The sequence below is a fragment of the Gavia stellata genome, chromosome 27, assembly GCF_030936135.1.
Source record: "Gavia stellata isolate bGavSte3 chromosome 27, bGavSte3.hap2, whole genome shotgun sequence".
Taxonomy (NCBI): domain Eukaryota; kingdom Metazoa; phylum Chordata; class Aves; order Gaviiformes; family Gaviidae; genus Gavia; species Gavia stellata.
Window position 1 is genome coordinate 5637281 of NC_082620.1, and position 69227 is coordinate 5706507.

The 69227-nt window shown below is 54.5% G+C and overlaps 2 protein-coding genes across 2 annotated transcripts; one reads left to right on the forward strand and one right to left on the reverse strand.

The window, feature by feature from the left end:
- The first annotated feature begins 971 nt into the window (after positions 1–971).
- Positions 972–26075, forward strand: PLEKHN1 (pleckstrin homology domain containing N1). Its single transcript, XM_059829855.1, has 15 exons — positions 972–1051; positions 2738–2837; positions 8632–8778; positions 9150–9230; positions 10827–10914; positions 14534–14658; positions 16185–16334; positions 16735–16815; positions 21062–21131; positions 21631–21785; positions 22403–22597; positions 23158–23418; positions 24940–25152; positions 25413–25461; positions 25882–26075. Exons 1-15 carry the CDS (start codon positions 972–974, stop codon positions 26073–26075), a joined length of 1989 nt encoding a protein of 662 aa, XP_059685838.1.
- A 7995-nt stretch (positions 26076–34070) lies between these two features.
- Positions 34071–42501, reverse strand: PERM1 (PPARGC1 and ESRR induced regulator, muscle 1). The gene is made up of 4 exons (XM_059830041.1): positions 42408–42501; positions 39739–41793; positions 37661–37777; positions 34071–35806 (listed from the first exon to the last, which is right to left on the reverse strand). The coding sequence occupies exons 2-4, from the start codon at positions 41789–41791 to the stop codon at positions 35727–35729; spliced, it is 2250 nt and encodes a 749-aa protein (XP_059686024.1). The 5' UTR covers positions 41792–41793; positions 42408–42501; the 3' UTR covers positions 34071–35726.
- Positions 42502–69227: the final 26726 nt, after the last annotated feature.

A 69227-nucleotide genomic window follows, 5' to 3' on the forward strand; every position in this document is an offset into this window, starting at 1 on the left:
TGAAAAGTGATCAGTTTCCTTTTGGAAAAAAGGCTCTGGATGCATTTCTTAGGGGCTCCAGCTTTGTCCTGGTTGCTGGTAAGAAATGTTAATGTGCTGCGGTCGCTCGCTGCATCCAGGCACTGCTGGGTTTTCAGTTCTGGGGTTAATTCCTCTTCACAGGGAAAATGAGGTCTAATCACGAAATCACTAAGTTGGAAAAGACCTGTAAGATCACCAAGTCCAACCACCAACCCAACCCCACCATGCCCACTAAACCATGTCCCGCAGTGCCACGGCCACACGTTCCCTGAACCCCTCCAGGGATGGTGACTCCACCACCTCCCTGGGCAGCCTCTGCCAGTGCTTCACCGCTCTCTCAGGAAAGACATTTTTCCTAATATCCAGCCTGAACCTCCCCTGGCGCAACTTGAGGCCATTCTCCTTTTGTCCTGTCGCTTGTCCCTTGGGAGAAGAGACCAACACCCCCTCCCCACAACCCCCTTTCAGGCAGTTGGAGAGACACGTTCGCCCACCTTGAGGGCCCCCTTTTGCGAGACCCCCAAGCCCGAAACGCTTCCACGGAGAAGCGACGGGGCCGGGCCGAGAGAGGGGCCCTCGGGGGGGCGGCAGGGACCCCCCCCGCCGCCGGCCTCGCCGCCGAGCCCTCCGGCCGCCCGCGGTGGATGCCCCCGCGCCGCGGGGCAGAGGCTGCGGCCCCGCCCGCCCTGCGCGCCCTCCCCCGGGGCCGGCGGGGCCCGCGGCCGCTGCCGCTCACCTGGTTCGCCCCTCCCAGCGCCGGCGCTGCCAGCCCCGACGGGGCGGGGGAGCGGGGCAGGGGCAGGAGCGGGGAACCTCGGCCGGGAGCCCCGCACAGCCCACAGCCACAGGAGTCACGGCGGGCGGAAGGGGAGCGGCGGCGGGAGACGCGCGGACACACGCGAACCGCCCCGGCTCCGCGCTGCGCCGGGGCGCTGCCAGCCGCTGCCGGCATGGGGAACATAACTTGTGTTCCTCAGGCACCCGGGAGGCTCAGAGGCTCTTTCAGAAGGAAGCCTTCGCTGAAGAAAGAGTAAGTACGCTTGCTTTGACTTCGGACTGCTTTTCAAGAGGTGCCGGCCTGCCCCCGTGCCATGCCCCAGGCAGAACCGGGCTGGCAGCTGAGCCCCGCTCGGGGAAGCGGGAGTTACCGACCCGCTCGGCAGAACCGGGCTTCTGCGGGGTTTCGCAGGGTGCTGGGCAGAGCCAAAGGCGATCAGCTCGCCACAGGTGCCTGGGAAGGAATTCTAGGGCTCTGCCGGCGGAGTATCCCGGCGACACAGCCCCCGGGAGAAACACGATTTATTTCATTTCATTTCCAAAATTAAAACTCCGCTCTATGGGACAGGCAGGGCAAGGTGCAGAACGCCTGACGCTCCTTGTTTTCACTTGCGACTTTTTTTTATTTGCGATGCCCAGAGTTGCGGTGCTGCGTTGTGAAAAACCAACGTTCACACCCCTCTCACTTTAGAGAGAAAGCCCCAAATCCCAACGCTCTGCCCATATGATTTGATCTGGGTTTGTAACCCTGAAGGAAGACACAACAGAAAACTTCCGTGGAATCCTCTGGGGACTTCGGTGCTGGGCTGGCCAGGGCAGCGTTCAGGTACCCCAGCGATGGACGGCTGTCCCAAAATAGAGCCTACCAGGGAGTGCGGAGCAAGCTTCCCGGTGCGCTGCCTTTCCCGCTGCCCGTGCTCCCATCAGCAGTCACAGTGCTGCTGCCGGTACCTAAGCGCACATGAAGCAGAGCCCTCCCCGTCCTGAGCGCTCTGGGTGGGAGAGGAGCTCTGTTGGGACCCACCGTGATTCTTCACGAACCTGCCAGCCCCATCTACGTTGGGTTCAGCATACGTGCTGGGCTTTGAGACAAACCCTGCTAGGCTGAGGGATTTCTAGGCAAGAGGAGATGCTGAAACTGTGCCCATGGACTCCCGTGCTGCCATAAGTCGGGAGTAAACCGGTGGGAGTCTGTGGAGCTCCTGTGGGGTAAAAGAGGGGATCATTTGGGGAATTTGGACCCCGGAGGACTGACATCAGGTAGCTGCAGCGGAGCAGCCAAGCCCCAGAGCACCTCCTGTCCCCACTGACTCCCGGCTTCCCGCGCTCGTGGCTCTCCGCGGAGATAAGCCTGGTTTTTGCTGAACTAAACGCTGCAGTCTGGTTGAAAGAGAGAGCGACTGCTGGGAAGTCCCAGCAAAGCAGTCCTGGTGCTTCTTAAACAGCATCGGTAACTGCTCGTTAATGGTGTGCATGCGAGGGGAAGCTGGGGGCCTGGCTGGGAGTGGAAAGAAAGAGAGAGGAAAACCACAAAGATAGAAATAAAACCTGTCTGCGAATATATGTTGGTGTATGTGTACACATGCATCTCCACACTAGGGGCTTTGAGATAGTCATCAGGACTGGATTTGGTCTTTGTGTTTTGCGATGGAACATCCAGTCCCCATGCTGATTTGGAGACACAGATGAGCCTAGCTGATCATTTGGTTATGCAAAGCCATGTAAAAAAGCAAAGAAATGCCAACAAGTGCAGCACAAACCCCATTACAATTCTCCCAGGCTGTTTATCAGCCCTTTGCTGGGCTGGGATGATTAGAAAGCCCGTGACAAATTGCTTACTTAGCTTTCTGGCTTCCTTATTTCTGGGCAGAATCAACTATGCATCAGCCTAGATCTGTGTTTGCATGTGTGTTTTGTTTTTTTTTTCTCCCCTCTGTAGACAAAATGGCAAGAAAAAACTGCCCAGCTTTTTTGGTATAGAAGGCGGGCGGGAGAGAGATACGACCACAGACAAAATCCTGCAGTATATTCCAGGAAAGGCAAGTACAAACACATCCAACCCCCCCCCCCCCCCCACCTTCCCACTGATCCCAGAGATTATTCCCACCCACCCCAAGGACCGCACTGTGCATAAGAGGGACGATGGGTCTGGATCAGGGGGTAGCAGCAGGTCTGTCTCAAGGAGTTGCAGGTCACATCTGCAGCCCAGGAAGGGATGAGCCCTGCGCCCTTCACAGCAGCAGAGCTGGCTGCTCCGGAGTCCCCATGCAGGTGTCGAGGGGACCTGCCATCAGCCAAAACATGTGTGATGGGGTGGGAGGGTCGTGGTGAGAGCAAAGCAGGCAGCATGGTGGGAATATCTCACACACCCCTTTGCTCTTGGTTCTTTTGTTTCTGGGTAGCCTGTGAAGGAAGGGAAAATTAGAGCGAGCATTCAAAGGTAGGATGATTCATTCCCATGCTGGAATGAGACAGAGCAGGCAGCGTATTAGCAATAAGCCTTGGGAAGGTAATCAGGAAGGGCAGGTCTGTCCCAGGCACGTACCAGCCTTGTGGCCATATGGCCCATTTCCCGGCACTGCTCAGGGAAAGCAGAGGTGAAACGATGAACCCCAGTATGTTTGCTCGGTCCCTTTGGGTGGGCCAGGAACGTGGATCGAGCTTCGGGGCCTGTTGGACTGTACTGTGCAGGCATCGCCCCCATTGCATGGCAAATAGGCTACGCGGATATGGGGGAAGGGGAAACTGAGGCAGAGACTCACAGCTAGACAGAGGTCATTTCAGAGAAGGTCAGCAGCAGGATGTTGTCTCTTGGGTTTCAAGCTGCTGATCAGGTGTGTTTCACAGGTGATGAGGTGCTTATCAAGGGCTTGGGGTATTGCAGGACCCAGTTCTGAGCAGCCCTGCTAATGTACTTTGGGTTGCTGCAGAAATTCAAATGTCTGCTCCCCACAAGCAGGGATCCTGCACCCCCTTTCCATTCAGCTGCTCCCAGGTTGGCCCTTTCCAACCCAAAGGACCTCTGCTTTTCCTCATGTGAGCCTGAGAAGGGAGCAGGACTGGGATCCTACTCCTGGCTTGTGAGGTGGCTGTGGGTGAGTGCCGTCCTTTCTCTTGGGGAACGTGTCCTGAACTGTGCAGGTGGGAAGCGCAGCAGAACTGGGGCTGTTCCACAGTCCTGCCCGTTATTTGTGAATGAGGGTAATGGGATGTGGCGTGGGCATTCTTCCCTGCGGGACTCAGCTGGCATCCAGAAGGGTTGGGCAGCATTTGACGGGACCAGGCTCCAGACAGATCCTGGTCACTTCCCCTGGGGAAGCAGATAGAGCTTTCATGTTAGCGGATCCTGGAAAATGAATCCTGCAGGCTGACAGAACAGAGGTCACCGAGAGATTATTCATTCGGGAGCACGAGAGAGTGTGGGATCTCTTCAGGGAAGGAAGGAGGGTGGAGCAGTTGTTTAGATGTTACCCTCGCCTGGGGCAGATGGGATTCAAACTCCCTGCTCAGCCACAAGCTTCTTGTGTGGCCTGGAGAAAGCCTTGGCTTAGTCCCGTTCCCACTCCCGTCTTTTCAGGAGAAACACCTCCGAGAGCGGGAAGTGACGCGGTGCTGCGGGGCCAGGTTAAAGAGGAGCCATCAGCACTGGACTCTTCCAATGCAATCTCAGAGGAGATGGGGTCACCAAACCGCTGGGCATGGCAGGCAGTTTGGGACCGGGACAAGTGACATCCCTGAAAACCAGGCCACCACGGGACCCTGCCACGGGCAGCTGGCACACAAACCCGGCGCCTTTTGCTCCCACCACCCTTCTGCCCTGTTTCCCACACTTCCCAGTTACGACTTCTGCGAAGCCTAAGCAAAAGCGAGGGGGGAGGATGTGCCAGAAGAGCGGTGCTTCTCATTTGCTTCTTTTATCGTTAAACAGCAGCTTTCAGAGCCCCGGGGCACCAGCCTTGCAAGGCTGAGCTCTCCCTGCTGCCAGGGTTAGTGAATCAGCTGGGAGTCACTGGGGTCTGCAGGGGCTGAGGCAGATTAATTATTAACTGGCTCTACCTGTAGGATGAGGCATCTGAGAGGGAGGGAGGGAGCGAGGGAACATGTCAGGGCACTTGCACTGCCAGAGACCCGCTGCTTTGCCAAACCCTGAGAGAAACCAGGTTCCCAATGATCTGCACTGCCTCAAAGCCAGTGAGATGGCTGAGCTAACGGAATCGCTGCTAATCGGGATGGGGCTGGGGGAGGAGAGCGCTTGCCACCCAGCCAGGGGAGTAAAGAGCCGGCTGGGGGGGGTCAGAGGGATGACAAATGCTGGTTCATTTCATTTTGGCTGCATCCTGAGGCATCCCCATGGTTTTGGGGGGTGCATGGGCCAGGGAGGTAAGCGATGCTTGTGGAGGAAGCTGTGACAGCTCTGGTCCCTGACCCTCGCAGGACATCATGGGGTGCTGCTTTTTGGGGGATGGCCAGGTACAGGTCATGCTGGTGGCTATAAACCTGTCTCGGAGAGGGCAGGGATGTGGGTCTGAGCCCAGAGGCATCTGAAATTCAGCAAGAGCTGTTTTCTCCAGAGCTTGGGCTTAGGCAAGTCCTCTGCATCCCGGGAAACTGCTGTTGTACCTAGACAAATGATCAGGCGTTTATGGGAAGCACCATCAACCTGAGAAAGGGTTTTTGTTCTGAGTGAGAAAGCCTGAGCCAACCCTAGTCAGCCTGCTTCTCCCCGTGGGGGACAAGGAAAGCACAGAAATTGCAGACGGACAAAACAGATGAGCTCCTGCCCAGTCCCCCAGGCTCCCTCTGCGGCCAGGGCAGGATGGTGTCTGATGCCACCTCTGTGCCACCCGGCATAAGTGGCCTCGCAGAGAAAACCACAGAATTGGAGGTGGCAGCTGTGGCCACTTTGTCTGCCCATGCCACCGGCCAGCCCGCTCCGCCGTGCCATTGCCTGCACGCTGCCTGGGAACCGGGCTCTGCCCCTGGCCCGTGGACAGGCCAAGTCACGGCTCTTCCCTGAACTTCAGGTCCCCAGCAGGAAAAACAGGGACCGGGGTTGTGACCCTCCTGGACAGTGTTAGAAGGAAAAGCAGCGGGTGGGAGGTGGGAGTCACTGCTGCCCCTGGTGCAGCACAAGCAGGCTGTGCTTGCTTTTGCCGAGGACTTGTGCGAGCTGTGGGATTTAAGGATGTCCAGCTTCCTGCGGCTGCTCTCCTGAGATGTGGGCAGTAACCTGTGGAAAGCCGTGAGGGCAGTTCTCCTTGCACGTATGCAAATGTTGTATTCATTTTGGGTTTAACGGTGGCACCCCAGTGAAGGACATAAAATTGCTGGAAAAAAACAGGAGAGATCTGCCTGGTAAAAGAAAAACAAAACCCCAAAAGACCCGAACAGTCCCACTTCTTCCTGTGCAACCACAATACCTGATCATGAGTGATAAGACTGCTGGGGCTTGAAAGACCGGTGTAGCACGGGCGGACGGGGCCCGCTGCGTGGGGGCCGGCAGCTGAAAGGGTGCCAGGAGATTTCAGTGACGTGATCCCATTTTGTCCGTGGTCTTGGAGATGCCCCCATGCTTAGCCACTAAATCCGTCTGTCTTCTCAAGCTTGCTGCAAACCCAAGCTGGGGTTGCTAGATGCTTGTTTGGGAGAGGGAGGTACTCTGTTTAATTTGCTTCTTGCCACATGAACAGTGGCAGTGGAAGTTCTCCCTTTCCTTCCCGGCCCCGGGGAGGATCCCTATGGAAGCTGGCGGGTAGGCTGAACTCTTTGCCAAAACTAGTGCTGGATTCCCAGCTCCCAGGTTGCTTTTGCTTGTTGGAGCCTTACTTATTACTGGGGAATTTGGCTGCCGTGTCCCAGGCAGCAGCATCGCCCAGGCAGCTGGTAGCCGGCGTTGCTGCTTATCGCTGTGTCCGTAATTTCATTACTTTATCCTCTCCCTCCTCCCTGTTGCTGGTGGCTGCCCTTATCCAAGCAGTGTTTTGTTTTTGCTGCCACAGCTGTCAGGTGATCAGTTGCTCTTTGTTCTGACAGCGGCTTGTAGCACAAATGTAATCTTTTCCTACGCTTAATTGCCTCTCAGTGAGACCATTAATTGGCAGCCAGCAGGTTCCCACCTCCGGGGGAGGACCTGGGTACGTGTTCACGGGTACTGCGTGGAGCCGGCTGGAAAAGCTGGAGGGAGACGTTGAGCAGAGAAGGGGTTAACTTGTGTCCTAAACAGAGTCATCGAAATTCAGTGGGGCCCTGGAAGGAACCCCAAGCCTTGCGGGTGAAAGGGTCCCGACAGCGTTAGGTTCCTGTTACTGGTTCACCAGCTCCCTCTGGCCTGAGTGCTGCCATGCCCCTGGCATGGTTCGGAGAGGGGTTAACCTCATGCCGGAGGGGTGAGTCATGGAGGCCCCAGCAAGACAGATCTGGTTAGCTCTGCTGGCTCGTCATTTATCACGGGGCTTACGCAGCTGTCTCCCTGGCACGGCGCGCTGGGAGCGGGCACACGCGGGCCAGACAGGTTGGACGGCGGGGAAGCGCTGGCTGCTGGAAGCCCCTGGCTCTGCGGGGTGACAGGCTGTCACTGGATCCCCGCTGAGCCCCGGCAGCCCGCTCCCTGCTCATTCCTGGAAATGCTGTTTGGACAGAAGTGTATAAGCCCCCGGGGAGCCACATGCCACCACTACACCCTGCCTGCCAGCTCCAGCGTGGCCGTGCCCTCGCTGGAAGTATCCCCAGGAAACGCAGCCGCCGGTGCTCGGAGTGGGGTCCCACCAAGGTGGCCTCACAGCCTGGCGACTGGGCAGCAGGGCAAACCTTGCGTCTCCCGCCTCCCTTTCTCTTTTGCTTGGGAATGAATATCCCAGAGTCTGGGACGTGTCTAACAAAGCTGACATTTAAGACTCAGATGTGCAAGTGGGTTGTAGACTTGCGGGGAATCAGTGGTGTCCGTGGCCTCGCTGGGATACAGCCCTTCCCTTCTCCCCGAGGAAATCAACCAACCCCCAGAAATAATAACGTTCTTCCCAGAGAAACTGCAGGGAGAGCTTTTCACCCCGGGGATTTATGCAGTATTCAGACAGTGCAACAGCAGCTCTGGGCGGTGAGCAGTGGAGTGCCGTAGGGGTGTGGGTTTGTGCCATTGCACGGAAGGAAGAATTTCCATATAACCAGAATGCAGGAAATAAGGGAATCCCCCCAGCGCTGAGTGCTATCTCCCTCTCACGTCAGCCCTTGCTCTCCCCCAGTGCTTGCTGGCTTCCCTTAGCCTTTTGCACTGACAACGAGCAGCTTCCCGGCTCCGTGCCTTGCAGCTGCTTTTATGGCTGTGGGACTCTGCCTCAAAAGTGTCTGGGTGCCTGAAACAACAGGCTCCACCTAGAGAAACCGAGGGATCTGAGCAGATGGGAGAGCTGAGGAATCGCGGTGGAACTAGAGCAAAGAAAACCTTTCCGCTAACCCCAGTGGAAGGCAAACTGTGTTTGCTTAGCCTTGATCGCTCCTTGTTGCGGTGAATTTGATTAGGGTGGCAGGAGGTCGTCCATGGGGTTGGGAGACCCTAAATGTAGGATGTGCTTCGGCACCCCCTCTTTCCCAACCCAGAAAACCTCCCTTTAGGTCAGTATCTCCCCCTGCCTAGGGAGGACAGCCTCCCAGCAGTAACCGAACCCCAGCTCCACGCTGGCATGGAGACCCAACAACAAACAACCCGGCCCGGGCACCTGCCCAGGGTGCCTTTCCGAGGAAACCCGTCTGGGAAGATGTTCTGGGAACGTCTCTTCCAGACATCAGGCCCCCACCTCCCACCGGCTCTGATTTGGTTTTCCTCAATCCTTGGTACAGAATATTCAGAACCAGGAAAACCAGAAAGAAAACTTGGACCAGAGGTTCCCCAGCCTGTTCAAGAAGGGACGAAGGAAAACGATTGTCAGGAATCTGGGGAAAATGATCTATTACTCCAAGGTCAAGTTTAAGTTCCAGCACTGCCAGGTAAGCTGCGGCACCTGTTTGTGGGTGTTTCTCTTCCCAGGTGCGGAGTGACTCTGCAGGGCTGGGAAGTAAAGCGTAATTCTGGGAAACGTGACTCACGGGGACTTCCTCGGGCTACTGCGTGGCCCAGGGACTTCTGCTGCCGTGCGGTGCATGGGTACCGGCTGGCGCCCACCGGCTCCCATCCCAACGGGGACCTGAGCCATGCTTCCGTGCTCAGCTGCCGGGCTGACAGCAGATCCCCCAGCAGAGATGCAGTGGTGGCCCTTGGATAAGCGGCCGCTGGCTTTTCTGTGCAGTCTGAGATGCAGAGGGAAGCTGGGAGGAGGAAGGCGTCCTGCGATAAACCCCAAAATGTCTCTTTTCTGCAGGAGGTGAATGACTGCTTCTTGGAGCTGTTCCAGTCTTACCTGTACTTCCAGTCTATGGGCTCCAATGGACTCACCTACCAGGTAGGGCATCTCCTGGACACGCCGGGGCAAGCACTGGGGAGTTGGGCAGTATGGCCAAGCTGGGGGCACTGGGCAGATGGGACAGGACAGGGCAGGGGGCTCTGCTCCTGGGGCTGCCGCTAGCCTCCCCTAGGCGACCTCAGCAAGTCCCTTCCCATGGATGCCAAGCTCCTGGGGGAAGAGAGCATTTCTTCCTAAGGACTGTTCAAGGAACGTGTGGACGAGGCATTGTGGGACGTGGTTTAATGGGCATGGTGGTGTTAGTTGATGGTTGGACTTGATGATCCTACAGGTCTTTTCCAACCTTAGTGATTCTGTGATTCTGTGTGATTCTGTGACTGTACCCAGACAACCTCAGTTTCACCTGGGTCCTTGGCCTTGTCTGTGGGGAGAGATAAAGGACCCCACAGAGGTGGGATAGGGGCTTGTGCAGGGCTGGCAGGCAGGACCAAGGATGGGAGGCGTTTAGGCTACCTGGACTTATCTTTGTGTAGAGCACCAAGCACAGAGAGCTGTGCCTTGGTAAGGGTCAGAGCTCCTATCGCTCAAAATCCCACTGGCCTCGGTGCAAATGGTGGGCTTGGCCCTGGCTTCTGATCCAAGGGGGAGTTCTTTATCTGCAGGGCAGAGAGAGAGGCATGTGGGAGAGGGTGGAAAGAAAAACCTGAGGGCAGCCTTGGGGAGCCATCCTGGCAAACGATTCATCAATCTTTTAACTTGATGATGCTGGTGAATTACAAACAATAGGCTGTTTTGCACATGCAGCCAAAAAATCACAGCCGAACAAAAAGGAAGCCCTGAATGTGCTCTCCCTCTACATGAGTGCGTAACTAAAACTGAGCATGGCTGTTTTGTAGATGTTCATAAAATTCGTTCCTTTTACAAATTATTTATTTTCTTCTAGGTGACTTGAGGTTAATGCCATATGCCTATACAATCTCGAGTCATCCAGCAAACCAGCCTTCAACTGGAAAGACACACGTCAGAATACAAACAATATTACAAAGTCGCCCATCTACTTTATAAACAGTTCCTTAGATTATTAATTCTAGAGGAATTGAAAAGGAATTAATGTACCAGTACTGGCCCCTAGACATTACAGCAATTAGCATCTTTCGCAGTCCTTGTTTAAAAAGCCCAAGACAGGGAGCACAAACTTGTCATCTGTTCCTCTGCTTTGTTATAGTGGGACTCTGATGAACTGGAGTATAGAAACCGGACAGATAAATTTTGCTTTATGGTCATTTCCATCTTTTGGCTTTCTTGTGTTAAACCAGCAATGTTTTTTTGAGGTTTCTCTTAAAACTGAAAGACTTGGAATATAAAGAGAGTCTTCTTGCCAGCATGGCAGCTGATTACTGCAGCGCTGGTCCTACGGAGCCCAGGGAGCTGCTGAACCTGCTTCCTCTGGGGAGTGTGCTGGGTCAAGGACCCGAATGTTACCCCTCAAAGCAACGTTTTGCAGTCTAACGTTGTGAGCCACAGCAACCCATTGGTGCCGAGTCTGGACTTCCAGTCTCCTGTGGCAAAGGGACATTAATTGCAGAGCCTGCGTGTGGGCTGTCCCCAAAATAATGGTGTGTTCTTCTTATGCAGGGACTGCTGCCTTTGAAAGAGCTGAATGTGTGTGAAATTGAGACTGGGAAGAGCACTGGGCAGGAGGATCACGCTTTCCGCATTGCAGGTTGGTGCCTCTTCGTTTGCTTTGAGCAGAGAACAGAGGGTATATGAATCACGACCGTCTCTGCTCTTTGACCTGCTCTGACCTAGTCCCAGAGAAGAACCACAGTGTGGAAAGAGGTTGCAGAGAGCTGAAGCTCTTCCTCCCGGCATTTGCATCCTTCCCTCCAAGGCTTCCCTGCTCCTAAACACCCGCACAGTGATGCCCAGGGCTGCAGGCAGGGAGGGGACTGGATAGGGAGCGCGGAGGAAGGATGGTCCTATGCTCCAGGTGGTTAGTACTCAGGACGCATGGTGACAGTTCCCACCTCTGCCCAGTCATTTGCTCTTTGTGCACCACGTTTGAACGACGGAATGGAATAAAACTCCTTCTCCCACCTCTCGTCGCTGTATAAACCCCGAGGCCAGGGAGTGACTCCGAGCAGGCACGGGTAGAGCACGGTGCGTGCTGATGTATGGCACTGCTCAAGTACAGAGGATGCGGAACAGTGCCGAGAGGCGAGTTGCCTCTACCGATAATGCCAGGCTGGTGCTGCCAGGACCCAATGTCACTTCACCAACTCTTCCCTCGCCAGCACTTCTGCCTCCACAAGCTTTTTAAACTTTTCTCTGGGCGATCTTGCTTTATAAAAGTTTTCCTGGGATAACAACCTGTCTGCAGCTTGGCTGGAGGCTTCTTTGGGCTTAGTCATTGCTGAATTACAGCAGTCGCAAGCCCCCAAGAGTAGTAGTTAAAGCATGAAGTACACAGAAGTAAGTAAATAACCCAGTAACGATACAGAGCCAAGAAAGCTCATTTGTGTCCTAGGCCCACTGTCTATGTACTCTGGTGTCCTCTGTGAGAGAGAAAGTTATACAATGGCCACTGAAACAAAAAAAATCACATGAATTATAAAAAGGAGCTGGTATGAATGACCCATCAATTTTAAGCCTGCTGAGTTGTGGTCTTGTCGCGCTGTACTAGGCAGGGCTCTCCAACCCTTTTGGGAGTCTGTAGAATGAAGGAAAACTTCTCCCAGGCGTCTGCACTGGGGTGGGTGGACTTGTTCTGCTTGTATTAAAACACGCAGGAGTGTGGCTGGGTGGAAAATTGCCTCAAGCTTTGTTGGGTTTGTGTCCTGCTTAGGCAAAGAACAAGCCAAGGCCTTTCTGACAGAGAGTGCTGTATGTGTCAGGAAGCGGTGAGATGAAGAAACCAGGGAGGTAGCGATATTTAGGATTGCTGGGAGATCAGTGGAGCAGTTTTCTTTTTCTGCTAGAGGTGGAGAAATCAAGGCACGGAGGGGATAAAAGCCTTGTCCATGGCCACACACAGGGTCAGGGTGGAATTCTTTTGTCTCATGACTCTGAGACACAAAAGACACGAACACATTCTCTTGTGAAATCCCGTGGCGTCAGTAGTTCCCCATGAACTGCACTTTTTAGGGTAGGTCAGTACCTCAGAAGATGCCGGCATGATCATTGGAAGCGTGGAGGTGGAGCACGAGAACGGAGCCCGGCAGCGTGCAGAGCTGTCCCTCGGTGCAGCGGCACGGAGAAGTGGCTGGCAGCTGGCCATCACCTCGGCTTTATGGTCCATCTCTTGCACAACCTCTGATGCTGATGAAGTTGTTGAGCTCCTTGAGTTACCTCTGCCTCACCTGCACATGTTGCAGCTTTTTAGTGTCTGCAGACAGAGAGATTTGGGTGGGAATAAACTGCTGCAGCTCCGGGAAGGGGCTTTCTTGCCTCCAATTTTCCTCTGGAAGCGTTCGCAAGGAAAGAGGAAGGACAGGGCAGAAGAAAAGAGCACGAGGGCCAGCACAGGTTGCTCAGCATGGCTGTGTCATGGCCCTGCTGCAAACATGCCCTTGGGGCTGAGGGAAATGCCAGCACGGCAGCAACTGAATTAGAAGCAGGCTTTCAGGCTTCGCAGCCTCCCCAGCAGCTCCTTGCGTGAGCTTCAGGCATGTCTCAGGCTTGAGGCTTAGGCAGGAGTTTCTCTTCTCATTTTCTCTTCCTTTCGGGCCCTGTTTAGATGTGGCAACACGAAGAGCCCTCAGGATACATCCGAAAGGCTGGCCTTAGAGGAGGTGGCAGCGCAAGCAGTGCTGTGTTACGGGTCATGCCCTACCAGAAAGATTCCTGCTGTTTGTATAAGGGCCTGGATGCCCGGAGAAGTATGCAGAGCTGCCAGAATATCTAGATAAAGCTAGCACCTTTATACTCTCCTGGGGAATCACTTTATCTCCATTGCAAAGACAGGGAAGCCAAGGCATGAGGAAACGAGAGCTCCAGAGCCACAGTGGTACATAGGAGGAGACGAAACGGCCTTAAGTTGCACCAGGGGAGGTTTAGGTTGGATATTAGGAAAAACTTCTTCACCGAGAGGGTTGTCAAGCCTTGGAACAGGATGCAGGGAAGTGGTTGGGTCACCATCCCTGGAGGTATTTAAAAGACGTGTGGGTGAGGCGCTTAAGGACACGGTTTAGTGGTGGACTTAGTGTTAGGTTTACGGTTGGACTTGATGGTCTTAAAGGTCTTTTCCAACCTAAATGATTCTATGATTCTATGATAGACACTTGGATGCCCAGTAATGCTTGACACCTAATTACTGTACTGGGTCTGAACGGAGTCACTTACGGGAAGTCACTCAGGGAGTCTCTGCCTCAGTTTCCCCACCTCTGCTCTGTCTGTATTAATGCATTTCTTGACAGACAGAGGTGTTTCAAAGTCTTAATTAACTGTTGTTCATAAATAATGCAGGAATTATGGGATGAAAGACTCCACAGAAGGGCAAAGTATCATGCTTATCCAATGCACTCGCTTATCTGAATACTTCCAAGTCCCGCAAAGCCGGATCTTACTGAGCATGCACCAAGTATGGTTTAATATGAGATCACTGGTAAATTATTAATCGTAACATACATTCTGCAGCCTGCCAGAAATTATTATTAACGTCACTAGGTTATGTCTGTAGTGAGTAGCAGAGGGCGTGTGAGACTTTTTTGCTTGTGCTACTAAGTGAATGATAGCTGGAAGCATTAAAATCAACAAGATATAGGGCTGTTCCTCCCTTCTAGGGTATGTCTGAGAGCAGCTTCAGCTTGTCTGGCACAGATTTGGTGAAGCAATAAATAAATAGTGTCAGAACGCTACCGATGTTCTACATACTGGGTGCCAAAGTGAAACTAAGAAATAACATGAAACTTTTGCATTGAGTTAGGCTGTCTGCAGCAGCACATTGTGATAGTCTCTGCCGGCAGAGATGTTTTTCACAAACTGCTGGGGACTTTTGAAGCTGAAATCTGTCTGTTGATTTCAAACTTGACTTTTTTACTGTCTTTGATTTCTGTTCTTGGCCTGGTTTTGGACTGAAAAGTGGTCAGAGCTAGATGTGGCTGCATGAGCAGGCGGTGAGGAGGTGCTGGAGCAGTCCCTGCCGGGGAGCTTCCCAGCACGGGAGGCAATGTCCTCAAGGTGGTGGCAGGAAGGACTGGAGCATGATGTCAACAGAGCAACGCACTCACAGGCAACCCATGGAGTGATGTGCCGCGCGTAACAGCTCCGGCCAGCTGATTACTTGTTGATGCTGCAATTGGTGCCCTTATCTGCTCAGCTCATCTTCTGTCTCACATGCCTAGGTCCTCTGCTGAATCCCCTTATCGTGTTCTGCCCTACTGAGTCAGAGCTGAAGCAGTGGCTTTATCACCTGGAGAAACAGATCCAGCTGAACGGCGGAAGCCTTGGCTTGCCCTTCCTCTCTCAGGTTAGTGACTCGGGACGGCGAGGGGTGCAGCCGTTGCCCACGCTGTGGGCTCAGAGCTGAGTGACCGGGGAAGCTGGGCCGGTTGGGTGGGTGCTGCACTGCTCCTGCTGCGTTCAGTGGGAGGGATAATCGCTGCAGCCAGCCTCTCTCAGCCATTTTCGCCACACTTCCAGGCGCTCACCTAACACCTTCCTCTTCCAGAATCCTGAGTGCCCCATGGGGCTCTGGGCACCTTCTTCGGGCTGGAGAGCTTGAGCAGAGAGCTGGGGATGGGAAGGGAGAGGGGCTCTGGGTCCAATTCCAAATGCCCCTTGCTGTGCTTGCTGCTCTTTCAAAATGTTGGAAGGAGGTGTGGGGTTAACTCCTGGCCTAATCCCCTTTTTCCAGGTCAGTTGCTTGAGTGCTTCGCTACATCAGTCAGGGAGCTGCCCCTCTGGCATGGTGCACAGGGGTTTCGGTGCCACTCGTACCACTTCCAGCAGCTGCCGGGGCTGTGCATGGTCTGTAATTCAGCCCTTCTGCCGTGTGGCGATTGACCCCTCTCCACCAGCAGCACCTACCAGCCTTGCCAGAGCGCTGGCCGGGGCGGCAGCGTAGCAAGGGCCCGTGTGTGGCCCCGGCTGCTTGCTGCCAGAGGCAGCTGCCTGTTTGCCAGTGCCTAGAGCTGGCCCTGGGCAATACGCCTCACAGCTCTCACTTCCTTTAGTTATTCCACCACCCCTAAAATAACCGTGGATAGACATGCTAATTCCCCTCACTTGACAGACATGTTCTTGCCTGGGAACTCCTCTGCCCATGGAGGAACCCTGTATTTGTCTTCAGATGGCCTTAGGGTCTTAGGTCTGTGCAAGCAGCGCCGGAGTGAATGTGGGATTTCAGTCTGAATGGAAACCCCAAAGGCGCTCTGTGCTGCTGAGACCTGACAACAGCTTGCTGCATTTCTGCTGTGTGTGTGTGTGCACACGGCTTCTAATTTTGGAGCTTGCCTTTTGTGCAGTCTCCTCCGAGGGGAGGGTGTACAAAGAAAGGCTTTGCAAGAGGGCCTGGCGGGGTGTGTGTATTGAAAGGGAGACCTGCGACCCAGAGGTGCCACTGCCACAGCCCCGGAAGGGTCAGAGGTTTGGGTCTGGTTCAGAGAAATTCTCACACAGTTGGCTGCTTGTGCAATTATCCAGGGTTTACGAAATATTTGGAGGAGGAGACTGGGACTGGGGCTTAGAAAACAGGACCGGATTCAAGAGACCTGTCTTCTCTTCCAGTCTCTGTGGGGTGTTTTACTTCCCTCCCTGTCTCCATCTCCCCATTTGTAAAACAGAGGTATTCCCCTTTGAAAGGCGATGTACAGATGATGCTAGGTACCAAGAATGATTATTCAGTCCCAGCTGGAAAACTGGCTCCTGCACAGATTTATTTACTCTTCCCTGCTTCTGCCACACTTGAAAAGTGTCCTGAGATGGGCCACACGCTAGCTCAGCTCTCAGGGGAGGACATGTCTACCCTGCTTCTCACTTTGCTCCTGTCCCTAGAACGACTGGAAGCAGAGCTCCATGGGGAAGGAGGAGCTGCGGTGGTCCGTGCAGAACATGCCTGTCCAGGAGTGGAGAGGGACCCAGCGGGAATCCCTAGGCGATGTCCTCTGTGTTTCCAAAGTGAAGCTGCAGCATCTGCCTTTCCAGGTAGGACACAGCTCTGGGGAGCAGCCTCCTGTCAGCGTGGCTCAGAAGAGGCAGTGGATGGAGTGACTAGCACAGACTCCTGCCTACCTGCTGCCACTAATCCAACGGGTCCCTGAAGGGTTATTTTACCCACTTCCCGGTAAATGGATAAAGATTTGTTAACTGCTCCTGTGGCCCAGCAGTGGTGCTTGAGGACAGCATGTGCATAAGCATTTGCAGGACAGGGCTGGCAGCTGGAGCTGGCAGGAATCTCCTGTGGAGCCCAGTTGCAGGGAAGCAGCTCGGCTGTTTCCAGAGCCCTTGCCTCAGGCTGCTGTCAGAGAGAGAAAGTAAAGGGCTCTCCAGACCCGAGCCCCGTCTGGCTGTTCACAGGGACCCTTCTTCCTCTTTACTTTCCAAGGAGCAGCATGACCGGCTGTTGGTGCTTTACCCGTCCACACTGGTGATAGTATCTGAAGAGCGCAACAGTCTCTGTTTTAAGGTAAGTTCATTTTGGAGCACCTTCCCGCTCTCTCTCGCCCATCCACAGCGGCTATTTCAGCACTTCTTTGGCTCGTTGCTTCCCTCCACCTGGGTTCCCTTGTGCTCCTCGTGTTGGCAAGGGCTTTCCCTCCACGCCGCTCCCTTGCCAGCTGGCAGGTGAGCAGGCAGAGGGGTGTTGCAAGCTATCTTCCCATGAGAAACACCTTGCCCTCCTACAAAAGCCTGGGGGGAAAGGAGCTGGCTGCCAAGGAATCTGAGTCTCTGGGAGGAGGGAGGCTGGCATGTTTCTGTGTGGTTACGCTGGCGGAAAGCCTGGCTCGCTTGCTTGAGACAGGAGCTGGAACAGCCCCAGAGAGTGCCCCCGGGGGGGCTTGGCTTCCCAGGCCCCGCTCTTTGGGACCACTTGGAAGCAGGTAGCATCCCGGCAGCACATCTGATGCTCGTGGGGAAGGGCAAAGGCAGTGAGCTGGCTGGCGGGCGGAGAGGAGAGGCTGCTGCTGGTGTACTGCGTTCGCTGCTCTTTCCCTCCGTGGAGCAAGGGCCCTGAGCAATGTCTGGGCATGCCAGCGGAAGGGCCAACGAGGACGTGGGGGCCTGAGTGCCCCAGGGGGTGTGAGAAGGGCTTCTCTAGTCCACTGGTGTGTCTTTGCTTGTAGGAGCGATGCTGGGAGCCTCAGCACAGACAGGCAGTGGCAACTTGATTGCCAACATCCATCTTAGACATCATTGCGATGGCTGTTAAACAGCCCTGTGCTTTCTGGCCCTGTTTTACCGCACTAGAACAAATATGCCAAAAAAAAGCGCTGAACTGTCTCTGAACCTGCACGTGCAGCACCACCAGCACATGGAGGAGCGGAGCTGAGCTGCTCCTCCAGAGGAGCAGCATCCTTCTTAGTCACTGAGAGAGGAGCCAGTGACAAGGAAACCCTGCAGAGATTGAGGGCTTGTGAAATTCAGTGTGAACTCACTGGGGTCCTTCTTCACATGATTTCGCCACGTCCACCTCAGGCCCCGAGCCATGCAGGCTGCTTTTAATTCAAGGGCTACCCCTGGGAAGACCTGCATAGAGCATCTCCCTGGCCAGAGGAGATGGCTGTGCCTGCAACGGGAAGGGGTGTGAGGAGGAATGTATGCCAGCGAGAGCTCTCCTCCATCCCCAGTGCAACAGCGGAGGGTGTTTTCCAGCAGCTGGTGGCTTGTGTGACACACCTCAGACAGAGCCTGTTTTCGGGAATGTGTTGTTTGCAGCTCCTGGGAACGGGGCACCACGTAAGGGGGCCTTGGGCTGGGCTCTCAGATTAACTCATCTCTTTTGAAACCTTAAACCAGATTTGTCTGTCCTGTCCGTGCAACGTTCCCTTCCCACGGTGCATGAGCGTTGGTCCCCGGGCGTCTCGCTCGCTGGGGTAATGGCAGGGCTCTGTGCAGCCGAGTGCAGGCGGGAGGTGATTCACCAGCCTGTGACACTGCAGTGGGAACCTGATTTTCCACAGGCATGTCAGGGCACAGGAGCCTTCTCCCAGGGCTTCTGCAAATTAACTTCCCTTCCCTGCGAGCAGACGCTGAGCCCTACAATTTGTGTGTGAAGGAATAGCCTGGCCCTTTTGTTCTTCAGTTTCATACAAACCACAGGAGCTGCCGCTGCCAAGTTTGTGTGTGGGACAGGGAAGGGGAAGGCAGGGGCTGAGCCTGCCGGGACGGGGCTCACCCAAAGCAGCAGGCTCTGGCTCACCACTGGTGGGAAAAGGCCCTGGGCGAGGCATAAATCAGCAAGGGGGGAGCTGCTGGGGTGGGGGGGCAGGTTCACGCCGTGCCTGGGGCAGGACGGAGGGGCTCTCTGCAGCCAACGTGCATGTTATTTGCGGGATGCTGCTGTGCTTCCCTAGGTGGGACTCCAGCCCCCGGGTGTTTCAGCCCCCTCCCACAGACAGGGGCTGTTGCCTTAGAGAGCCTGGGGAAGCCCTACGCGGTCGTCCTCGGTGGCAGGAGGGCTAGCTGGAATGTGCCGGCGAGCTGAGGAGCGGCAGGAGCAGGCGGCACTGTCCCCCTCCACACGCAGCCTCGCAGCACCTGCGCCAGCTGAAGCGTCAAAGTCCATTTCTTACAGCACGAGCATTGCATGAGCTTTCCTTCTCAAGGTCAGCCTTCCTGCACTGCTCAGCCCATAAATCACTTTTGGTGCAGGAGAAATACCACAGAAGCCTGCGTGTGCCCACAGGCTATTGCAGAGAGGCAGCTGGCCAGCACAAACCACGGACGCCCGGCTGAGCTCCACGTTTCCTTGTGGCAAAGCTGTCACGTCGACCACATTCCCCAGAGCCTGTGCAGCTGGGACAGCTTTGCAGTGAGGACACGATGAAGGGTTTCTGCTAGACACCTTATTTTGTGGCCCGTAAACTTAGGCAAATGAATCCTAGCCGACAACATCTTTTGAGGGGACCTTCGGCTAAATGACAGGGCTTTGCTCCTGCTTTCTGTGCGTCCTCCGCTGACGGGCATGGGGGAGAGCAGCATGAGGTGGGACCTTCGTTTCCTGAGTGCTCCCCAGACCCTGTGTTAGCCATCCCTGCCAGGAGCTGCTCCCAGGGCCATTGCCACCAGCTGCCCCTGCCTAGCGCTCCGTGCCTACAGACGGGGTTAGGGTGACATCCAGGTGAGGTGAACAGGGGCTTAAGGAACAAAGAAACGATGTGTCACTCAGTTTCCCCCTGCTCAGAGAAAGAGATGAGAAGCAAAGCAATGAGCTCATCTGTGAGATGGTTCCAGTGCAAAATGTGCTTCAGCTGCTCCCCCAGGACTGTTCTTGTTCCATTTGTGTAAGGAAAATTCAGCTTGGGGAGCCCCAAGGAAAGAGGAGATCCCAAGGAAAGGGATCCTAATTCAGTGTTGACAAACCCTTGGCCCTTCTGTTGACCATCACAGAGAATTAAACTGTCAACGATGACACTTAGAGGACATTTGGCAGCAGAGCCGGGCTCTGATGCTGGGCTGAGGATGGAGCGCAGCTGCAGGAGCGGAAGAGATCTGGATGCTGCCTGTTCCTGCCCATCCCACAGAGCTCACGGGAGAGCTGGGCCTGGCACAGACCAACGCCCGGGGCAGACGCGGGGATGGCCAAGGGACACCGGGGTGATGGCGGAGAGGACGGTGGTGGATGTGCATGCAAAGGCACTATTGCACTTAGGAGCAATAGCACATGGTATCCTCTAACTCCAGTTTTTCCAGGGGCAGGCTGCTTTAGCTTCTCTGCCTCAGCTCCCTGCTAATAGGAACATACATGCAGTGCCTGCCGGGGCAAACCCCACTCCGATCCCAGGAGTGGCCTTCACAACTGTGCTGTATAGTACGAGAGCTCACGTTTCACCAGCTGGCATTGGCAGGGCTCAACCCTGTCTTTGTAAGACTTTGCAGGGTATGGATTGTGGGAATTCCTGTTTGCAAGGCTGGAAGTCCCAATCCAGCAACTAAAACCTGGTTCAGGACCATGTTTGAAAAATATTCTGGCAAAGTCAGCCATTAAACTATGGGAAACTGTTGAAAACAGGGCTAGAGGGGAAGGAGTGTTTTTCCGAGCTCAGATCTCGGGAAGGACTTTGTAAGAACAACACTTACAGAAATGGGTCGTGCAGTCACACTGGCTTCAGAGGCTTCGTTCCTCCAATAAGGCTGGTGGTTGGAGAGAATACTGTGAGCAGGGGGGGTGAGTTTACTGGGGCAAGGCTGAGTCAATCTGCTGGAGACGGAGTTCTCCAGTGTGCCTGTGCCCCACACCTATGAGAGTATAGAGGTACCCAAGTCCTCACCCAGATTAGCAGCAGCTTGGGTGCCTCTCGTCTCCTGCAGACCTAGCCTAGGGGATTTAGGCACTGAGCTTGCCCTTCCTCGACCCCAAGGGGATTGCCAGCGGGGCCGGGCTGCACCTTCTCCCCACGCCGCACGAAAAGCAGCCAGGCTCCTGCCAGCCTCGCCCCGTCCTCGCCGCCGGCCCTGCGCTGGGGGCTCCCCTCCTCGTGCTCGCAGCTAAGATGGCAAAACTTTGCAGTAGGCTCCTAAAGCCTCTTGGCTTCCTGACGGGAAGGCCCCTGTAGAAGCGGAGTTTCGCCGGCGAGGTGCCTGCAGAGGCTCCAGCCCTCAAGCAGGCAGGGGCAGCCGGGTTGTCCTCCCCGCTTCGCCTGTCTGCCGTACGGCACGGACTGTGAGCTGTGCTCAGCTGTGCGGTCCTAAGCCTGCTTCTCTCTCGACAGGGCGAGCTGCCACTCAACGCCATCCAAGTGCTTTTTGAAGAGAACGAGAAAACCTCCTTTTTAATAGAAGGTGCGTGTCCGGCATGCCGAGGGGTGTGCTGGCAGCAGCCACGGAGGTCTTTGGGGTTGGGCTGGTTTGGTTAAGCTGCTGTGGCCGTCTTTCTGGCTGTGCTCGCTCACGGTGGCCCCCAAGCTCTATGAACTGAACTACTTTGAAATCTCAGATCATCTGTGCCCTGGCTGCGCTGCAGGGCCTGGCTTTGCTGGCGGGGAGAGGCTGCGAGCCATGGCATTGCTTGCACCCGGGGGTGCGCCTGTCACAGCACAGCTGCACAGGTTCCCCCTCATTTAGATCTGGCCTGTGTTTGCCCCCGTCCTACATTCAGCCAGGTGCAAATGGTCAGCATCGAAGGCGGAGCGTTCCCATTGTCCCTGCGCCGGTGTCAGGATCTCCCGACCCCGGGAGAGCATGGGGAGGGATGGAGCAAAGGGATTCCTGCGGGTTTCTGAAGGAAGCAACGCGGACTGTCGATCAAAGCCAGTAACAGCAGTGAGTGATGTTTTTACAGGCCGACTAATCAATTCGATCCGGGTGATCTGCCGCAGCTATGACGATTACCAGGAGTGGCTCTACTGTCTCAAAACAGCGCAGTTTCGAAACGCCGACTCCTCCCTCTCCGGATCAGAGAGTTTCTCGGGATCAAAGCTGCCACACCCCGGCCAGGTAACAGATGTTGTGGGTTTGCATGGTCATCAGTAGATGTCTCCCAGGACTCCCGTCTGTCCTATCTCTGGCCATGTGTGAGTACTCTTGTGACACAACAGACGTTGCTTCAAGTCCCCCGCTCAAAGGCTGTCGTGAAGTTGCTGATCCCTGCAAATTGTTTTGAAGCCCTATATTACATTATGTAGGCATATATTATATTAAATTCCTTCAAAAGCAGACCCCTGGCCATAGACTGTGACGGTGTTGTGCGGTGAGGCATTGGCACAAGGACATTAGCGGGGTCTTGCAAGGAAGGGGAGACCCACCCTGCCAGCACTGCAGCCCGGATGGGCTCAGGGTGCCTGAGCACCCTTCTCCCCACTGCGAGCCCTCCTCGTTCACCCCTGCAAGCAGGACTCAGCCGCCCTCTCAGCCCTAGAGGGCAGCACACCCCGCCGCACCGGGCACGGCTCTCGCCATGCGGGCACAGCCCCGGCCCAGGTCTGGCCCCGGCGTGCGGGCACGGAGGGCTGGGCTGGCCCAGCGACGCTCCGGCGGGAGATGGGGCTGGGGAGGGCTGTGCCTGCAGCCAGGTGGAGGGCTGTTCCTATGTGCTGTTCTTCTCCCCCATCTAGTTTGCCGGCAGCGGGAGAGGATCGCTCACTTCTGATTGCCGTACAAACTCCTGGGCGTCGGGAGGGAGAGTGGCCACCTTAACACACCTCTCCCAGAACAGCGGCTCTCTTCCTGATGGACAGTCCTTCTCGCTGATGCCTGAGAGCAGGGTGCTCGAAGACCCCGTCTCCCCTGGCTATTCCCAGCCTCTCCATGTAAGTGAACCCCTCCCAAAATCCTGGGACACATGTGGGGACAGACACTGCCTTTGAGCAGAGCAGTCTATCCAAATGCCCAGATGGGCTGAGCTTGGGTGGTCAGTGTTTGCTCTGCAGCATAGCAAATCCATGCCGGGAGCCTGTATTTGTCCTGGCTCAGCATTGTCATTGCTGATAAAGGAAAAGTCTGCTGAAGGGTCCCATCCCAATACTCCACTCTGCATAAGGATTGTTTATACAGATTGCAGAAGGGCAAACGGGACTGTTCAAAGGTCAGGAAATCCCAAAGCAAAAGCCTGCGGGTGGGTGGAGGTGATGGGCTAGGCAGGCTTTTGCTCTGACCTGTGCAGCATTTGTACGTCCAGGGGTGTGTGCGTGCATGGGGAGGAGTGCGTGGGGCACGGGCTCGCCCGCTGGACCATGCCGATGCATGAGCGCGCGCGATGCCCGCAGCCGTGGCCCTAGCAGGGGAGCACCTTGCATTGGCTGCAGGTGGGTCTGTGAACCTAGGGCTGGCCTGAGGAGAGCCAGCACCGGGGTTTGTCTTCTTGTTTCAGTGCCTGGCACAGGCCAGCTGGCCAAGCACAGGGCTGGCCACACAGGACCTGCGGAGGGGGGGCAGCGCCAGAAAGTCCAAGGGCAAATGTGGGCCTTGTGGCCAGCAGCTGCCCAGCCAGGACACGGAGAGGACCATCTGCAGCCTTATTCCTGAAAACCCCAACGGCGAGCTTCTGTCCTCGGTGTACAACGAGCCGTACTCCACGCACAGCTCGCAGCATCACCCTGCAGCTCGCCCACCACACCTGGACCTGAGCAATGTAAGGGGGCTGGGACGCGGTGGGGCTGCCCTCCCGCCTGGGAGGGCTCGAGCAGCAGAGGAACTGGTGCACGGTTCGCATTTTCCTTACAATGCTACTTGCAGGAATAGCTGTCCTGGCAGGTGCTCTAGGTCAGGCATGAAACCCGTTTCCATTTGCAAATGGCCCATGGGAGGTGAGGTTAAACACAGCACATGGAAGAAAAGGTCTCTTGGAGCCCTGAGATGCTGGGCACTAATTCCTGAGGCCACACGAGCACCAGTGCTCTGCAAGTAGGAATGTTATTACTTCATAGGAGACAGCCTCTTCTTCTGAGGGGTTTCCAGCATGTGTCCATCACCGGTTTAGTGTGTGATGCCACGTTTCCCTCCCCTCAGCCTCAATGAGTGTGCATCCGCCTTACGCCCAGGGAAGTCCCCTTGTCAGCACAGCCGGCTCCAGCCAGGAGTCAGCCCCGCCATCCCTCACGGCTGAGCGGCATTTGGGACTTGAACTGCAGGGAGATTCCCCACTCCGATCCCTCCTGGGGATGAATTAGGGAACGGCATGTCATGTTCCTGTTTCAATTCTGCCTTTTAGCTGAACAGATGGAGCTTGGTGGGAAGTCAGCCCTCGACAGCTTCCAGCTCCCTGGAGAAGCCGGCCATGCCCCGCTCCCCCTTGTACGCTGACCCCTATACGCCCAGCTCCCCCAGCGCTCGCAGCGTGGCCGGCTCCAGCTTCCTGGAAGAGGTACCCTGCGCGTTTGCTGCTGGTTAGGGCCCTGACTCAGCACACAGGCTCTTGGCTCCAGAAGTCGTGCCTTGGGCCATTTCTTTTCCTGCCGTCTGCCTGAGCCCGAGCGGGATGTGGAAACGGGAGGCCTGCATTTCGGGGTGGGGCAGGGCACAGCATAGTTCTCTGTTTTTTCAAGCCAGGACAGAGTCAGAGGGGAACAGGTTTCCCCTGTCTTATCACTGGATGCCAGCGTCACAGCAATCCCAGGAAGAGCCAGAAACCGCAGAACAAAGGCAGAGACTGAGATGTGATCCAGTCTACAGAAACTAGAGATGAGTCAGACACGGAGACCACTTTATCCACCCCCAAAAATTCCAGCTGTGATAACTGAGTGCCTGTTCAAGGCTACATTTTTAGTTTCGCACTTCTCTTGGGAAAAGACTATTTCTGAATCTGTGGCTGGCATCCCCCATGCTGCTGAAGTCCTCCCTTCCCTCGGAGGGTTCTTCCTGACTGCTCTCTGTCCTTCCTTGTCCCCTGAGCTGCAGTAGGTTTCATCCTACTACCTTCACATCTGGCCAACTTGCACTACCTCTGCAGTCATTGCGAGGGACCCGCAGCCATTCTTCCTTTCCCATCTAAGGCTTTCAGGATTGGAACGTAGTAGAATTTGCACGGCAGGCAGAAAACCTTGGTTTGCCTGAGTCTGTTCATAGCAGGGCTGGCTTACAGGTGGGAAGCAGCAAGTCGGTGTTCCCCAACTCTCTGTTTCAGGTATCAAATCTAGAGTTTGTTTTGGTTAAGTTCCTGCAGTGTCACGGACAGACAGGTTCAGCACAGGCAGACGGATGCCCAGCCCTCCCGGTACCCCAGCATCTCTCTCTGCAGAAGAGGAGCTGCCAGCCCCTGCCCAGCAGTCACTGCAGAGAGGTGCCTGCGGCTCCGAGTTACAGCATGCCCGGCACCTCATGCCGTCTCCAGCTGCGGCCTCCGGCTGATGCTTCTTATCTTGAAGAGGTAAGTTTGTAAATGCAGTCCTAGTGCCCCACACTGTGCAGGCTGCAGGAGAATACACGGGGGTGCAGGGGGTCGCAGCTTGCCTTTCTCCGGGCCGGAAGAGTGGTCGGTCACTGCAGGGCTCTGAGCCCTTTGCTCTGTGACAGGGTGCATCCTGGGGAGCAGGGATGGGGGAACCAACAGAGAGCTGATTCCTGGTGGGCGGTATCCCAAGACTGCGGTGCTAAGTCATCCTCATCAGTGTGTCTCTTTCTTTTCAGGTCTCTTCTCTTCGAGAGGAATGTCTGGGCCCTTCATTGCAGCCACCAGGTGAGACTCGTGGGAGGTTGCTTGGGTGCTGCAGCCCACCCCGCCTCGCTGGTGTCTGTCTCCATAAGCGTCGTTCAAAGCAGGGCTGAGATGGAGCGTGGGGACTCACGCATGCCATTCCTTCCTCCTGCTTCACCGTGGTGGGCCTGAGTCTGTCACCATGCCCCTTGCCTGCGTCTGTCTGTTGGAAGCCATTGCCTTGGCTGCCACTCGCTGCCCACCAGCTCTGGTCACCCGTCACGCGTGGGGGCTTGTGGTTTGTTCTGTGGCACGCTTGCAGCTTCCACCGCTTTGCCCAGATCTAGTTGCCTCTGGGTTGCGATTTTGCTGACCCTTGTGCGTTCTCTCTGCTGGCAAATGAGACTGCAGCCACTGGGCTTCTCGTGAGTTCTCTGAGCGCTTTGGTCTGGTTTTCTGTAGATGGGAATTTCGGCACTTACGACCTGCCAGAGGCCAGCGGCTCACACCGCGACTCCGCAGCCTACCATGACTATGCCGAGCTCCAGAGCTTCCAGAGCGACTTCAGCTATGACAACCTGTGGGAAGCCGAGGAGAAGGAGCTGGGCACCCCGCACGCCTCCCCAGGACCCAGCCAGCAGTTTTACCAGGCCTGAGGGAAGGTCTCCATAGCCAGGCACGGAAAAGCCCCCGGGCTCTTTTCTCGCTGGGCTTCCCTCCAGGGTGAGGAGCCTGGGGCGTACGAAGCAAAGGGAAGGGCCCTGCTCTGCGAAAGGCTGGTTCCCATGTCCTGGCAGGTCCAGAGTTCAAACTTCTCCCCTAAATCTGAGGATGGGGGCAAAGCACAAAAGCGACAGCCTCTGCGGACCCGGAGGAGCAGCGTGTGTGCCGTGTAAGGAGCGTGCCCTGCGGCTGCCCTGCCTCGGGGAGCCCTGGCTAGGGCAGGGCATTGCCCCCCCTGAAAATAAAAGGAAGAACAAAAAGCTGGTCAGGCTCCCTCGGATAAAAGGGACTGGGTGTTCTGCTGGAGCAGTCACTCAAAGACCAAAGAAAAGGGCTGGTTCTTGGCTGCATTAGCTTGATCATTTTCCCTTTTACCAGAGCCCTCAGGCTGGTCACTCTGAGGATCCGCTGATCCCTGAGAATAGCTGTTAAGCCAAACCTTCCCCCACTGAGCTCTGAAGTCTGCAAAGATGCATGAGACGTGCCCCATTGTGGTATATAAGGTTGGTAGCAATAGCCGTGCTCATAGGATTGTCTTTCTGCAAGATCAGAGTTATCTGACAGAGATGGAGGAAAATATCCAGATCTGGGCAGAATGGGATGTTCTTTCCACTTTATGCAAAAAATTCTTTCCTGCCAGTGCTGGCTCCAAACCATGGTGGTGACCTGCAATATTATGAGCCTGACACCTTGGCAGGTGGAATCAAGAAATGTACTGCCAGCAGATATGCCCAATGGCTTGTGTTTACCAGCGTCTTTCCTGGAAAGGATGCTCTAGATTCCTCTTACAGGGCTGCGTCCTTTCCTCCCTCCCCTCTGGACATCACTGGACTCACACTAAATGCTGCCTATGACTATCTAGGCAGGGAGGGAAGGAGGAAAATTCACTACAAGCCAAACTCCAGTACAGCCATAACACTCCAGTGATCAGAGCAATGCCAGTGTGGGCTGCAACCTCTCTCTTCCCCCCTCCAGAGCTGCAGCAAGACCAAGACACAAACAACAGGGGACAGAGTCTCAGTGCTATCGTTTTCCAGCCTCTTAGGCCAGATCCTTTAGCACATATAAGGTCAGCAGCAAATCCAGATGTTTTTACCTGAGGCTCCAAATTCTTAACCTTTGTTCCCTAAAGAGGCTGCAAACCAAACATATTAACAAAATCTTTATTTTCGTTCTTTCACTGGTGCAAACAAAACAATCCAGGAGCTCTTTGTACTTGAATATCTATGTATTACATTGTACTTTTTTTTTTTTTTTAGAAGGTATCCAACAAAGTTTACATGCAAGGTTTGAGTGGATTATATGTATTTAACGTGTAAATGTGGCTGAGTTGAAGATCTATTTAATTTTCTAGCTGTGGATGACGTTCAGTACTGTAGAATGGGCAGCTGTCTGCACATTTGTGTGTGTGTTGGTTTGGGTCTTCTAGCTGTTATTGTTTTGTTTCAGGTTTGCTCTCATTTTGGGAAGATTTGTATCTAATAACCCCAAAAGGATCTATTTATTCAGAACAAAATCCCACTAGGGAACATCAAAAGCACATAGTATGCTGGGAGGCAGCCATGCTCATGGGCTCCGATGAACACGTTGACTTTGAAGCTGGTCACCATGATCTTTTTAATTGGGTTTCAACAGTGATATCTGCAATGTATCAAAAGGGAAAAGCCCCTCCCTATTGCTGTAAAAGTTCCCTGGTGGATTTCTGTGAGACTGGACAATTGCAATACACATTCTTCTGGAATACTTTTCTCCTCTCTTTCTTTGCCATCATCTGATTTAATGGAGGTGAATTTTTGTCTGTCGCTGCTGTCCTTTCCAAAGCCCTTCCTCCCTTGAGGACTTTGGGGCCCTGGGTCCAGGAGGATTTCCAGAGTGGTGACTGTCTCTAGTTCAGGTCAGGCACTTGTAAACACCTAATCCTAGAGCAAAGTCTCCCCAGCGTTTGTCAGGCAACGAGACCTGGCTAGAGGTTTAGTGCCAAAGCTAATCGGACTTTGCTTCAGCCCTGCGTTCTGGGGGTGTTGGAAGGGTGCTCCGTAAAAATCAGTCGGTGACTCCAAATGGCTCCGTGCACTTGTGCAGGTGGGGATGCCCATGCCGTGACTTGGGGTGGTCTGTGCTGTCTGCTCTCCAGCCTGGGGGAAACCTGGGTGACCTGAGTGGGACGCGCTGGCCAGCGCCAGCACTAGGGTCAGATACGGAGCTGAGCCCTCCGTGGGCTGCCAGATGGTGCAGGGTTTGGCTCTGGTTTTGTCAGTCTGACCTCACTTCTCGGCAGCCGCTTTTTAACAAAGCCAGTTGGGAAGGGGAGCTGGCCACGGCAGGGGCTTGCTTGGCAAGGAAGTATCGTCCTGGTGAGCGGGCTGAGGACTGCATCCAGATGCCTGTAGGCCACTTCTGTCCCTGCATCTGCTCTGGGCAGAAAACCAGGTGCTGCTGGCTGCCTCTGCAGAGTTATCCTGCAGAGACCAGCGAGGAACTGGATATGACCCTCAGTTTAAAGTTCAGGCATGTCTTAGTGCTGGGAGCAGCAGGGCAGGCAGAGGGCTTGCCCTCCCAAGCACACCGCTCTCTGCAAGACATCAACCCACAGCAGTGGCTGCTGGACGGCACCAGCGCTCGAGAAGAGGGCAGGTGGTTGTGCTGCAGCCGGAGGTGCTCAAGGAACCGAATAACCAGGCAAGAGGTAGGTGTGTTGGCCGCAGAAGCCCGGTGTATCCGTTCCCCGGTGAGCAGCTCTCCCAAGCTGCGACGTGCGATCACGTTGACCGGTGACAGTGACACGCGCGTGCACAGGGCTACCAGTAGCAAGGTGTGAGATCCTGGTTTCAAAACGCTGCAGAGACATGACACAGCTTCTAAAGCAATTTTAGTCCTGTTCCCAGAGTGGCAACTTTCCTCCCCAGCTACATCTGGGCTAAATTTGTCACTCTTTCAAACGCTGCCCTTTCAACATGCAGGCTGCTCATTTCTCACACTTCCAGCACGCCTTTGTGCGCAGCTGCCGTGGTCTGTTTGGCTCTTATTTCAGGTCCTGAACTCCATCTCTGCGTTCGTGCGTCTGTGCCTGAGTTATTGCCTTGTTCCTGCCATACTTCTGGGGCAGAGTGGAGCTACTTCCAGCTGCTGTCCGGTGCAGAACATAGCGTTTCGGGATGAAATGCGAGTGTGCCCTTAGCAAAAGGGTACCGTCAGGGGCTTGCACCAAGAGAGAGCGGGGTTGTGGGCGGACACGGGACCTGAGTATCCCAACCCTAAATGCTGCTGTCCAGTTGACCGCTAAGGCCTGCTCCCTGCTGTTTCTTCACTGCTGCCCTGGAGCAATTAAGGATTGTGATAACAAACTGCCACTGAAATGGTTACACAGCCCCTGCCATACAAGCAGCTAAGAGAGTTTTACTTACACCCTTTCCCAGACGTGTTTAGCTCCCCTAGAAGAAGCACTTCTTCCTGCTCTCCCTCTATCTGTCCGTACTTCAGAAGGTTGTACAGCTTTGCTAGGTTGGTATAATTAATGCAGAGTGATTTATGTGTGTGTACAAGCCTTAAAATGTTTCCAAACCAGCCCCCATAAGCATCAGATTGGTCAAGACCCACGCCCAAGCTCCTCAGGCCTGCCTGGTTTCCCCGTTGAGTCATTGGTTTTGTTGGCCATGGGTTTTCCCTTGATGGTTTCCTATCCAGATGCTGACCCAGGCGGCTCCGTAGCAGGTGGGAACAGGGCTGTGTTTGTGAGCCCTGTTCATGGACACCTGCCTTGTCACCGTGAAAACCCACACTTTCTTGCTTTTCCTCCAACAAATTTCTCAGCAGATTCAGCATTTAAAAATAGAGGGTTTACTTAAAGTGGCACTAGGCGTCTCAGTGCAGGTTGTATTAAAATGGAAACTGTAGTACCTGTAAACACAGAAAATACCTTTCGTTTCCTGAAAAATTTACTCATCCTTCACAGCCTGGCTGCAGCAGAAATATGGTCTGAACCAGGTCGCCCACAAACTGCAGGTCCAGTGCTCTGGAGCTGCCAGCAAGCCTGCACACATCCCGCCGCTCAGCTTGGTCACAGAATAGCTGCGTCTTTATTCACAGAGGCAGATGAAAGGCATGAGATGATACTAGCTGCCAACAATTCACTCTCTGACAAATGATCTCTCCACCCCCCGACTCCCTCCAAGTGCTAAAAGTCTTGAATCAATCTTCTGAAACCATAGCTGGAAAACCAGAGCAGCTATTGAAACACCACGGGCTGCAGCATTTGTCTCCGCTTTCTGATTTCCAAGCCACAATTTCAAACTTCTTTTGCTCCAAGAACAAACAGCAGAGAGGTGTTTTTAAAAAAGAAAGTGGAGCCTGTGACCTGCTCGTTTGGCTTCAGGAGTTTGGAGAAAAAGCCCCCGTAACTGAAGGCACGGTGTAGCTGCAGCAGAGCAGCCCACCTGGCCAGCTCCCGCTCCTTCGCTGTGCGTGGACTTGCCGGTCTTTTTAGTGTATTAAGGAAGATGCTTGAGGTTTGGGAATTCCTTGGTGAGCATTTTGTACGAACGTGTCTCTTCCCGTTGGCTGCCCGTCAGCGGCTGCCTGAAACCACGGCTGAGGTCGGGGAAGGACCTGCTGGGCAAACCTGCTCCCTGTTCCTGCTCGGAGAACCCAGCGCCTCCCTTGCAGAGCCCTTAGTCCCCTGAGGAGCTGAGGATGTGCAGGATTTGCTCTAGTCTGTGATGAGCAACTCCCTCACTGCCCTGTGGGTGGGGGAATCCACCAAAATATGTCATGCTCTCACGGCCAGTCAACCGACCGAAGCAACTGGCATTTCTGTCAGTCCTAGATAAGAGGGAGGTCACTGCTCCCTCCGCTCTGCCCGCTGCCTCCCCGCGCTGGCACTCCCGCGGCTGGCACAGCACCGCGAGCCCTCACAAATCTCTCTGAAGCGCAGGGAGAAGACAGTCACGACTCAGAAATGGCCTCGCAGAAATACGCACGGGAAGCTTTGCTCTGGTTTTATTACGGAGAGAGGAAGCAAAAAAATAAGAGCGAAGGAGCTGCTCTGGCAAAACTGATTGCTGCAGAAGAGGGGGGAGAGAGACGGCCGGGACCCCGGCAGCCGGGTGGCACACGGCGTATCAAGGCCAGATGAAATACGGAGGCAGCTCTTGAGGGTGCACCTGCCTGACTTTTTCATCTGCTTGGCAAGACAAGGTGTCAGATGTGGGAGCTACGTGCAAGCCAAGGAAGTGGGGTGGGATGGCACAGCTCCCACCTCCAGGACTGACACTCTCTTTGGTGAAGGGAAAACAGGCTCACGGCAGCGAGGATGCACTGAAAAGGTCATTTCTATCATGGTGGCTGCTGCTATTGCAAAAGACAGTGAGTTCCTGGCTCGTCCCTCTGGGGTGAGATACAGGCAAGATGACCTGGCCGTGGAGGGAGAGGAGAGAGCTTAAAAGGTCGGAGAACAAACCAAGCATTAAAATTGCAGGCAAGTCCAGGCTGGTTTCCTTGAAGGACACTAGAGACACTGCTGCTTGACTGAGCACAGTAGACACTCCCAGAGCTGATCTCCTGGTACCAACAAGATCTTTCAATATTTCCTTTTGCTTCTGCAGTGGACTGCAAGCATCTATCTTCTGAAATATTTATCTCATCCACTTCTTCCAGTGGAGATCAAAAGGAGTGTGAAATGCACCTATAACCTGACGGCTCATCTGGCACCTTCAGTAACTTTTAGCAGGAGGAGGTGCCAAATCCCATTTATGTCTCCAAGCCCAAGCTCTATAGGATCAGACACCAGTTACCACGGATAGGCAAAGGGCACTGGCTGGTGGAGGTGACAGGCACCCCATGTTACCTACAGCATCACATGAGTACTGAACTCTCATGGGAAGAAACTTAGCAGGAGTTTTTGAACACTAGGCTAGAGGCATTGAGAGAGTGAGAGATACCCCGTGTCCCTCGGAGTGGGAAAATGGGTGCTCAGTGCCACCATGCCTTTCCCAGCTCGCGTGGGTCAAGGACAGCCAGGAGGCAGCTTTTCCCACCCCGAGTGCCGTGGTTCAGCTGCGCATGGCTCACCTTTGGACCGGGGCACTGCGAGTGCAGAGCATTACCTACCGGTCCCACTTCTTGCAATATCTAGGCCTGATTCATTTCTGGATCGTATCTGGTATTGCTACTTGCACCCAAAACACTCCTAAACTAGTTGTCTGCCCAGCAGCTTTCCTGCAGCCTCCCGTCAGCGCCACGCCTGCCCTGTGATGTTCAGGAAAACTGATGGTAGTCTCCGACTGTAGCCTGACTGTCCACAAGCAGCTGAACAAGTCAGCTTCCTGCAAAAACCATGCACAGAGCCTTCAAGCAACAGTGGCAGGAGGGGATGCACAAGTCTCTTCCCAGCAGTGATTTAGCAGCTATCAGTTCACTGTGAAGTTCTCCAGCCCAGCCTCAACTGAATGAGCTTCCTCATTCCTCTCAAGGTGCCCAAGCAGTGAGCTAAACCTGCAGCACCCCCACTGCAGCAAACATCTGCAGCTTTGGCTTGTGGGGAGCGGCGGAGAACAAAACCACTTCCCCAGGGAAGATGACGTCCCCAAAGCAAGGGCATTGCTTAGAAAGGATCCGGCTGACATGGGTAGACACAGACTCCCCACATCCCAGCACAGAGCCCTGCCCCATCCAAATCTCCCTGGAGGGGCTAATGTCATCAAAAGTGTCTTTGACATTACGGTTTCTGGCTAGAAACCCTCCCAGTCCTAGTGAGACCCCTGAAACACCGAGATAAACCAAAACAGCTCTCCCAACCATTTTGCCCAGTATTAAATTCAGTGACTTTTAGCACAATCATTCATTAACTGCCAGCACTGCACCTGGGAGTACTGTACATGGCTGGGAGGGAAATTAACTGTTTCTGCACCTGCAAAGTGAAGGGAAAACATTATTTCCTCCAGATTTGTGTGACAAGGCTAGAAAATACAAAATCTGAAAAATTCAAACCAAGCAAGAAGTCAGCAGTGACCATTCAGGATTTAGCCATGTCCCTTACCCTGGGGACTTCACTCTGCATGAGGAACTACGCAGGAAGAGCTGGAGCCCTCTGAGACAGGAGCTGGTGGTCCCAGAGACCCCTTCCTTTCAGCAAACCTGTCTGCTGCCCTCCTCTGACCTTTTTCTGCTTTGCTCAGCTCCGCTCAGTCTCCCAGGAAAACCCTCATAATGAAATTGCCTGATTCCTCCAGCTGTTCCCCCATTACCCACCCGCCATGCCAAGGCTGCTGTATTTCCACCTGCCACTGAGAGCGCGGAGGGCGCTTAATGGATTATGGCTGGATAAACAGGAAAGCTGAGCATATGCGAACACTTCAGCCTCCCCTGTGCCTGCCATGCTCCTGCTCGTTGGAGGGAGCGAGGTCTGCTGGGCAAAATCTTTCAGTGCCTGAGGCTGCAGTGCCAGGCGTTCCTGGATGCAGCTCAGACTGGAGAGCCTGGCTGCATCGAGGGCGACTGGGAAGGGCAGAGGCGATGAAGATCGATGGACCGAATCTGGGACCTGCTGCTGTGCATTGACTTGTGCTCACTGATCTGTTCACGGGGCCCCGGGAGGAGCTGGCTGGAGGGCTGGCAACAGCGGGACTCTGCTCGAGTCCTGAGTGCTTCTGAGACAGGAGAGAGGACAGGGCTCTCTGGATCAGGCTGTAAGCAACGTGCGACAGCCAAGATGTGTCTCAGAGGGGAGGCGTGGGGACTGAGCCAAAGAAGAGGAGAAGCAGCCCATCTCCCTGCATACTCTGTCCTCCAGGGCTCCTCAACCAGCACATCAACTCCTACATTTTTTGTATCAACAGACACATAATGGATTGATTTCTCATTCTTTAAAACTCAGTACTCATTCAACAGTTTCACACACAAACAATGTAGACACAGGAATGTAGACAAAAGTATTAAATGAGATAGATCTTTATTAGAAGCTTCCAGCATATTTTATCTGTTCTCCTCCTCCACAAAACTCCTTTTACTGGATATACAGCTACTATAGTCCATATAGAGCCTGTACATCTCTCTCTCGCTATTTACTGCTACATATCTCACCGTACAATTGTACAGTGTGCTCTCTTATCAGCAATAATACATGGTCTTCAGTACAACCCTACACACATTAAAATTGCATGGCACTCTGCATTACAAGGAAAGAGCTAAACCCCTCTGGTTTCATAAGACAAACAGTGCCACAGACTGTTCCTATAAAGCTCATAGGCAGATCCGCACAGGTATTCTGGGCAGATTTCCCCCAGTACCTTTGTGGATCTGGTCCCTAAGTGCTTAACAAATCTCACATTCGTGCTGTTATCAGACTTGGGAGTGAAGAAAAACCCTCATGAATAATGCCCTTGAGTGATCAGGAAGGCACCAGAGACAGGGAAGAAACCGAACCACTTCCTTTTCATTTCCCCCCCCCCCTTCTGTTCTGGGTCCCCTCCAGCCCTCTCCAGCCCCACAAGGTCACACACTCAGCCACGGCACCTCCTCACCCGCCATCTCCTCCCAGCCAACTTTATGTCCCTAGGATGGGAGACAGCGGAGGGACCAAGTGATATATCTAGACCAGTCATCTGGTGATTGTCACAGCCAAACGTGTATACGTGCCTTTTCCTCCTCTCCAACATGCTCCTGTCCTCATCAGGGCTCTTCCCTGAGCTCAGCCCCTTTCCCTGCTGCCCCTGCAGCCCCTTTCCGTCCCGCGCAGCCTCCTGCAGGGCCCTTCCCGGCTGCCTCTTCCTCTGGCTCTGGCTGCGTGACACCTGCCTGTCCTCTGCTTACGGGTGATGTGTCCTTGCAGTGGGTGCTCCTCACCCGCAGGGACAGACACAGCATCCACAGCTATGGCTCAGCAGGGCTGAGGCGGCCACATGCAACAGAAACCCTATCTCAGCCTCCTGAACTGTTAGACCGAGCTCTGACTTCTTGGAGTGAAATCCAAGAGGATGAGTCCTCCTGCAGTGAGCCAAACCGGTCATGGGAGACCTGGGCCTTGCCAAGCAAGTGGCCCCTCCATCCCCCTTTAGCTGCTGCCCAGCTAGCCGTGCACAGCCAGCACATGCTTAGCACCATGTTTGGACAGAGGCAGCTCTTCCCCAAAGTGCTCTCCTCTCTTCCTTCACAGATACCCCAACCCTTTCATAGGAACGAAGCACTTTCCTGGTTTCTTTTGCTCTCTCCTCCCTCCACTACCTCAGTGCCTTCCTTTGCCCCCAGGTGACTTCAGGAAGGAGGACGGACAAGCAGCGCCCTGGAACAGATGCTGTGACTACTCCTAGGAGATAGCACAAGTATGCAAGAAGTGTGCAAAGAAAGAACAGAGCCAGCCCACGCCAGGCTCCTCTTCTGTCCAGTACAGGTAAAAACTGCCTACCGTATTGTAAATGACTGTCAGTGGAAGGATCCTGCTTCCTGTGACATCCTGTCCTGTTTAGGGATGGGTCCAGAGAAGTCTTGGTGCTGGGATCCAGGCTTCTCACACTGCCCAAGAACAAAGTCCCTGGCCTCTGCCTCCACCATCCTCGCCTGTCCTCAGGAAGCACCTCTGGTGTGCGCTGAGCCTAGGTCCGGGGGTGTCCTTCTCTGACCTGCCTTCGGAAGTAGCGGATGGCAGAAAGCGTGCCAAAACTTGCCAGGAACACTGGAAAAGAGCCCAACACATTTCCAGAGTGAGTCTGGGTGCTTCTTCCAAACCTGAAGATCTTTTTCCAGACTTGAACATCACAAGCTACTTGGCTCACTCTGGTCCATGGGACCTGGGGAGGTCACTCCCCTCCCTTTCTCAGTCCCCTCCTGCCTTTGCTCTTCATCCCCACCACACTGTGCTTGTTCCCAGTGCATCCAGTCCTGAGCTGCCCACAGCCTGGCTGACCACATCTAGTCCTATAGTTTGGGCACGCGGATCACACCACCATTTCACAAAAAACATCTGGTTTTTAACGGAAGCACAACATAGACTTCATGCGTGTGGTAGAGATGGATGGTGGTTAGATGTACGGGTTCATGTAGAGATCTAATGGGTCTAATCTTGGATGAGAAGGCCACAGTAGGAAATCTCACCAGAGCTTCAGGACAGTCCGTTCATTTTCTACTCCTGTTTCGACCAGGAAGATGCCAAGAAAAATATCATTTTGTGGGTTATCTGTGGATACTCTGATCCCAGCCAAAAGCAGAAAATACCCAAAACCCAGAATCAGAGAATGCAGAAGTACAAAAAATAACTAATGGAGATTATACACAGACTCAAGCTTTTTTCCGTACTTTCAACTAATGTTTTTAGCTTGGCTTGTAAGAGAGGTCACATTCCCCTGATCTGTGCCCAAGCAAAACTGGGAACCCAAGCCATGCCTTTGGACTTCCCAGTTTAAATTCAGACTTGATTTTGATTTACATGTTAGAGCCTGAGACATAAACAAGGAAATTCAACTTGTTAGAACCTAAAATGCCAAAAGAGAATTGCTAGTCCAGGATGTCAAACTGTCTCTCGCCTCCCCTCCTCGCCGGGGTGCTTACTGCACGCTGGGTTATGCAATCCGGAGGGCACGAGGCCCATATCCTGCTTTTCGCACCCTCTCTGAGGCCACATCTACCATCTAATACGAAGAAGGCAAGGAGGAGCAGGCCAAAAGCTCCTTGTGATGATTGCACTGAGCAACTTTAGCTAATGAGCTATTCTCAGCCCGGGGTGTCAGCTTCCTGTGTGACCTTAGTGGGGAACATTCCACCCCCGGACAAGCAGCAGGAAGCCCTGGCCCCGGCGTCTCACCCCGCGGCGGGGGCTCGCCGGTGCCCACGGGCCGGACGCCGTGCTCAGCTGCTGCAGCCAGGGCAGAGCTGCTGCACTCGCTGTCCCGCGCCCGGCTCATCCAGCGACCCGCACCCCTTGGGCCACAGCTCAGCTAATTCGTGCTGCCCGAGCTTCCTCTCTCCCCACCAGTTATTCAAATGCTGTGGCTGGAGAGGAGAGGAACTGCCAGAGCTCCCTTTATTTGCAGGACTCAGTGCACCAGGGTGATACTTCACCTAAGCTGTATTTAGAAAAGAGATTATACCTTTACAGCACATTAGAAAAATACGTGCATTTGTTCTAGCTGAGACGAAGGAGTATAAACCTGCATATTCGAGGTCCTGATTCAGATTCTAGCCAGCACGGATCCTAAAGAAGCCTCTCTTCCCCTGACATACTGGTACCGGTCCCTGGCAGAGGCTGGATGGAGCAGGACCAAAGCTAGGAATACAGACTTGTCCTACGGCTCAGTGCAAGTCAGCAGTCACTTTGTGTGGGGAAAGGCCAATGTGAGTAGGAATCAGGACTGCCATTTCTACAGGAGAGAGGAGGTGTTAGAAAGCAACAGGACACTTTGGAAAAGCAGGAAAATGACCGCATTTTCCCACCGACTGTGCTAGGTGTGTTAGCATCCCTGCCCTTCTCCCCGCCACACCTTCCATGAGGTCCGTTCCACCCCTCTCCCTCCAGGCTGGGCACCATACATACTGGTCTTCCAGGCATCTGGAGCCTGCAGGTCGGAGGTCTTCACTGCCCAGGACGCAAAGGCACAGAAGACGAGGCACATGTCTTTGTGGGTCAGCGCCAGCGGAGCCTCGGGCCTCCCTGTGAGAAGAAGAGCACGAGGCTTGGTGTTTTAGGACAGCTCCTCTGCCACAGCAGTCTCCAGTCCCTCTGGGGCAGTGAATCCCTTGCCTTCCCAGAGAAATACATCTTTGTCACCCATTTTCCCTCCCAGAAGACCTTTTTTCACCATTGGTCAAGTCAAGCATGTCTATTTAGGACTCAGGTACGTTTCCTAAGGAGAGAGGCACATTTTTCACCCGTCCCAGTTTTACACTTCATTAAGAGCCCGGGGCAAATATTCATTAATGCTACCTGTGGGCCTGGGAGGCACAGCCAGCGGACGGGCCGCCTCCAGGACCTCTGACTGCCTCACCACCTCCCTGCATTTCTTCCCAGCACACCCCTGTGTGCTGGCTGAAAGCAGGGAGTAGATTTAGGAGAGAGCAATTCCTGGGCTGGCTGCCGATGCACTGGGGCTGCAGGCAGATCCCTCTGGGCAGGGTCCCCTTCCTGCAAAACAATGCCCTGAGACGCACGCAGCTCGAGGACAACACATATCCCCCCAAGAAGCACCAGTCCTCAGCATCTCTCTGTGGATCCCACCTCACTCCCGCCGCCTGCTAGGTCTGGGAAGGGAGACAGCCCTGAGTGCTCTGCATTTCTTTCTCTCCTGGAGTTCCAGTCTAGCACAACTTGAAGGTGTGTTGCAAGAGTAGGCTATTTTTGCTCCTATGTTTATTTGACCAGGCTTTTAATTAAAGCTGGCTTATTAATTAGCTACAACCATGGCAAAGGGGTTTTCCCTCTGTGCAAACAGACTGGAAGCTCTATTTTGAGGCACCCTTTGGGATGACTCATGCATTGTTTGGTTTTAATATTAACTGTGAGGCACTGTGGCTGTAAGCATCATATAAGCTTTAAGATAAATACGCTGGCTGTCCTAGTGGGTCAGACTTGCTCTCCCTTTATTCCTGTTTCTCTTACCTGCCTCCAGTAACAGGCACAGTGACATCTGAGGTCTCTGGAGGGTGTTTTTCAAATCAGTGTGTGTTTTAAAGTCCCCCTCACCTCTTCCAGCTGGAAGCCTTGGACACGTTCCACTCTGTGCACACTTTTTCCCCACCAATATTAGATCGATTAGCAGCCCAGCCTTAACAGGACAGCAGCTCAGCAGCCATTGCCTTATCTCAGGGGCATGAGTTCTTTGGTACAGTAGGATTTTGCTGCTTTGCCTCCCATTCCCTCATTAGAAATACAGGTATGTGGTTCTGCAGGCAGTTGGATGCCACTGGGATGGGGGATTCCTATTTCTACCAGACCTTGCAATGACACCAGCCATGTTTAATGCAGCTATCCACTTCAGTAAGTTTTTCTTGGCCCAGAGTGCAAAAGAATAGATCAGATCCACAGTAAGTTATATCCATCAAGAGGACAACTGAATCACCTAGGACAGGGACTTTGGGCCAGACTGAGTTTCAGGCTGTTGCATGCGTGCTGTCATGACCACCTCTGCCCCAGAACTGCAGTTTGCGGGGAGCAAAGCAAGTTATACACAGAATATACCCAGATTCCCTGTCCATGCCTCCTGCAGCACTGGGAGCCAGCCTGCGGGGCCTGGCCAGCAGCACTCGCTTGGCATAGGGACAGCGTCAGCATCACAAGAGAGAGCCAATGCAACACAGCACATCATGGTGGTGGCTTTAGCCGCGCTTCCAAAGATCCCTGCTATCCCAGGGCTGCTATGTGGCAAGGTAACACGCCAGGAGTGTGATTTCAGACCAGCTACACCCGGCGGAGCCCACCAAAATGCTCCCATCTGTACGGTGGCCTTAATGCCGCTGCTGCTGGAGTGGAGCTGGCTGCAGCAGGGCTGGAGCTGGCTGCCAGGCTTCCCAAGGGGCGGTGGCAGCAGGGGAGACCACACAAGGCAGAGGCACATCTCTATGCGCAGCGGCGAGCCGGGGCTGCCGGGCAGCGGGCAGGGGGTAACAGCGCTTTACCTGTCAGTGCAAGGGCCATATCCAAACCTTCTGGCCGTGCCTGGCCTCTTCCCAGTGGAGCCAGCGGGATGAGGGGGAGCTTCTCTCTAGATCCTCTCCGCACGAGAGCCTGGGGGGCTGGGACTTGGCCTCTGATGAGATGCATTGGCCTTTGCAGGAGGGACTTCAAAGCCCCCACAGCTTTCTTCATCTCGGAGGCTGGAGTGATTGAGAAAATCCCTCTCCAGCCTGCCCTGTTCCCAGGCCCATCTGGAAAGAAGTGTTCATACACCTCAGGGACCGAGATAACCAGGGAGTCTTTCACTGGAGCTGAGTTGGGACCCTCATTTTGCAGCTGAGCGTGGTCCAAGCTACTGAACTTCTTCCGCTTCCTGTCTTTACCCTTGACTTTTTTCCTGTTTCCTTCTGGTTCATTGAAAAAATATTCATACAGTTCAGGCAAGGATATTTCCCTTTCCAAGGGTGTTTTCTCTCCCTCCATTGAGTTCCCCATTCCTTCTTCTTCCCCTTGGGAGTCACAGAACAAATAGTCGTACATCTCGGGCCAAGTCACGTCCAGGGTGTCTGCCCTTGCAGAGGCCCCGGCTGCAAAGCAAGGGGGGCCCAGCTCCGTGGGGGTCTCAGCTGCAGGCTCCCCATGAGCTCCCTCAGCAGCATCCCCTCCAAAAGCTGCCACACTCTTGAGATGGAGAGGCTTCCCCGGCATCTCCTGGCATGCCTCTCCTGAAGGAGCCGTGGCTCCACTGGCAGGGATCACCAGCACATTGTCAGGTACGCCCAAGTCACCAGCCTGCCCTGGCTTTGAATGCTTGGTGGCCTTCGCCTTCCCCAGGGGCTGTGCCCCCAACTCCTTCACCTTCTGCTTCGGTGGAGTGCTCACGGCTGGATCGCCCTCATCTGTGCCAGGGCCGGGCACCGACCGTTTGCTCTCCCCTGCCTCCTCGCTCCCCAGCTTCACAGGAGCTGGCTTGGCTGCCTTCTCCTTCCCTTTGTTCTTTCGTGAGGATAGCGGTGAGCTTAAAGGTGCTTTCACGGGTACCACAGTCCCCTGTGCTGCAGCCCCCGCAGGCTCCCTGTCCCCCTGGGCTGCCTCGACGGCACTGGCTCCACGTTGCTTGCGGCTCTTTCTCAGCTGTCCCGGCACCTTGGGCCTCACAACGTCCGGGGAGCCAGCCGGGGAGCTCGGCTCAGCACCCGCTCTCTCCCCACTCGCCTCCTCCTGCGCCGGGCAGCCGGGTGCTCTGGGCGCAGTCTCCAGGGCTCGGCCCGGGGGGTGGTCACGCAGGGGTCCCCGTAGCCCAGGCTCCGAGCGGGAAGCGATGCTAGGACTTTTCCTTGCCGAACCCTTGGGGGAGGCAGCCAGCACCGGCGAGCTGCCCTGCACCGGAGCCCCCGGCTGCGCCGCCACCGGACTGCCATGGGGCTGTTCCCCTCTTGTGTCCCCTCCCTGTTCAGGGGTGCTTGCTCCAGTTGGGTGGCTGGGAGGCTCCATGGCCTGACTGCCGCTGGCTGCTCCTTTCTCCGACGCCGATGCCAGCTGCGGTGCTGCTGCTTCACATGCTGTGTCCTGCCCTGGGCTGCTCTCGGCTGTGCCGCCAGCTGGGCTGGCAAGGGCAGCTGCGGGGGGACAGGGGGACTGCCTCCCCTGAGCGCTGGGCATTGGAGCGGGTGAAGGGCAGCCGGGCTTGTTGCTCTCGCACAGAAACCTGCCGACCGAGCCCAGGTCCGCTTCGTCCTCGCTGCCCGAGAGAAGCTCCGGCAGGGAGAGGTGCCCGCCGGCGGGCCAGCGCAGGGAGGCGTCTCCGGGCACCCCACGTGGGGCAGAGCTTCCCGTGCCAGGCCCTGGCCTGCTGCCCACCCTCGCTGCGATCTGCCCGTTTGTGCTGGCGTGGCAGTCCCTCCCCAGCACGCCGTCCCCTTGTTCAATGTCACTGAGACACTGCTCCTCGGCTGTGGCCAGGGTGGCCGGTGCTAGGTTGCATTCCTCTGACACCAAGAAGAACTCAGCCCAGTCCCTGTCGTTCAGCTGGATGCTGTACTCGAAGTTATCCATGCCTGCAGCAGCAAAGCAAGGGGAGGGGGCCGGAAAGATCAGGGCATGAGGAGGCGGCACCAGCATCAGCAGACATAGCCGAGGTGCATGCCCCTAACCCTTTCCCCCAGCTTCCTGCCCTGCTTCCCTGCCACCCGCATTCACTCATCCTCACTCATTTCCAGCTGAAATCAGTGGGAGGCAAGGGCAGCTCCTGGCAGACTCAGCAGGACAGGTATGGCTGTGCTGGACCACAACCCAGCCAGCAGTGAGAGAGACCCCCACTACCCCCCTCAGGTCGCTTCTGCCTCTGCTCCCCGAGCACAGCAGCACAGAGGGTTTGGGATTCTCTCCACAGCAGCGCAGCAGCATCGCACCTCACATACCCCTTTCCTACTCCCTTTGCCTACAGCCCATTTAAAAAAGTGGAGGATTTACGCTCTTGAGCATTCTTGCTGCCACGGCATCATGCATGAAGGTAGCATGAAGCACAGTCCAAACAAGGACATTTCAGCAAGCCACGGCAGCCCCTTCCTTGCCCGTGGCTCTGGGGAGGGAGATGCAACAGAGCCCAAACCCAGCAGGGGGGATCCAGCGGTAGGAGAAGAAGCAGAGAGATCACCAAGCTGCATCCTACCTGTACCACAATCTAAGCCGGTGATGGAGCCATTCAGAGAGCCGCGCAGGAAAATCCTCCCAGCACAACATGATGCTGTACCCTTGACGGGGGCAGAGAGCTGGGCTCCAGCACAGACCCATTCAGAGGCTAAAAATAGACACCCCCCCTTCCCTCCCCAGTGTGTCACTTGAGATCAGAGTGTGATGGGTTCAGAGAGGGCAGGTCCATATATAGAAGCTGATGGGGAAGATGTGAGGGTGCCAGCCAATGTGTTTCTGTCCTACAGCTCCTGGGGTCTCTGGGACCCCTCCTGATGCCCGCTGCTCGCTTCTGCGCTCTGCTTGGGCTTGCTCCGTGGGATGGCCAGCAGACAAGGGGCCCAGGCCCGGGCTGTAATGCTCACAGCCTTTAGCACAAGGCAGAGCGTGACATCTGGATGGCAATGACTGTTCTTTTTTCAACATACCCACGTCTTTGCCTCAGTCTGTAGGTTACCAATTTCTAGGGTGACAAAAACGTGCCTCAGGGGCATCATTCGCCTGTTGATAGCACTCCTAGGGCACTTACTGCCAGCCTACTGCAGATTTACGTGAAAAGATCACAGCCAGCGTCATGGTCTTGTGACAAACCTTGCACGGTGCGTGGCAGCCGTCCTACACCGCCCAGGAGCATCTGGTGTGGGTGGCAGAGGGAGCATTGGGTTAGAGACTCAGGGTGAGCCTGGCACGAGGGAGTTACGGGGGAAGTGACTGGCCAAGGGTGGCCTGGCGGGTCAGCAACCGGAGCCAGAAATAGCCCTCAGCTCCTGCGAGTCCCGGAGCCTGCCTCCCACTGCATGCCCTCCCCTGTCCCAGGGGCCAGAAATAGATGCCCTGAAGTAGCTGCCTGCAGCGCAGTGCCCAGCTCCAGGCCCTGCTGCCCCGAGGGGGGGCCAGCACTGCCCCGAGGCTCCGGCCACCTTTCTGGTCACCGGGCTGCTGTAGACCCCAAACTGGAGATGGCCAGCTGTGTAGATGCTGACGGAGCCGAGAGGGACCCACGTGCTCCGCATCCACCTCGGGGGTCCTCGGCGGGGCCGGGGTGCCGGCCATGCTGCACTGCACGCTCCAGGGAGCCGGGGGCCAGCATCCAGCTCCTGCCCCACAGGCCAGAGGACAGCTGGGCGTCTTGCCCTGCCCTGCCAGCACCAGCCATCCTGCGGGAAGGAAGCTCCCCGTCGTGGCTGCCGTCACGCACTGCACTGCTGGGGAGCGAGCCAGAAGCACGCAGCCCACGGGCAGCTGGAGCTGAAGCGCGCTGCCCCATGCTGCCGGGTAAATATTGACCAGGACATGCTTCCTTTCTCTGTGCTCCAGGCTGACGCAGGCAGGGAGCTTGTTGAGCTTAGAAAATATGGAAGGAAAGAGGTCTGCTGTCTTCCCATCCTATCTCATTTCTGATCTGGCTACACCCTTCTCCCTCTCCACCTCACACGCGCTCGCAGACGCAGAAGGGAAACCAACTGGCTTCCTTTTCTTGGCTGCAGTCGACTTCCTTCCCTTTGAGTCCAGCAGCCAGGGTTAGTCAGAGAAACCTTTAAACTCTGCCTTGCAAACCGCAGCAGAGAACATAAAAGAGACAGAGGCAGCGAGACGGAACTGGAAGCCAGCAGCAGGCTGGCGGCCCGCGTTATCAGTGTCACATTTAAAACCAACACTGGAGCAGCCATACACCAAACCCAACAGGAACTGCACACACCCCACCACATGTTCCACCCTGGCCTCAGAGACACAAACAAGTCTCGGCACAGAGACATCCAAGAATTTATTTAGCTGTCCAGGGTAAAGCCCACACACCGGTCCTTGGGGAAATTACGCATCTGCTAGCACTTCCCTGCCTTCCTCTGGGGGGGCCATAAAAGCGCAGCATGGACTTCAAGGGCAAGGCACGCTGCCCCGAGCCACGCAGGCTGCAGCAGGGCCATTACGCCGTCCGTGAAGGACATCTAGCAGTTGCAGCCTGGACAGACCGTCTCTGATTACCTTCTGGCATGTGGTGCGTGACTCTGTGCCTCTCTGGGATACCTGGCTCCAGCCCTCCAGAGCCATCTCCAGAGAAGCTGATGCCAGATGCTGGGATGCTGCAGGGCTGCTCCAGCACCTCTGCACCACCGTGACCGGCGGACGCTACCTGCCGAGCCGTGGGCAGGCGGGCACAGGCCTCCCCACCACCTCCCAGCACCTCCAGTATTGATGCTTTGGTATTAAGGACACTATATAAATAACTAATGTCAACGTGTAATTAGAGAAGGGCCTGAAATAAAGCAGCAGATGAGGCCCCTCTCTGCCTGCCGACATAGGACACAGCATGGGAGAAAGAGCCGGAATCAAGGGCATGGAAAAGGGAGCTAGACAAGAAAACCGGGAGTGCCATGGAGGGGCACTTCCTTTGGCATAAAGACCCCTTCTATGGTTTCAGGCTCCACATTCGTTACTCCCAGTGTAAAGGGACTTCAACAGACTGGCAGGGGGGAAAGGAGCTATCAGAGCTGTATAGAATAATACTCGAAGATAAGCAATTTCCTACCCAGAAAACTCCATTTGGGAAAATTCTACCTTCACAGAGCTTTTAAAATCAGCACTAAAACATCATGAGTATGGGGGTTTTTGGCTGAATTCACTGCCCAGACAACGCAGACAATGCAGAGAAATATGGGTCTGATTACAAACACATCCTCCCCGCCCTGATCTAGACCCATCACATGCTGTGTGTTAGGGGAGGAAGAGAGTGATGAGTTTGCAGGAAAAGCAATGGAAAAAAAAAAAAGGAAGAAAAATATGTCCACAGCTTCAGGAGCAAGACTACATTGGCCCTTGCTGCTTCCCACTGGCTGGGACAAACAGCTCTGTTTGCCCATTTTCTCATGCCTTCTTCCAGTTTGGCTTGATCATCATCCTTCAACCTCGGTCACTTATACAGCGTGGCCTTGTCTGCCCATCTCTGGCTGATCCCTGGACTATGGTCTTCTGCTTTCACAGCACCAGCCTTTCCATCTTGTGGTCTCTCCCCCAATCTGATTCATTTCTCCCCTTCCATAAATTCCTGCGAGGTACAAACTGCCATATAGATAGCTCAGCCCTTTGTGTCCAGGAGTAGGGAATGCTGAGCTGCTCAGATACAGCTTCGACCTTGTACTGCTAACAGCCATGAGACCTCCCTTGCAACGGGGAGAGAGCAAACAGGGAATTTAGATCTACCCCAGAGAAAGCCTGGGAGTAACAGTTACTCCATGCTGAGGAAGGGGTTAAGTCTGCATTGAAACTCAGAGTGCAATGAAGCTGTAACCACCAGTCTGGTTTTGCTGGTTTGGGGGCAGGTGAGTGGCTAGGAATTATCACCCCCAAACCATAAGAGGTCTGCATTGGTTTTGCCTAAACCCTTTAACTGTTTTGTTGGGGTTTTTTTGCCTGAAACTCATTCCCCAAGCTCTCTTAAAATTCAGGCCCATGCTTCCCGAGCAGCCAGCAACGGGCTCACTCAAAGGTCAGCCTTAGCTGACTTGAAACCCAGCCCGCACTTGCCTGAAACTCTGCCAAGCTCTTCCAAAAGGCTTGTATCCTGGCCTGAGTTTCGGGTTGCTAATCCAAGTCTCACTGGGTTTCAGGTTTCCGTGCAAGCTTTGGCTTTGCTCTACACAAGAATAGCCTCAGGCCACATCTGGTCTGCTGGTGGGACCCTTCCTGGCGGGGCAGGGGTGGCAGCAGGCAGCCACCTCCAATGCCAAGAAAGAGGAGGCAGTGCAAACAGGGCACGCAGCTGCCTCAGAGGCACAGGACACAGATGGGCCCAATATCCATGACCCTGGACTCACCGTCCCTGAGGGGCAGGTTCTGCAACTCCCCAGCTTTGCCTCTCTCCAGGCACTGCCGGCCAGAACAGCCAAGGGGCCGTGGGGCCACCATCCCCTGCCCCAGAGCGGTGCAGAGCCAGAGAACGCGGCGGGACGAGCTACAGCCACATGAGCCACAGGAGCGGTTGCTAGCTGTCGGAGGACAGGCAAAACCTAAACTGGCATGAAGCTTAGCAGTGCAAAGTTAGCCCACTGCATTATTGTTTTAATCTGAAGTACAGCACAGTAATACCAGACCAGGGCATGGTCTGTGGTGGCTGTAGTGTTTCTGGCTCGGGACCAGCAGCCGTAAGGCCAGGTGACCGCTGTCATCTCACAGCCATCTCGCTTTTCACGTTGCTCACTGATGTGAGACAAACCAAGCATGCCAAGCTCTCTGCAAGTCATACCCAGACAGATAGAGCTATTCTATTTTTTTTTTACAAGTCCTGAATAGAGGTTGCTGGGCTGAAGTTCCAGCTCACGGGAATCAAGAGTTTCACCACTGACTCCAACAGGATCAGTATTTTACCCGTGGAACTCATTTTTCCTGCCATTTCCACTAGATGTCACTTACAGCTAGAAAGTTTGCAGTTTCCCTAGATTTTTAACCTCCTCCTGATCCGCACAGGTCTATGTTAATCATAAAAAGGGGTCTTAGATGTCCAGGGCATTAGGACTGTAATGATACTAGAGCAGTCAGGATTGCAGGCTGTAAGGGAGGTGGGTAGGGGAAGCTAACATCTCCTGAGCATCCCATCCTGTCCAGCTGGTGCTGTGCCTCTAGGGGAAAGGAAAAAAGCCACGTTCCGTAAGGCTGGAAGAGCAGGGTCTTTGCTAACACTGGGAAGAGCAGGATCTTTGCTAACACTGACTTGTGCGTGTCGGGAGTGTCTACAGCAAACCTGTCCTGCTTTGTGCTGCAACGTTAGACGTTCAGTGATCCATGCAGGTAGGTTACCAGCTGCCACGTGTGAGTGTCCAAATCTCCGAGCCAGCAGGCAGCTCTATCTCCGCAGTCACCAACCTGTCCTAAGCGCTTTGGGGTAAGGCCTGTTCTGCCTTTGCACATCGTTGCACACGTGAGGTGCTTGGCCCTGAGCAGGGGCTCGGAGGTGCTGCTGCAATGCGAGGCAGCAATACCAGTTGTCTCACGACCCTGGGATCACAGCACAGCCCAGGGCCAGGGCCACTTCAAGCCCTGGGGACAGCAACAAAAAAACCACTGGCATCTCCGTGCTAGTGCCAAAGCAGCTGCCTCCCTCACCCCACAAGGCTGGCACCACACCCAAGTGCTGGCTCAGACCTTTCCTTCGGGGCTCTTCTTCATATGCAAAACAGAGGGGTGCAGGCAGCCCGGGGCATTGCTGAGCCACCCCTTACACCTACCCCACCCGCAGCAGGACCTGCCTCCCCTCCCCACGGCCCGGACCCCTTCACAGTCCCAGCGGCAGGCTGAGCTGGGGGGCAGCTCTTCTCCTGGCCTTCCTGGGAGGCTGCCAGCGGCTCAACGCCAGGACCAAAGACCCCTCCGTGTGCTCCCCCCGTGCTGCTCCTGCTGCCCCTGCCCCAGCACGCGCCACCTCCGCTTCCTCCGCTGCTGGGGACGTAGCGCTGAAAGGAGTGAGGGCTGCCCGAGCTCAGGATGGGAGCAGGTGAGATCACACCTCTCACTTCTGGGATCAGGCTCTCTGCAAGACAGATGTCATTGTATTAGCTACTTTCAGCTTGCCCCTAGAGGTTTAACCAACTATTTTATCTGTTCTTAGCAAAAAAATGGTATTTTGGGCAATCCCAGTTGGGGATGAGGAGGTCCTCAGACCCAAGTGGTAAAGGCATAAAGCAAAACTCACAGGGGCATGAGCTGGTTGGTGTCTTGGGCCACCTCTTCGGTATTCTTTTTCTCCTGCACCCAACATTGTGACGTGAGGGAGAGAGGCTGCTTTGGGCTGGAACAGTGGAGGGGAAGGCACTGCTGGCCAGCACGCTGAGCCCGGCCCCTGGGAGCGAGAGCAAGCTCTGGGATGAGATGCGGAAAGGGAAAAGGACCTGAGACTTTGAGAGTGTCAACTTGGCGAAGCTCTCCCCGCCCCGTTCTGGCTGTGGGCCTGGAAAGGGCAACGGTAGCTGGACCTGCAGCCACAGCTCCGTTGTCTGTCCACGTCGCTGATTAATTATGTTTTGGGTTGAAAGGGCCTCCCCTCCCACCCCAGCCCCAAATGCAAGCTGTTCCACATCTGCAGGACTCTGTCAGTCCTCAAGGTCCTGAGTTCTTCACCCCTGCGCTGCCCACCCCCTTCCAAACAGATCCTATTCCCAGCTGAACAGGGCATCGCGGGTGTGTTATTCTAACTCCCAGCAGATCGGCCACTCCACTGATCTCAGCCCACCCACTGTCAGCAGCTTCAAAGAGCAAAGGAGAGGTCAGGTTGCAAGCACAACAGACACCGGTAGCTCCTCGCACATGGCTGCTCTGCTCACCCTCTCTCCCGAGGGCAGGAGAGTCCCGGAGCAAAGGCTCCAGCTCCAGGGGAAGCTGCCTTGTGCAGCGCTCCAGTCTGGCTTGAATTAAATCAGCCTTGGAGAGCCGATGACATTAACCCTCTGAAGGCCGAGGCTGTAAAATGGGGATCCCAAAATACTTGGTTGTTATGGAGAGCTGCACTCCCCTCTGCCCACAGGGAAGTGCTTTCAAAGCACCCACAGACATGCCGGCACTGCTCAACAAGGGCCAGTGGAGCTTGTGCCAGCTGTTGAGGAGTGAGCTGTGCCAAGAAGCAGCACTGCAGAGCTTGGCACTGGGCAGACTGATCCCCAAAGCCTGAGGAGTCCAAATGCCACTGTCAAAAAAGGTAAAGCTCTCTGCGAGTTGAAGGCTCCCAAGGACCTGACTACATCATTCACCTGCTTTTGGAATATGCTGCCTTTGGTCACCTGTGAATTAAAAGCCCCAATCCTCTGAATAGCTCTTTCCAGGGAGTTAATGAATACAAAATACAATACATTTCGAATACAAAAGCCCCACTGAGAATCATGGCCAGGAGAATAACAACCAGTGGTCCTTATCTCCTCAGATTGAAGGTTATTACAGAGCTTTCTGAGACAAAATTAGGATTAGAGCTGGGCCAGTACCACAACAACAATTCTTGATTATCCATTCGAGTGCCTAAGGCAGTGTGTGTGCTTGGAGGCCTCCCAGCAGCCCAGGTAGAGTAGCAAGTGTAAAGCCTGAGTCAGGACAAAGGAAGAAGCTTTATTTACAACCCAGTAACACCTAGAGCTCCTGCCTGCCTGCAAGGGGGGCTGATTCAGCTGGGGGAGCCCAGCGCAAGTGAGAAAATCTGTGCAGGACATGGACAGAACAGTAAAACACAGAAGCGCAGGGCTGGGACGTGATGTTCCAGTGATCACTGGTGTCCCAGTTTTGGTGGGAAAATCAGAAATCAGAGCCTGGCTGGCTCCAGGGGCCCGTACGCTGCTCTTGTCCACTAGACTGGGACGGCTCAATTGGCCTTCACAAGTCCTGATCTTAGCTGTAGGATGCATTTGTACTCCTGTGGTCCGGGAACAGAAACTGGGCATGATTCCTCTGCCCTATCTGCAAAGCATAAACAGTGATTAGGGACAGAGAGTTATTTGGGGCCATTTTACTGTGCTGTGCACAGGCAAGCGAGCATATCCAAACACAGTACCATCTTACGGAGAGGACAGGTCCTCCTGCGACTCTCACCTTCACTTGCTCCCTGCTTATGACTGTTCCAACACAAGTCAGGTCAGTGCTGGCCACCCTAACATGTTCTTACTCCCCTTAACCAGGTCTGGGAGCTCCCCCTCACACATGCAGCTTGAGCTGGATAAGTGCGCTGCCTTCCTGAACGCAGAGCAGCTCCCTTACAACAGGCTTCTCTGCCTGTGCTCCTGCGCTCATCTCCAGTTGTACCACCCCATGTTCAGAGCTCTGTATTTTCAAGCACAAAGACCACCACCCCGAAGCACATACATACTGTACATGGTTTGCTGGCCGTGGATCAATCTGCCTCCGAGCAGAACCAAACAAACCCACCTCCCTCTATCAGGCTATTGTCTTTTGAGGAAACGTTATTGTTCCAGTCTTTGAAATAACGCTTCAGCAAAACCCTTCCATAGCAGTGATTTCTTCCCATCTTCCTGTCTCCCCATGCCACATCTGGGAATCCTGTTTTAAGTGCACATTTTTTTCCTCCCCTTCTTACTGAAAGTAAGCTATTTCTTCCCCCTATTCCTTGTAAGTGGGGTGGATGTGTAGCTTGCATTTGTATTTGCATACCAGTTATTTGGGTTCTGACTGGGGACTGGGTGTTTCTGAGCTACTGAGTTTCTTTGCATGCTGCAAAAATTCTTGTGCTGCTTTGAAAAGAACTTAAGGTAGCAAATCCTGGCCTGGGGTGATAAGGAAGACCATGTTTTTCAGCTCCAGTCAGGCTTTTTACTGGCAAAGCCACAGAGAAGGCAGTTCCAGGACCCATGCACTGGAAAGTAGATGAGGAGGTCTGGGGTGTATTTTAGGTCACCCCAGCCTTTTTGTGTGACCTTGCTTGGGACTCACTCTCTCTACTTGTGTTTCAGTGCCCTGGCTGTAAAACAGGGATGCAATAGCTCCTTTGCCTGTTCAGCACATCAGCACTGGCACCCTTTCCCCTTCTGCAACGTGCCAAGCACAACAAAGTGCCACTCTGGACCGGAGCCTCCAGGCACTGCTGTAATAACAGTGCTAATAATAATGACAGCCCAGATGCACAGCACTAATGGAAATCTCTGTGCTACCTGGGGCTGCCAATGACTAATCTCTGGCCATTGATTTAGCAGCTGAGACCAAGCTGAAGAGACAATAACAACTGCAAAGACAGGAGCAGGCACCAGAATTACAGCTGGAGTGAGATGAAAGGCTTGGGAGGAGCACAGCCTTCTATCCCTTCTCTCTTGCAGCAGTGCGTAGGACTCCTCTTCACTTTGATAGCCAAGACGATCATAGAAATACAGCATTTCTACCTTGCATCTACCCCGTCTGAAGCTAGTCCTGTCTGCAGCTGTGACCATTACCCGACCTGAAAGCAGCACCCCCCCACTGTGTGCGGCTCTGGGGCCTCTGGAAGCCTTGAGCCTCCTCCAAGCCCTTTCCTTGGAGATACGCAAAGAATTGCTCTTCCTCTTTTTGCAAGGGAAAGGACTGGGCATCGCTGTCAGTGCCGCACAGCCCCGTCTTCCCCATCCCCGCCCTTCAGTGGGGCAAGAGCCCCCCACGGGCACCGTGGGGCCGAGGGGGTACCCGCCGGGCGGGGAGCCTCAGCTGAGCTGATCAGCTCTGCGCGGGGCAGCCGGGGGTAATTGCCCAGGCAGCAGCCTGGAGTCAGGGGCGGGCAAGGGGCTGGTGAAAACAGAGGCTGAAACAAGTCAGGCAGCAGCTGACTGTTCATGCACCTTTTTATTTCTCCCCTGGGGGATAGAGGCTTAGAAAATCCCGGCATGGGACCAGGGCTCCCCTGTTCTGGCATCTTAACAAGAAGCAGCTGCTTGAGGCAGAGTGAGGAATCACACAAGGAAAAGGCCCCATTGCATTAATTAAAGGTCACAGGGCCATTCCAGAGGCTTCCCAATTACCTCTGGAAGAGTGTCACTAATGTGAGATAATGATGTCATACAGCCACTAATGAGGCAGGTTATCCAAACCCCAGGCCCCCCATGGCCCCCCTCCCCAAGAGAATGTGCTATCACCAGCAGACGAGCCAGAGGGAAAATGGCCACTCTTCCCCCTCGCGCTCTCCTCCACCTCTTCCTTAACGACAGGCCTCACGGCGGCCCAGCCAGATAATGGAGCTGGGGGAGGCAGGAGGAGAGGCCAAAGCCCTCTTTGAGGTTTTTGTGCTGAGGAGTGTCTCAGCAAGGCCCCTTCCCCTCTTGCGTCGTGAATTGCTCCTCAGAAGCGATGTCAACAAGATATTGTTCAGCACTGACCCCACTCCCTTATTGCTCAGGCCAAATCCAGCCCCATTAGCGCTCCTTAATTGAGCGTAATTTGGAGCTGAAAATCTGCCTCCCGGTATGGAGGGCTCCAGCCCCGCGGCTCCTTGCGCTCCTGATCTCCAGCAAGCATGGTGGATCGGCCCTGGCTGGGCCCCGGCTGGGGAGAAAGGCCGCCGGCCCTCCTCTCGCGTGGCCCCGCTCAGCGCCGGCCGGGCGGCACCGGCTCCTTCGTGCCGGGAGGCAAAGTGCCCCTTGGGCTCTGCCCGGGCAGGGGACGCGCCATCCCGGTGGGACGGTCCCCTCTGGGGAGCAGCCATGACCTCGCCTCCCCGCAGACCTGAGCTCTGGGGGGGCTGTGCTCCTAAGAGCTGCCTGATCTGGTAAAACTTTGACTAAAGCAGCCGCACAGGGGTCTTGGGTCAATATTGGTTTTGGGGACAGATGGAAAAAATGTTGAAATGTTCAATTCTATCCGCCTTCCGCTGTGCTGCTTGTCTCCGGTCTCAATGCTTGGGCAGCCTAGGAGTGTAAACACCTCTTTGTCTTACGGCTCAGGCACCAGGCAGGAGGTAAGGAGACAAAACGTTGTAACAGAGATTAAAGTAAGCCCACGAACGGAAAAAAGCCACAGGGCCCCAAGTTCTTTGAATGGGAAGAGGAAAGGGGACAGAGAGCAAGAGAAGCGCCCAAAATAAAACAAACAGCGCGTACATCTGGAGTTGAGAGAGTTGTCCATCCCGAGCCTCCAAAGCGATGGGGAAGGGGGACAGCTCACAAGGGGCTGCAAGACGCAATTTCTGCCCCAATTCCCCTGCAACCACCAAGGGCAGCGGCAGGCAGCACCGCACCGGCTCTGTGCCCTTCCTGGGAGCAAGCGGCCGCTCTCAGCCTCTCTCCTAGCCAGGGGGGACATGGCAAAGAAAGCAGCCCAGCAGCCCGAAAGGCTCACACCACCACTCTCAGCAACTTCACGGTCCTGCTCACCAACACGGCTCCAGGGAGCACATGCCTTCCCCCCAGGCTCTGGAGCGGGGTGCAGGGCTGTGCCTGGGTGAAGGGGTGCTTGCCTCGCAGCTGCGTGGATCAAGTCTTGTGGGCCAGGACGTTTCCGAACCAAAGGGGAGACCTTCCCCAGCATCCCCCACCCCGCAGGAATGCCAGAGGCTCCTTTTCTGTCCGTGCAACATTCGCCTTAAGAACATCAAACCTCTGCACTACGGCCAAATTGATCTGGCTACACAGGAGGGAATCATGGAGGAGAAGCTGCACAGTTGCATGAAAGCCATGGCCTCAGCCTCAGTTGCAGAAGGCAGCGGCATCCACACTGTGGAGGAGCACTGACCCAGTCCCCAAGTGTATTCTCCAGGGTTCTGCAAAACAGACAAGGTTTCTGGTGACCAGACTTCTGCAAAAGTGATGTGTAGGAGAAATGATGCTTCAGAGGCAGAGAGAGAGAGCAATTCAGTACCTGCCTGGCTGCTCCCTCTTGAACACAAATGGATCCAGCACTGAATGCAGCTCTTGGGAGGTGATTAGGGGTTATCAGCAGCATCTCCTTGGCCTTTCCCTGTTGAGTTTCCTGCTGTTTGCTCAGGTAGTTTCTGCAGCAGCACTGATTTGTTCCCCCTACGAGGCACTGTCCCAAGCCTCCTCTTTCTTTAGGTCCTGCCTTTTGCCGTTCCAGATAATCTCTCTTTTCAACACAAAGTACTTATTTCCAACCAACTCAACAGTAGGAAAGCACAGGAGGAATCAAGAAAGAAAGAACAGGAGCTAGCAAATAAGGAGAGCCATTGCCCTTGCCCTAAGCCTGAATGACCGGCAGAGCTGCTGGAAACCACCTGGAAGGGGCAGAACAGGAGAGAGAGAGGCGGGAGAAGCGATTCCTGCCAGCCTTGGGGCTAGGGAGATGGGACGTCTCTACTACCTTAGCGTGGCTTTACCCAAGGTCTCGGCAAAGCCCTCATAGACCCACATCAAGAAGCTGCTTCTGCAAATGGGGGTTGCCTGCGGATAAACTGCAGTGACACCCATCTCCAGAAGAGCTGCTAAGCCATCCCCTGTCCCTAGCTCAAACTGAATCCTTACCCACGAGCACGCACGTAAAATAAGCGAAGTCTTTTGGAGCAAGAGCTGCCAGCTGCAATTTATCAGGCAATGGCAACAGACAGCACATGACTGGAAGTGAGAGAGTGTTTGCAGGGGGAGGCAGAGGTGGAGGGAGCAGGAATCTCTGAGTTCTCCTAGGAAAACAGAGCTGAGAAGTGCCGGGGTTATTAATTATCTGCAGCTTTCATCCCTCCCACATTCTGCAAGGAAAAAAAGTTGTCAGGGCAAAATGAAAAGGGGCGGGAGAAAGGAAAGAGATGAAAAGACTAAAGGCAGAAAAAGGAGGAGCGGAGGGTATGCTGGGATCAAGCTTTGCTAGAGAGAGGGTGCCAGGACCAGGAGAACACAGCATTTGCTGATAAGGAGCCTTCTTGCCCATAGGGATCCTATTAATTCCCCTAACACGCTGCAGCGGCCAAGGGGTGGGGTATTTTCCGTTTGCCAGTATGATTACATCTGCTCTAGGAATTCTGCTCCCATGGCTCCCCCAGACTGGGTGGGATTTTTCCATGCACTCACAGATCAGGCTAAATCAACAAAATTTTCAAGTGTAGCCCTAACCTGCAGTAAAGGAAGAGACTGGGAAGGGCTGGAGCACTAAACCCTGACCTTTGCTAATCCACAGGCAATAACTCCAGGCGAGAAGTATGCTGCAGGCAATGTCAGACTTTGCTCTCCCTATGGGCAACATTTTTAACCTTAATAGCAGACGGGCTTTCCTGTCAACTTGTAGGCAGCAGCTGTGGGTCAGGGAGTTACTGGGGAGCTGTGAAGCTGTCAGCCACCCCGTGAGCGATGGGTTGCTCATAGGACAATTCCAGCAGTGTCTGGTGGGAAGGCCGCAGGGCTGGGACCTTCGGGAAGGCTGTGATGTGCTGCTGGCCTCCCAGGAGACCTTATTCAAAACAGCACCTCCCTTTGCTTACTTCTTCATTTCTAAAATGGGGATAATGAGGCTGAGACCTGGGAGATGTTACTATAAAAAACAACCACTGTATAGCAACTGAAGTTGTTACAGCAGATTGGGAAGATGCTCTTGGTTCCAACCAAAATATGGATGTTCTGAGCAAATTGCTTTAATCATCTGTTAGCATCAGGACCCTTACTAGTGAGCCAGAGCCCCGTTTTTGGTTCAAGTTTTCTGGTCCCCAGTGTCCCTCTTCACCATAATGCAAATATAGGTTGTCACCAAGCACCAGTTTTATGCAAAAACATGCCTGTTGCAGCACACAAAATATCTCCTAGCTAAAAAAATTAAATAGATAGCTGTAAAGATGAGTAACACCTGCATGCAAATCCATCCTCAGCCCTCCTCCCTTCTTGCCCAGTCCTCATCACGGGGTAGCCACCGGCCCATGGCAGAGGCAGAAGCAGAGCTTTCTGCTTTCCGTTGGGAACATTGCTGTCCAGATACGTGTTGACCTGTCTGCGTTGGCACATTCTCTTGCGGCAGGGAAGGGGTGCAGAGAAGTTTACATTATAAACAAGAGGCAGATGGAGTGATCTGACGGTGTCCTAGGGCTCTCTCCAGCAGGACACATGCAGTTCCCGGCTCTGGGCTGCCTAATGACAAAATCAAAGGCCTTCTCCCAGCTGGGAGCATGGATGCGGGATTCCCACTGGATACATTGCAAGTTATGGTCCCTGCCCCCAAATACTTAAAAAGGTAAGAGGACAATCTGTGACAGATGAGCAGACGTGCCTTGCTCATGGGGCTCCAGGACACAGCACGACCTAACCTGCTTCTATCCACGCCCTGCCACATTATAATTGGCACCGCTGCCCTTTCCATGCTGTTCCTACTCCATCCAGGCAGGGACAAAGATGGTGACTCGAAAGAAAATGACTCGTACAAGGCCTGGACCAAATCCGTGCTGATAGAATTGCTTCCTTGATGCCAGTTTCTGCAGACAAGGACCTGGCCTTCAGCTTTTAAAACTGACTGGCTCTTTTGTCCTACTATCTGTCTTGAAGCCTGACTATAAATCTGGGGAACGGTTGTTTTCCTTTGGAACCTGCAACTGACTTCTCTTTAAGCAAAAAATAAACACTGAGTCTGTCGCCTCTGAGTTATGGGGGAGTTTAGAGGCTGCAAGTGTGAAAAAGTTAATTGCTTAACACTCCTGTTAATCACCCTGAGCCTACAGTGGCAAACTGCTTTGGTTCGCTTGGAGGGCTCAGCTGCCACCGAGCACCACGGTGAGCTGTGCCAGGGCCACCCGCCAAGTGGTGGCCTGCGTTAGCCCCGGCATGGTCACCGTATCAAGGGCTCAGTGCTGGCTGTAGCGTGGCTGCCAAGAGATGCCACTGACGGATGCTAACCTGTGCCTGTCTCTGCTCACCGTGGCACGTGCTAGCCGGACTGTGCAACCATCCCGATTTTGCAATCCCACCCATTGCAGCTCTCAGCCCCGACGCAGCAGCTTGGAGACTTTTGCGCTCATGTGGATTTGCACGCGGGGGGGTGTGGTGGGGAGAAAAAACACTCGGTGGCTTTCTTTCAACTCCCTCAGATATTAGCAAAACATCAGAGAGCGCTGCCTGCCAGGGACCCTGGGGGCTAGCACGGTGCTGGCCATCCTGATGCATGGAGCACAGGTAGCTCCCATCCATAAAGTAAAAAGCAAGGCTTGGCTGCAGCGAGTTGCCCCAGGTAGATTCCCCCTTCCCAAGCAACATTTTTCATGTGGCCCCTGCGTGCCCTCCTTGCGCACAGGGCTCTGGAGACAGGCACGGCAGTGCTTTGGCCTGATTTCATAAGGAGATTTTTGCCGTGCAGCGTCTCTGCCAGAGGCAGGGTTGGGGGTGGCGCTGGTGGTTGGTTCTGGTTCTGGTTCATGTTAAGCAAACGGCTAATGGGATCCATGTGACTCCGCTATTTCTCTGGAGGAAGAGCTCCTTTGCCGATAGGAGCACAACTGTCAGGGAGCCTGCCTGCAGTTTGTAACTCCCGGGGAGGCCGCGGCTGCGAGTGCCAGACACGCAGAGCCAGCGGTAATGCCTCCGGAGGCAGGCAGCTCATTAACGTCCCTCTGTGTGGCTCCCCCGGAGAAGGTGCGTCACCAGGAGCTGTCGCGCTCTCTGCTTGCCCTGGGTGGGATTAGCGGCTCCCTGAGGAGCTGCTGCGGTTCAGAGCCAGGAACGCATCCTTCTTTTGAAGCTCCCCTTTGCAGCGCGCCTGTGCGCGTGCACGCGTGTGTGCACACGTGAGGAGGAGAGAGCACGCATTGCAGCTCTCCTAATCACGGAGGCTGGCGGCACGGATGGGGAGCCAGGGGAGGAGGGCGGCCGGAGGAGGGCAGGCAGGACTTGCTGCTGCCAGGCTCCAGAAAGAGAACGTCTGCCTTTTAATCATGTTGACAAAGCGCCTTTGTGCGATGCTGCGTGGAGCCAGGCGCTGCCCGGTTGCAGCTCAAGGCTGGAGGAAAGGAGGGGCAGTCCTTCCACCAGCTTCAGGAGCTTCAGCGGGAGTGGTGTTCAGGAGAGACCTTTACCCGAGCCGGGTTGGCAGAGCACAGTCCGAGCCCAGCAGCTACAATGCCTACAGCCTCTCTCCACTCAGCACTGAGATCCTTTCCTCTCCTGAGAGAGACAGCCTAGTCTAGGAGCAGAAGATGAGCTGCTCTCGCAGACGGAGCCAGTCAGCCTCTGCCTCTCGCTGAGAAGGCATAGACTCTGGTTCAGTCTCCCCCAGTGACTCCGGGAGCTACCTCGGCTGGAGCAGGGGATGAAGTCAGTCAGACCCTCTTCTCCTGTGAGATCTGGCCACTTAGCCGCTGACACTTACAATTTCAGCTTCAGTTTCCCTGAGCCTCTGCTCTTCAGTGCTGAAACACGGATAACTAGTAATTTTATTGCCTACTTTGTTGGACTGGATGGCAGGGGCTTGCCCCTTTAGCAGTGCTTGGACAGCATCTGGCACAGCAGGGCTTTTATCCATTGGTGCCAGGAGGAAATGTGAGCAAGCAGCAGTGGCAGAGGGGAGGCTGGAAAGAAGAGATCTTTATTTCCAGACCTGGTACGGTGGCAGCTCCTTAGTCCAGGGGAGCTTCCTTCTAACGCCACTGCCTAGTCCTGCGTTGCTCCACACATGGCCCGTAGGGCTTCACCAGGTAGCCTGCAAAATGCTTTCAAAAGCATTCCCAGTCCCCGCACTTGCACATATCCTACCGCGGTTAGCAGGACTGCGAGAGAGCCTGCCAGCTGGTGTGGTTGGGAACTGGACCTCAATCCTGCCACTTCCTGATAAAAAGGCTGTAATTACAATAGCAAAATGCCAGTTCTGTGGAACCTTAATATCCCACCTCCCTAAACACTACGCACCCATTCTTCTTTCCATCACACACGTGCCAAGCAGGAGCAAGTCAGCCATGGTCCGTGGACACTGTCAGAAGCAACAGGAGAACTTTGAAAGCAAAATTTGCATCAGGAGGATGCCAAATTGGCTTACTGACAATGTGTGTTTGCCCTTGCACGTATGCCTCCTCTCGTGCTGATTTAGTTGTACCTGCTCCATGCTCCCAGGACAGAAAAGTGAAGCTGTTTTTTGTACCTGATGCAAGCCACCATTCAAGATGGGCTCATCTCAGTTCTGCCTTACATGCTTCCTGCTCAGTGGCAGCCTGGTTTAGTGAGGCTGTCGGAGCAGTCCCACAGCCTTTTGCACTGGTTTAGCTAAGCTCACGCTACATCGGCTTCCCTCTGAAGTGATGCAGCTTTCCACGGAGCTAAGCACTAATGGCTGGGGCCTCCCCAATCAATAACTGCAAAGCAACAAGGGGGAGACAAGAAAATGTGTGGGATGGAGCATCTTTCCCACCAAGATGCAAACTTCTCTTGACAAAGCAATGGCATTAGAAGGCATTGTTCTGCTTCCTCCCCTCCTCCCTGTCTGGCACTCTTTCCCAGGCAGCCCAGCACTGCTTGATTACTTGTGAATGTTTATCCCCCTCTCAGGCCAAGTGTGAAACACTAATTGCTGTTGACACTTGCCAGGCTGGGATATTTAGCTCCCCCCCCCGCCCCCCAACACACGCATGTTGGGTGCTGAAAACTGCCCTGGAAGTGGCAATCCTGAGTGCAAAGTCTGACCCTGCCCTCAGCCGCTCACACCTCTTGGGCAAGAGTCGGACCTGGTCTCCTCTGCTCCTCTCCAAAGCACGTGGCAGTTTTAGCTGGGCTTTTCCCTACCGACGTATCTTCCGGGCTGAGCTTTCCCTGGCGAGCAGCACGGTGCTCCCTGCCATGTCCTTTGGGCAGAGATACCCCATAGCTCTAGGGCTGGTTGCTGCTGTATGAAAGGCTGGCACTTCCCTTGGCCTTCCAGAGCCTGGTGTTTGGCCTGTGGATGTGCCCACACTTCTCCTGGGCTCCTATTCAGTGTATATCACAGCTTCCTGGCACACACAGAACCTCTGCTTGCGCTTCCCTGAGACTGACCGCACCTTAGGTCGCACATGGCAAGACACAGCTTTTCCCCTACCCTGCGTATGCCCGGGCACCATGTCCTGCTTTGGATATGGGAGTGTTTTTAAACATCGCCATCCAGCCTGCTCCCACGTGCTCGGGGTCTGCATGCACAGCTCAGCCCTGGTTTGGACCGCGTGTTTCTCCTACAGCCAGAGATGTCATCTGGGGATGAGACATCGTGACAGAAGGGACAGTGGTGACAGAGTGGATGGGAGAGCGCTGCAGAGGACTGGGGTGCAATGGGCTGATGCCAGGGGAAGGAAATGGGCACAGCTGAGCCCCACAGGCTGGGCAAAGGGGCAGAAGAGTTAAGCCCCCTCTCAAAGCATCAAGTGGGGAGGGAGCTAGCCCCATCGCTTCACAGCCCTGCACTCAATCCACGAACAAAAAGTCCTTCAGAGCCCTTTAAAGAGCAGCCAAGGGCAGCAGTTGGTGTCTGGAGGCAACACCCACAGCATGAGGGTGGCCAAGCTGCTGCTTGGGCTGGACTCATTGTCTCCTTCAGAGACATTGTCCCCCGCTGACGGAGAGGCCAGTCCCAGGAGGGGAGATCAGGCCTCCGGAGCAGGCCCCAGGGGAAGTGCTTCACTGGGAAGGGTCTGTTTCTCAGCCACACGTCTGCATGACCGGCAGTCCTGTCGGACGCAGGAGATGCACTTGAAGCCATGCCAGCTGCCCTCCAGCCCAGCTCTCCGGGGGCCAGCCAAGTGCAAGGAGCCTGCGTCTGCAGCAGAGAGGAGAAAGGCAGCAGGGCCGGGGAAGCGGAGTGACCTCTGGGACCAGCAGCGCTGCCCAGGTCCATCCTGTCTGAAACAAAGCGGTGATGGCTCTGCCCTGCCTCCCTGAGCTGCTGCCCTCCCTCCTGTCACCGAAATGGTTAAGCGCTCGCAGATGAAAGGCATCCTGGGGATAGGCGAAGTGTTATAAACAAATAAATAAAATCTCTGTGTGTGAGAGAGAAAGAGGAGGGGAAGGGGGCTCCCGGGGAACGATGCAGCCTCATAAAATGATGACGCATGCACCGAGAGCGGTGGAAGGATGCCAGGGGATCTGGAAAACAGGTTCTCCGGAAATACACCCTCTTGCTGATTCCTTCTGACGTAGGCGGGAGCGGGAGGTGGAGGGGCCCTGGCTGATGGGCTCCCCGCCCCTTCGGCTACCCCCGTCTGTGGTGCGGAGCCTCCCCAGCAAGTCTCAGCCTTTCTTTGCTCCCCAGAGCCTGAAGTTGCCGGTATGCCTCCTGCCGCAGGACCCAACAAGCCTGGTTGCAGGAGAATGCAAAACACTTCAAACGGCAACCCAGCGCTGAGCAAAACGGCCTTTCTCCACTGCGGTGGAGAAAGCCAAGCCCTTTCCCACCCAGCTGTGCCCTCAGTGCTGAGGTGCTAATCCCCAAGTGCCTGATTAAACCTTGAAACAATGACGATAATGACTCCGACTTCCTTCCCACCATTGTCTCCCTGCCCAGGGATGGGGAAATCTTCACCGAAATGCCTCTATAGGAGGTTTTTCTTTATGAGGCTGCTGCTTTGTTTTTCAGGAGTATCTCCCAGCCCATTGAACATCCCCAAGTCTGGGAGGGAGCAAGAACCAGAGCAGGTAGGATGTCAGGCCGTGGGCCCAGCATCGCTGATCCCAGCTGGGACACAGCTATCTTGGCAATATGAAGTTGATCTGGATGCAGCATGCGTGTGCAGAACTCTGTGTGTAGACGAGCCTGGCGTGTCTATCTCTTCTACTCCAAAATTAGCAGAGAAAATGTCTAGTAGCTAGAAATTGCTCCCATCGGGGCAGGGGGAAGAAGAAGAGGTTCGGGAATTGCCATGGCATGTTCTAAACTTTGTCCTGTCGGTTTTGGTGTGGCTGTGTTTTCCCTAGGTAGATCAGACCTGTGGTTCAGTTGGTGCAGGATCCAGCAACCGAGAATGGGCACGACCAGGCTGCAAAAAAGGCACATGTAAACTGCTGCCAGCAGTTACCTGGGAGGAGAGGTTTCTTCCTGAGCCTTGTGAATCACCTCTTGTCTATTCATCTGTTAAGGCCAGAATGAGGGAACCTATCTGAAGGGCTGAAAGACATGAGCAAGTCCTGAAGCTTTCTGTGTTACCATGCACCAGCTGAGCCTTGGCAACTGTCTGCCCATCAGCTCTGCCCCTGCGGCAAACACTGTGTAACACAACCCAGCTTAGGTTGCTAGCGCTGCCAGCTAAGCTAAACTGAATTAACCTGCATTTGCTGCTGAATAAGAGCACGCACACATCAGTTACTTCGGCTCAGCTGAGCAGGGGATTTATCTCACGGTGGTAATTTGAGGTGGATCCGAGCCCTCTCCCGTCTGCGAGACATTAAGCAGCAGAAAAGCAGAATTAAGATGCTGACAGCATGCGCACAGCTTTCTTCTTCCAGGATCCCAAAGTGCCCAGAGAATTGCTGTATACACAGGGTAAGCACATGGGCACTGCACCAGCCCCTGCAGAAATGCAGGCAGCTCTGGGGCTGAAATGCAGCAGTTACGTCTCTTTGGAAGCAGAGGAGGGACTGGCTGGCCAGAGACAGAGCTGGTCTGAGTCTCGCAAGTGCTTGCGGTAGCCTCACTGGTGCAAATTCCATGGGAAGGCCTGCAGAGCTGGGATTTACATCTTGGAGGGAGAACTCGTTTTGCAGTTTAGTCCTTGGAGATCCCTAGCTCTGCTGCTGACTCACTGCATGCCCCAGGGCAACTCCCTAAGCACCTCAGATGTCAATAAAATGAGATGAATAATCATTTATATGTCTGCATTGTCCAAGCTCTTTGGGCCAGGGACTTTTCCTTGTTCTGTATGTGCAATGCCAGGCAGAACGGAGGCCTGGTTTTGGACAGGTGCCTGTAATCCAAATAAATGCTGGAATGAATTCCCAACGCTCTGCCCATGTGGCCCTGAGATTCTGAGCCCAAGAGGCTGTGTAGTCTGAAACCAGAATGACATTGATGGGGGGTGGGGTGGTTATTCATCGCTATTTAATGAGGACATTAAACCATAGTGTTCAGCCGTGGCCTGTGCATTTGATGAGTCTTTGGGGAGTAATTGTGCTGAGAAATGCTTGCTCCTAGGGACGGACATTTGATGTATTAACTTTGGCAATACTTGCAAACCGTGTCATGCCAATAAGGCTATTGAGATTGAAAAAGAGCTGAACTGGAAAGGTGGGCGAGAGCAGAAAGTCCTGGAGACAATTGACAGAGACAGGTCAGTGGGAAGGTACCGATGATTCCTCACTCTATCCAAATGACACCACTTTAGGATGTAAGGAAAACTGACAGCCAAAAAAAAGTCTTCCCTGTCTTCCAGCAGCAGTGCCCTGAGAAGTCCTCAGCAGAACCACAAATGAGCTGTAAAAGGCCTTTGTGTTAAAAGGGGTGGGATCAGCATCTCTGAGCTCTGCCTCACTGCCCCACACTATGATGCAAAGCCCAGCAGCTCAAGGGCTGGGACTCACATGCCTGTTAGCAGCCGATGCAGGCTGTGGAGAGCACCCGTCACTCCTGCCTGGGGCCCAGGGTCTGGGACAGAACTGAAGGACAGCCGCCAGCTCCCCATGAGAACGCTCAGGTCTTCCCAAGGCTTTTATCTGCTCCCACTGGGAGAACAGAAACTGGTTGCCATTTAAGCCCTTCAGAAGCACCGCCAGCATTTCCAGTTCACTGCAAGGAGTCCTGCTGCTCGATACCCACCCTTCTCCTGGCACCAGACTGAGCCACCCTGACGGGCAGATGCCAACCAGCCTTCCTTCGGTGATTATTTTTCATCACAAATTAGAAGTGGGTTAGCAAAACTCATCCGTATCCCCCTTAGAGGGTAGTAGCCTGTCCTTGCTGTTGATCTTGGCTGCCGTGGGAGCTTGCAGTTATTTTTTCAGCTGCAGAGTTTGGGGTTTGCTCTTTCTGTCTTTCTTTCCCTTTTTATTTTTTTAAGACGGATTCATATCAAGTTGTGTTATTCTGTATGCAAAGTGTAAACATCATCCTGGGTACCGAAGGCAACACCACACACACACAAGGAAATAAGGCAGAGGGAGCGTGTGGCAGGGCAGGCAGCATGAGCCAAACGCTGGAATGTGCAGGCACCCTGGCTTCCCTCTTCTCCGGACATGAACTCCCTGACACGGAAACCGCCGCCAGTGCGCGAGGACACGGCCACAGAGGCTGTTCTCCTGCGTCTCTCCTCTTCCTCTGCCCACTTCCCCATCCCCTGCAGATCACTGCAGGGGAGCGAGGAGGGGATCTGGTCACAGCTCAGAGGAGTGCACTGGGGTTGTTGACTCTGAAGCATAAGGAGGAAGAATGCAGGGCACTTGTGATTAACCATTGCATTCCTGGATATTTTTTCTGAGACATCAGCCTGTGTGGTCACAGTGGCAATCTGGGTTTCAGCAAGAAACAGTCCGAGGCTCCATCCCAACCTCTATACAATCGCTCCATGCTCACATTTCCTTCTATACAAAATTGCAGAAAATACCATGACAGTTTGCCCTCCCTCTCATATGCTGGCCTAGCTGAGTGCCTCACGCTCGCTAGCAGGAGCTCCAGTAGAGCCCGTAGCTTGCCACCGTAGCAGCAAAGCAAAGCGGATCTTTATGCCCACTGAGAACAGGCTCTGTGCAGAGCAGGCTCTCGTCATGGGTGTAACCGCCTGACCCAAAACCATCTCTGTGAATGCCCAGGGAGCTGGCAGGCTGGGTGGAGGCTGCCTGGGCGAAATTGCGCCCAGCCCCTTCAAGGCAGCCCGTCGCTCTGCCCTGGGGGCTATGGGGAGCATGAGGAACCCCCGGGAGCTGCAGCAGCCTGCAGCACCTCACAGCCTGCCCTGCGGCTGCAGGCACGGCTCTGGACCCCACGCCGCAGCCGCCTCCGCTTGCCTTCCCCCAACGAACCCTTTGAGGACCTGTCTCGTGGCACGCCGATTACAATAAATTAGCAACGCCCGCTGCTGTGCTCAGGGTGGAGCGCCCAGCCCTTGGGTGGATGTCTTAGAGACAAGCTCACCTCTATTACTCCATCCTCCTATTTTTGCCTCGGGACTCAGAGGCAGGCCCTGATGAGCCACACGCATTTTCAAGCAGACTCCTCAGTCAGCTGGAGATGTCCAGGGCCTGAACTTCACCCAGAGTCTGCTGGGGTCTCGCCCCTGGCACCAGCAGCCCTTGGACTAGACCCATGGGGCACAAGGCAGAAATTTCACACTGTCTACCAGGTCGCTGATGGCTCGCAGCATGGAAGAGGGTGTGGGTCTGCAGGCAGGGCAATCCTCTCCTTTTGCTGCTGACTTTGGATTGGGGCCACAAATGAGGCTGAATGGAAAAGGTGCACCTTAACAACTCAAAGCGCAAGGAAAATTTGGAGGTACTTGTTGCACGGCTTGGATGCCTCTGCAGCTGGTCGCTCCTCATTTTGGTTTGCAAGGACATCCAAGGAGGAGCAGGAGGGGAAAAAGAAGGTGAGGGGAGAAGCGTGGCTGCTGGATGCTCCTGGTTCTTGGCTCTCTGTGGGCCATTTATGGCTTCAGGTAGAACTGTGTGTGTTCTGCGGCATTTTGAAGGCTGAACCTTGGAGAAAACAGAGCTCTCAGCCGAGTTTGTTTCAAGTGGATTTACGTAGCGGTCAGAGGGTTTTAAAACCCCGTGGTCGCAACCAAAACGCTCCCATCGATACTCACAGCTCTGGTTACAATTTCTCTGTTGCTCTTTGAGATCGCGGCGCTCTCGGCTTGGGACAGACAGTTCCCATTAGCATCTTCTGCTCTGGCCCGGGCAGCACAAGGGCATCTTTGTCATGAGAAAAATACATCGCCACCCGCCTGCCTCTCATCAGCTGTGACAGTCTTCCTCTCCCGCGTACGGCTGCCACTGCCCCTTCTCCCAGCCTGCCTGTGAGCCTGCCTGTGTGCCCCTGCCTCAGTCCGGACTGACGGTGGCTGGAACCACCCTGGAGCAGGCGGATTTCTCTCCTTCTTCGCAGGGTTAGGCAACTTCTGCTGGGAGACAGGGCTGCTGATAAGAGACAGGGCATAAAATGTGTTTAAGGGCCTCGTGTACTCAACTCCCCGGAGCAGGCCCTTTCTTCCCCCCGCCCTTGCTGCCGGGTGCCATTCATTAACCTGGGCGTCCGGGCCCAGCCCCAGGACCGACGGGCGGTCTGGCGGCGAGCGAGCGGAGGGGTGGAGAGTTCCCACGGCGTGGCCCCACGCCTCCCGACAGGTGAGGGCCAGGGCGGCCCGCAGCGCGGGCGTCCGTGCCGGCATGGCGGGGCCAGAGGCCGCGGACACAGGTGCAGCCCAGCGAGGAACCCGGCCATTTCCGCCCTCCGCGGCGGCGGCGCCCGCCCCCGCCCTTTGTGCCGGGGAGGACAATTCCCCTTGTGTTAGGTCAGCCAGTCTGCCGGGAAGAAAGGCGCTTTGTTCAACAGATACTCGCAAAAAAAGAGAAAGCCCAGCACCGCGTTTCCTCTCTGAAGCAGCACAACCAGGGTGCTCCGTGAGCCGGTTAAAGCAGATTAGCCATGGTACCAGATCCCTGCTCGGCAGCCCGGTTGCGAAGGAAGGCTTGCCTCCAACAGGAGCAGCCACGGCAGCAGTCCCAGCTCTTCGCCGTGGCTAAGGAGTGGGTGCAGCGTAGCATCTAGGGCGCTTCTCCTTCTGGTGTCACCGCTCGGCGTAGCCGTGCCTGCTGCAGCAGCCTGGCTGGCAGGGCTGGGAGAGCAAGCCTGGCTCTGGGGTCGTTACCCCACGGGCTGAGCGACCCGCAGATCCAGTCACATACTGGGGACTGGCAGCAGGTCCTAGCCTAGGGCCAGGGTTCCACCGGGACTGGATGTCACCAGCTGCTTCAGGTTTCCTACCCATTAGTAATATCGCTAATTACTCAGTGACCCACTCCCGAGAGCTGTAGGCTGCTACGGCAGCCAGACTACTGATACCTGGAATATCAACAGCCTTTGCCAGACTGCTGATACCTGGAATATCAACAGCCTTTGCCGTTTTGGCAGCTGGGGAGACTTTGAGGAGATAGCAGCAAGTGGGCAACCAGGCCCTGTCACCTAACATCAAACAAGCAGGGCCTTCCAGCACCTGGGATGTTTACAGTAATTACCAGCTTTATCCGGAAAGAGGGCACTTACACCAAGATGCCTTTTATTTGTTGTAATAGCCCGATAACCATCTCCATATGAATGCATGCAAACACACAGGCGGATATACGCACACGCAATATACGCAGATTTCATATGCTGTCTTAGTGAGACACACTCTATTGATGTTCACACATGCAGGCACGTTGCATGTTATGCAAATTCTTATCGGAGAGACAGGAACATAAGAAGGCCCCAGTTCAAGAAAGCGCTTAAACAGATGCTTAACTTAAAACATGGTCTTAAGTGCTTTGTTGAATCTAAAAGCACTTAAGAAAATACTTAAATGCCATCTTAAAGAAGGTTGCTTTCCAGAATTGCAGACAAATGGCAGAGTTAGCAGAGAGGAAGCTGTTGTGTTAATGTAGAAACTGAATTATTTATTTTGTCTGACTTCAAATGCTTTCTTCTCCTCTAACATCCGAGATACTAAAAGCAAAGATACTCTGGTTTCCTGAGGATGCCAAACCCCTTACTATTCCTATTTGAAAAATCTAAGCTCCCATCCTCACCCCAGTGAGGCTGCCTCTCACTGTAAATAGCGTTTACAGAAAGATTCATTGTTTTGGTGCTGAACCTGAGTAAAGGGGGAAATGAAGACTTCATCAGTTTCTGATCATTTCAGAGCCCTCTGTGAGGTCCCGTGCTCCAGGAAGGAAGGTTCTTGCACAGTTGGTTGTTTCCAGGTGCTGCAAGGGTTTGCCCAGCGGTTTTGCTGCCCTGGTTTATATTGTCCCTAATTTGAGACATGTTGGTTTGGTTTGGTTTGGTTTGTCTAGCCCTCAGCAAACTAATGCTCATTATTTTCCACTTGTAAAATAAAGCCAATGTACAAAGAGCTACAGTGAGAAGGGATAGAGAAGGACTGAAGGCAATTACTAAGATTGTCAGAAAGGTCATGCGAAAGTGACAGCGTATAAAACCCCGATTACTTGAAAATCTGAAGTAGCACGGTAGTCTTCCTTTGCCACCCGCTCTGTGGTGAGGAGTGTTTTGCAGGGAGAGAGCTCTGAAACATGATGGGCAGCTCTTCAAGGGGTATAAACTCAAATGCTGTGGCATCGGTTCCTACCAGCAACGACATTTAGCCCTCAGAAGTACCTGGTATCACAGCGGTGGAAATGCTGCCCAGAGCTGCGTACGGAGGCAGCTAGTTAAGGGGATGAGAGCTCGGAGAAGTGCCCTGTCAGCCAATGCACAGGGCTATTCTGCTTTTCTAGTTTCAGATCCTTAGGCGGCATTGATGCCTCTTTACACCATACAAGACCCTGGTGCTGAGTGGGTTTTGGTCTACTAAAAATCTTCAGCAAGAGATGTTTGACCACTTCCTCAGAAGAAAGTTGCTCACAGACACGGAGATCTCAGTGACAGGAGGTTCTTTGCCCTTCACTAGAGATGTTTCCATTCTTAGTTTGAAACTCTCAGGAAAAATGTAAGCATAAGGAATTTGATGAGGACTTTCCTAACCTCAAGTGAGCAGCCCGCAGAGAGGTGATGGAAAGCACACAGCACACTGGGGGAGCCTGGGGTGCTTAGCAAGGAGTTAAATTGCACCGAAATAATCAGCAAACAAGTGGATAATGGTGGGTTTGGTTGGTGTGTCTGCCCTCCTTCCTCTCCACTGCAAAGTATTCCACCTGCTAGCTCCAGCCATAAAGTCATTCCCGGGGCCGCAAGGAGCACTTGTAAAATCAACAGGGCTTATCGGACCTAAACTTTGGTAAATACTCGGACAATCACTCCCCTTGTGCTTTCATGCCCGGAGTGTGTTAGAAGCCAGCAGGCTCGATAATGTACCAGTAAAGATGAAGTCTCTCAACAGCACGAACCTTATCCCTGAGCTCTGTGCTCCCAATGCCCCTCCCTGCCATCAGCTCGGTGCTAAAGCTGCTGTGTGGGTCCGACCCATGGCGGAGGTGCCCCACACAGCCTGCTGCACCCCTCTCAGCAGCTGAGCCACTGCAGGTCTCCACCCCACAGAGGAAAAGGAGCTGGTCGGGGAAGGAGAGAGGTGCTGGTGGGTGCCTCCGAGGAAACGATGGAGTGTCGCAGTCAGCTGTGCACAACGTGGGGCTAACTTTGTCCTCTGAATTACGGTGGGCTTCTGCCACTCAGCTGCCTTGGCTACGGAGAGTGAGGTGACCTGCTCTAACAGCCGGTGTGCCTGCTCCCAGAGCTGGGCAGGGGGGGGAACCAGGCTTACAGTGCAGAAGGGCTCCTCCTTTGAGAG

Coding starts and splice junctions, on each gene's coding strand:
- PLEKHN1 (XM_059829855.1), top strand. CDS start 972: ATGGGGAACATAACTTGTGTTCCTCAGGCACCCGGGAGGCTCAGAGGC. Junction 16,816..21,061: donor GCAACAGTCTCTGTTTTAAG/GTAAGTTCATTT, acceptor CTCTCTCGACAG/GGCGAGCTGCCACTCAACGC. Junction 21,132..21,630: donor AACCTCCTTTTTAATAGAAG/GTGCGTGTCCGG, acceptor ATGTTTTTACAG/GCCGACTAATCAATTCGATC.
- PERM1 (XM_059830041.1), bottom strand. CDS start 41,791: ATGGATAACTTCGAGTACAGCATCCAGCTGAACGACAGGGACTGGGCT. Junction 37,778..39,738: donor TATGGCCCTTGCACTGACAG/GTAAAGCGCTGT, acceptor TTCTTCTCACAG/GGAGGCCCGAGGCTCCGCTG. Junction 35,807..37,660: donor TCCAGATGCCTGGAAGACCA/GTATGTATGGTG, acceptor GCTCTTTTCCAG/TGTTCCTGGCAAGTTTTGGC.